The 72,089-nt window shown below is 38.5% G+C and overlaps 4 protein-coding genes across 4 annotated transcripts; all 4 read left to right on the top strand.

The window, feature by feature from the left end:
* The first annotated feature begins 30,486 nt into the window (after positions 1 to 30,486).
* LOC147474448 (portal protein) lies at positions 30,487 to 41,705 on the top strand. The gene is made up of 22 exons (XM_086584517.1): positions 30,487 to 30,621; positions 30,698 to 31,156; positions 31,249 to 31,469; positions 31,573 to 31,656; positions 32,169 to 32,303; positions 32,386 to 32,504; positions 32,738 to 32,902; positions 34,080 to 34,185; positions 35,897 to 36,002; positions 36,101 to 36,211; positions 36,497 to 36,660; positions 37,010 to 37,127; positions 37,268 to 37,492; positions 37,952 to 38,142; positions 38,365 to 38,532; positions 38,800 to 38,904; positions 39,012 to 39,149; positions 39,257 to 39,415; positions 39,551 to 39,757; positions 39,903 to 40,097; positions 40,175 to 40,246; positions 41,311 to 41,705. The coding sequence occupies exons 1-17, from the start codon at positions 30,571 to 30,573 to the stop codon at positions 39,028 to 39,030; spliced, it is 2,547 nt and encodes an 848-aa protein (XP_086440643.1). The 5' UTR covers positions 30,487 to 30,570; the 3' UTR covers positions 39,031 to 39,149; positions 39,257 to 39,415; positions 39,551 to 39,757; positions 39,903 to 40,097; positions 40,175 to 40,246; positions 41,311 to 41,705.
* Positions 41,706 to 45,225: 3,520 nt separating this feature from the next.
* Positions 45,226 to 45,723, top strand: LOC147474447 (uncharacterized). The gene has a single exon (XM_086585086.1). The coding sequence runs from the start codon at positions 45,226 to 45,228 to the stop codon at positions 45,721 to 45,723; it is 498 nt and encodes a 165-aa protein (XP_086441212.1).
* A 2,150-nt stretch (positions 45,724 to 47,873) lies between these two features.
* On the top strand, positions 47,874 to 49,931 carry LOC147474446 (uncharacterized). Its single transcript, XM_086585085.1, has 2 exons — positions 47,874 to 48,737; positions 48,819 to 49,931. Exons 1-2 carry the CDS (start codon positions 47,874 to 47,876, stop codon positions 49,929 to 49,931), a joined length of 1,977 nt encoding a protein of 658 aa, XP_086441211.1.
* A 1,246-nt stretch (positions 49,932 to 51,177) lies between these two features.
* On the top strand, positions 51,178 to 53,061 carry LOC147474445 (uncharacterized). Its single transcript, XM_086585084.1, has 2 exons — positions 51,178 to 51,744; positions 52,951 to 53,061. Exons 1-2 carry the CDS (start codon positions 51,178 to 51,180, stop codon positions 53,059 to 53,061), a joined length of 678 nt encoding a protein of 225 aa, XP_086441210.1.
* Positions 53,062 to 72,089: the final 19,028 nt, after the last annotated feature.

Here is a 72,089-nt window from a genome sequence, read left to right as displayed (position 1 = left end):
CGTCGTCCGGTAAGAACACAATTATGGACAAGGTTCAACAACCGACTCACAAGAATACTAGACGAGATTGATACAATGGCCAAACGCAATGATAGAGGTGTTGTGGATCTGAACAATGGTGAAGTTATCCCACTCGTGCAACAGAGGAAGAACATCAGCGATTTCTATTCACCAATTATTGGAGACCCACCCAGTAGTATTGTTTTTCCAGAGCCAGAATCTAACTAGTTTGAACTTAGAGCATCAGTAATTAATCTCTATGCTTCCAAAGTTCAATGGTTCAGACATTGTTCAGCCGTATTGTTCACATGAACAAATTTCTATCAGTCCTCAAAAGTTTCAAGAACCAGAATATCAAAGATAAAAGTATCAAGTTGATTCTTTTTCCGCTCTCACTCGAAGGTAACGCCTCTGAATGGTTAACTGCACAGCTGATAAATATAAAATTGATAGTTTTACCTACGAAATAAAGCGATGAAACTTACAAACGCAAGTAAACTAAAACTAGATTATGATCCTATATTTTTATCAAAGTTTCCTACTCTCAATTCTATCGAGATAGAGTGGAGTAACAAATTTGTTCCACTCCTAGTGCTTTAGCATGTAATTGTTTTCTAATCTAATTAATCAGTCTTAAGTCGATGAGAGCTTTACGAAGGTGATATACTACGATACTTACTGAATTTGATTACTTAAATTTAACTACGAATACTATGGAAATATGATTGTTTTGAATCTAGATAAAGGATTAGAGGGGAATTGAATCCACCTTGAATCCAACTTAATAGCCTAGCATAAATTCTTGTATCTCGATTCTTACGTTCTTACGGCAAGAAATTTGAGTTCTAATCCCTAGTGTTCATGGCATTTCTACCGAGTACTAACTAGCATGTGAGGTCGTCCACCCATTCTCATGGCGAATCACGACCTTCTAGAGTGGAATAGATTCTACAATGCTTCTACACTATACCACTAAGCTTTCATCAACCCCTCTAATGGAGGTTTTAGCCTTGAATCATTCCGCAATCATTCCCATATGAATCTAAAATAAACATATTATCAAGATTCGAAATTTACTAATCTAAACTAAACAATGATTAAATTCCAATTAACAACCAAGAAATGGTAACCAACAATAATTAAAACTAGATCTAATATATTGAAATAACACAATTCGAAATTGATAAAACAACTATTTTATTTATCTAATCAATCAAGAACAATGATTCAAAGACTTAATCTAAAACAAGAATTGAAAATGGAACTAAAGCTTAATTTAATTAATGAAAACAGATCTAGAATTATCTATATTATTTTAGGTCTAACTAGCTACCATTAACAAAGAGCTAAGCTTTGGTTTTTATACTTTCAGATCTAAAAATCGTGCATGGGCTTGGAGCCATGTTTTGGGCCAGAGAATCAGGCCCAAAACCTAATTCTTTCAGTCCAAAAAGGCCTCTTCAGCTGCAGTTGGCTTCAACAGACTTTTCGTCCACTTCTTCTCCTCTGATTGGGTCAAAGCTTGGACCATTGGAAAGCTGTTTCCGAGACAGTCGTTTTGACATAAGGTAGGCCCCATTCGAGTGTCTGAGTCCAAAGATACGGCCTTCCGAAGTTCTCACGACTTGTGTCTTTCCGTCGGCCGTGTAGACTTTTCAGCTTTTGACCGGGCTTTAGGAAGGCTTTGTCTTCTTGAATCTTGGCCTTTAATCACGGAACTACTTAGTAACCAACCTTTGCTCCTTTATCTCGCTAAAGTGGCACATTTCGCACATAATGGACTTTGAAACCTGAAATGCATAAAACACGTGTCGGTGTTAACTCTTAATTATTACTCACATAATTCTAAAAAAAGTGATGGTATTACGGGTTAAAACTACAGTTTTGGGTTCTTATCAAACCACCCCAAACAGCATTTTGCTTGTCCTCAAACAAAGATGAGAAATTAGAATAAGTGACCAAAATGGAGTTTTATCTACTCTCGTTTATTTGAGTCGCGATTGCATTGACCATATGCAACAAGGCCTTAAACCACTAGGAATTCCCTAGTGGACGAGTTATAGCCTCGTGAGAGTTTTCCAGTGAAGGTACTCACAAACTTTAACTATACTACAACGACTAAGAAATAAAACTATTGTTTCCTCATTCATGTCCCAACTATCTATACATCTCACTAGCAAATGAATAAGAATAACCAAGTCAAAAACCTAAACTAATATATGCATAATAATCAATCATCTATGAGACAAAGATATATACTATGAGTAATACTATGAAATGCCTAGCAGGTTCGTTTATAAAAACTCGGAATAGCATCCTTAAGTAGGTCCTCACATAATTGTCAAGACGAAAACCACTCTGATTTTTCCGCTCAAGTTTAAGCTACTCCATTAATGTCGGTTGGCACACTTTACCTTACAATCTCAATGACAGACAAGGAAGCCGGAGTCGATCAAACACATCTGCCACTTACTATCACACTAACCTATTCCTAATTGAGCTAGAGGTCTTTATTAGGTGTTACGGGGATTAGGAGATGGTTTAAGAAGGAAGGAAATGGATATTCAAAAGGACAAGTCTGAGATAATAGAGTCTTCATATTATGTAACTTAGAGAAAACCTTGTTATTTTCTTTTGCTTCTATACTTTGTTTCCATCCTTAGCCATATTTTCTTTTTCTTTGGCTTTTGACTCTTTTATTCTATTTTTTTTTTGGAGTTTTTATTTTATTTCTATTTTTATTTTTATTTTCTTTGGATGGAAACTTCTTTTCTTATTTTCTGAAGCAACTAACTAATTTTTTTGTTTACACAAGTTTTTCTCTTCTTCTTTCTTCCTCATTCTATTATCAGACTTATTCTAAATTGGGTAGGTTGATTTTTTTTTTTTTTTTTATTTTTTTTTTGTTTTGTTTTTGTAACAGGGTAAAGGATTTGTGGTTTATGAAAAGCTAAAGAAAAGCTCAGAGGGGCGACTAGCGGAAAATAATTCATAGGTTTGAATTTCTGGCTATATCGATCCAAAGAGTGCCTAAATTCTCGCTTAGGATATGGCATAGTGATCAAGCAAGTGGACGTGTGATTTCTCTATCCGGATTTTACTTCTCCCTTGTGTCATTTCTCAAATGTTCCGCTCATATAAGGCTTTAGGCTATATTCTCACAGGATTTGTAGAATAAGTACTCTAGCCTAGATTCGAAAAACTTATTCGCTAACAATCATAGATACTCATGTAATATATTTATAGATAGATGCAAAGATTATTACCTACATATTAACCTAAGTTTCTAACAATTATTCTAATGCAAAAGCTACGTTGAGACTTCTAGATTGTTAAGAGCATAGAAAGAAAACAATACCAATATTCCTAAGTGTATAGCATAAACTTATTTATTTATATTTTTGAAATTTTTTGAAACTTTAACTAGAAAACAAATGCATATTATACATATCTATATCCTAACAGATGCCTTAATTACACATGTTTCTATGCCCCCAAACAAGAATCATGCTTTGTCCTCAAAGTATTGTAAATAAAGAGGGTAGGAAAAATACCATTGAAACGTGTGAAATTCAGGAACATCTGCAAAACAAAGTTAGAACGTACTAATATAGGAAATAAAAACTGACGCAACTCTATAAGAGTTCCACCCATTATGGGGGTAACCGAATTAAATTGCTTGGGACATAAGCAGACACTAACAAAACTAAAAACTTACCTTATCTCCCTTTTAAGCATCCTCTTCCTCATTAGTGAGACGAGGTTCCTTCGCATCCTGCCAGTCCATTGTAATTTGCCAAGCTTGCCGCCAGTTATCATCTACTAATGCTAACCTGTTAAGTGTTATCATGTCTGATGGGATGTACGGGGCAACCAAATGAGGCTGCACTGCCATCATCCCGCCAAGTCATTATCTTGACGAAGGACGGACCACCCGATTGGTGGGTCACATGACTTCAACCCTTTTCCAATCTGTGAATTGTGCACGAATCTGGTAAACAACTACGCGTGATGCGGCTTACCAAAACAGGCATAAGAAGATACTTATGCCTCATGCTTTGGCTCTCTTAAGACTAGCGACTAAAACTTCGGGGAATGTCATATCGGCGACGTCCACCTTAAACCTAAACCGAGGAAAATGTCACCAGCGATCTTGTTTTTTGAAATGAGCGCCATTCCCCAAAATATTCATCGGGATGAATAACATGGTGGTGCCTACGTTTAGGGAAAGGCTACCAAGGGCAATGCTATATAAGCCCACGGGTCCATTACTCGAAATACCCCCCCCATAATACTCATGGAAATATGTATAATCATAAAGATATGCATTATCGGTCATATCGCCCATGTGTGAACAGGATCGGTATTGGTAATCCCGAAACTAGAGCGACCACATTTTTATCGAATTGATGTGTCGTGTCCTCGACTCTGACAGAGAATTCTTGTTCTCCATCCCGATTACAATAGAATTTAACATGGTCGTAGAAATAAGCGATGAAGTGTGGTGAATATGAATCGTCATCACTTACTAGTAGATGGCGCCATCCTAATCGCAGGGATTCTTTGTCGGAACCAATGTCCATAGGTCTCGGTTGCCCAACACATCTTTGAAGGATTGTTCAGGTATGACTATAGGAGATGTCATCACAATAACTCTTTGAATAGCTCCACAAAAATCCTGGAATGACCGTCTGAAAATTTGAATTTTTCACGTTAACGAAGGCGGCGGCCAGGTTAATTCACATAGAAGCGCCACATCACATAGAAGTGGTCGGCTCGAGGGTTTTAGAATTACAGTGTTTTGGGCGCGGGTCGCAATCTGACAAATTTTTTTGAAAATGTAAAGGGCGCAGTAACACTCGGCCGGCCAGCGCAGCGCTCGAAGGATGAAACCGGAGTTTGGAGCAAAAAGAAAAAGAAAAACTTGGAGTGGAAGGTCTTGGGATGATGGTGGGATGTAGTATGGTTTGTTAGTGTAGAAAGAAAGGAGTTTAAATAGGTTCTGAGCTACCAAAACGAATCGGGAAGTTCCCAAATTGTTTGAAAGGCAATTTCTGGAAATAGGAAAATTCCAAAACCGAAAACGGAAACAAACCATTTCCATGATTTTCTAAAAATCCTGGTATCTTTCATACTGGATTTAGAATAGTAACTTCTAAACTCTCGTAGATTTCATGCTATCACCACACAAGTCATAGATATGCCGATATCGGCCAAATTATCAACCTTCCCTCCAAGACAACTTACAGCATATGATCATATAACGACTTATGCTCGGTCTAAATATTTCCACCCCCCAAATGAGTCGGGAAGGTGGGATTAATGATAAAAACAAGTAGTACTCGAAATTAACCAATTATATTAAAAATAAAATTTAAATCCAAACAACATAAAACAAACACATGAATATTTAAATTTAAATACCTAATTAAAATTCAACTAATAAACCGAAATTATTAAATAACAACGAACTCCAACTGATGGTGAACACCTAGTTGTGTGATGAAGATGGACCCTGAGATGGAGATTGGCTCTGGGATGGAGAATGGCTTGAACCATCTGTCCTTCGGCGACGACGCTCATGCCTGTCGGACTCGGCTGAAACAGAGTCCTCCACGGGTGGCATGCGTCGTAGCATCTCTATTCGGAACAAGCATTGGGCTTCCATCTCAGTACCGAGTACTGCATACTGGGTTGGTTGTTGCTGGTGGATAGTCTCCATGTTAGACAAGATATCGCCCAGAACCCCTTTGAGCATTTCAAATCTCCTCTGAAGGTTCCCTTGTTTCTTTTGAACTACACTCTGTCTATCTCGGATATTTTCACAAATACCATAAACGCACCGCAAGGCAGTTTGCAACACTTGCATGCGTTCTAAATTAGAATTACAATTATCTAATGCATCTTCATCCAGACATGTCATATCCTCCCTTTCATCCTCCGACTCATCCATTTTTTCTTCAGACAACGGCCAAGTCTCTTGGATGCAATCCGTATAGATACTTGCATTAGAATGCAATTTGATCTTAATAGGAGTAGATCTTGCGACAACTCTAAAGGAGAGCATAATCTTAGTGATCAATACGGGAAAAGCCAAACTCTTCCCCCTCCCTCGAATCACATTAAACATTAAATCGAGGATGCAGAAATTATACTTCTTTGTTTGCAAAATCCGAGAACGTCGCATATATTGCGGGCCGATATCAATCGACTTTGTCTTTCCCGGGGCGTTCCTACCAATCCACCGAGCTGACCCGGTTGATTGGTTCTCAGGGTGGTCTGGCGGACGCAATGGGATGTTGTATTGTATTCACCCTCCACGATAGTATCCTTCATCAAAGCAGGAACTCCAGTATACTAGGATTCCTGAATTGTCATTACTAGGTTGCTTTCAAGCGTAATTCCTAACAGTTCAGCTAACAACTGTCTCGTTACTTCTCTCCGCGTTCCTCCTAACTTTATGAAAATCCTATCCCCTTCCCATTCTCGCTTTTTATAAAACTGTTCTACCAAATCATAGTAATAGAACTCCTCAGTTGAGTACCACAGTCCGTTCCAATGTCTCTTGAACATCTCCGCACCGTAAAATGGCGTGAAACTGTCAGAAGCAAACGCGTGTTCTGGCAAAATTCTACGTCGTAGCGCCATTTAAATTTCTTAGACTACTAATGGTTTGTAGACTGTGGGGGAGGCGAGTCTTGAAGAAAACTACTAAAAACGGCGTTGGTGGCGGTGGTGGTGGTGGTGGAAACTATAATTGGTGGTTGTTTTTCGGAGTTGGGTTGGTGGTGATGATGGTTTAGAGAAGATTTTAGGTGGATTTGATTTCCTTGGTGTAGGTGTAGTTAGGTTTTCTTCCCTCTCTCTATATTTATTTTTTTATTTTGGTTTCCAAAATTTTATTTAACTTGTAACCGGCAGGATGGAAGTGGAAACACTGTGCGTGCGGTTTGGGAAGGAAGGTGACGCACCATCGTGCGTGCGGTTTGGGTCCAAGCCCAGTTTGAATTCCAAAATTTCCAATTTTCCGCGCAAATTCAAACTCAATTTGCCGCTTCGTTACTGGCCCGATTTTGGCGAATGAGTTATGGAAATGATTAGTAGAGAATTTCCAATCCAATGATCCATAAAACACTCAATTCCAACCATGGGTGACGTATAAGAGGGTAGAAGAACGCCTCGAAGTGTGTGTGTGACGTAAGTTATGCGAACGAAGAAAATCTAAGTTTAGATTACGTCAACCTAATTGAACTACAAGTAATGGGCCTAAACAAAACCAATGGAAAGTTCGAGCAATCCGATGGAAAGATCGACTGCCCACCCCCAAACAAATTTTTAAACACAAAATTTGTTTACAACGTGGGTCGTTTAAAGTCAGATTCCCAAGACTTGTTGGATTGCTATTTCTATGATTTTAAGAATTTTAATTTTATTTTAATTTTATTTTATGTTTTATTAGTATATTATAAGAAAAACGAAAAAAACAATAAATATATAATTCACCCCATAGAGGAACATGACTCAAAAACCGAAAACATGCAAAAGTGGAAAACGTGAATTATGTTAACCGTGGACTTAGGATCCGGTACTTACAGCCACACACTCCATAGGGAGGGCCCGGTTACCTGAATGGTGCACTTATCAGTATATGGAAATGAAAGTAAGTACACCAAATGACAAGGGTCGATCCCTCATAGACGTGGTCTGTAAAAGGACTTCCTCTACATCGAGGGGGGAAAGTTTGTGAAAATGTTTTAACCGTTGACCATTAACTTGAAAGGTACTATTGTCATTTGGATTTACCAAGGTGATTGCCCGTAAAGGGTGACTTGATAACGAACTTAAAAGGGGCGGACCAACGGGTTTTAGTTTTCTGGGAAAATATGTAGACGGAGTTGTAAAGCAAAACCTTTTGACCGACTACTTAACTCTTTGCGCCAAGATATGCTTATCATGAACACGTTTCATGTTAGCTTTATAATCCTTCGCGAGATCGCATGCGAATCGCCACGGATTTCTTCAAGCTCATTCAATTGCAACTTCGTTTGACACCTGCCTCATCAATATTGAAGTTAAGGCTTTTTATAGCCCACGAGCACGGTGCTCTAATTCAATCGGGCAAATGACATGGTTTCCCAAAACAAGTCTAAAGGGAGACATACCTATAAGAGTTTTGAAAGCAGTTCTATCGCCCATAAGGCATCCGATAGGCGCTTTGACCGATCTTTCCTATCGGGGTTTACAGATTGTTTCTAAAATCTTTTGATTTCCCTATTAGAAACTTCTACTTGTCCGCTAGTTTGTGGATGATAAGGAGTTGCTACTTTGTGTGTAACTCCATACTTTTCACTAGGGATGCAACAACTCTGTTGCAAAATGTGTTCCACCATCACTAATGATGGCTTTCGGAATGCCAAACCGACAGAAAATATATTCTTTAATAAAAAATACAACGGTCTTATGGTCATTGCTATGGCAAGCTAGGGCCTCTATCCATTTAGACACGTAGTCCACGGCAACTAGAATATAAATGAAACCGTGGGAAACCGGGAAAGGACCTATGAAATCAATGCCCCAGACTTCAAAAATTTCTACTATCAAGATTGGATTTAATGGCATCATATTACGTTTCGTAATTCGCCCAAGTTGTTGGCAACGAATACACGTCTTGCAATGCACTTGGGCATCCTTAAAAAGGGTAGGCCAATAAAATCCACATTGAAGAACTTTAGCGGCTGTTTTCATCCCACTAAAATGTCCACCACACTCTTTGTCATGGCAGAACGATAGAACTTCATTATATTCCCACCGGGGAATACAACGACGAATAATCGATCCGCACAATACTTAAAAAGGTAGGGCTCATCCCAAGTATAACTTAACTCGGCCAAAAACTTCTACGTTCGTTTCTTGACCAATTATAAGGCATAACATCAGCCGCTAAATAATTTACAATGTCGACATACCATGGTGCTTTGAAAAAAATGGCATCTGATGCTCATCGGAAAAGAGTCCCAGATGGACTCGAATCGATCGATCGTCGTTTTGTGAGTCTAGATAGGTGGTCGGCAACTACGTTTTCGACCCCTCTTTTGTCCTTTATTTCTAATGTGAACTCTTGCAGGAGAAGGATCCATCGGATTAATCTCTGCTTAGCATCCTTCTTCGCAAGAAGGTACTTAAGGGCTGCATGGTCTGTGTAAACTAAAGTTTTAGAACCAACCAAATAAGGACGAAACTTATCTAAAGCATAAATGACGGCTAAGAATTCTTTTTCTGTAGTTGAATAATTTCATTGAGCATCGTTTAATGTTTTACTAGCATAATAAATAACAGTGGACTTATTATCTAGTTTTTGTCCCAAAACTGCACCAACTGCATAGTCACTAGCATCACACATGAGTTCGAAAGGTTTAGACCAATCGGAGAGGTCAGTAATTGGTGTAAAAGGTTAGAGGCGGCTTTTAAAGTTTCAAAAGCCTGCTTACAGTTAAAATTAAAATCAAAGATTGCATCTTTCAAAAGCAGATTAGTTAAAGGCCTAGCTATTTTCGAGAAGTCTTTAATAAATCGCCTATAAAAACCTGCATGGCCTAGAAATGCTCTAATATCACGGACGGTCCGTGGTTTAGGTAGAGTCGCTATCTTATCTAGTTTGGCCTTATCTACTTCGATGCCATCACTAGATACAATGTGACCTAGTACTATGCCCTTTTTCACCATGAAATGACACTTTTCCCAGTTTAAAACGAGGCTCTTTTCTTCACACCGTGTCAAAACCTTAGACAGGTTTGACAAACAGTCTGTGAAGGAGTCTCCATAGATAGAAAAATCATCCATGAAAACTTCCATAAAGCGCTCTACCATGTCACTAAATATATGAAGCATACACCGCTGGAAGGTTCTAGGAGCATTACAAAGGCCAAAAGGCATTCGTTTATAGGCATACGTTCCAAAGGGACATGTGAAGGTAGTCTTTTCTTGGTTATCAATATCAATAATAATCTGAAAATAGCCTGAGTAGCCATCCAGAAAACAATAAAAAGCATGACCAGCTAGGCGTTCGAGCATTTGATCTATAAAAGGTAAAGGAAAGTGAGCCTTTCGTGTCATAGCATTTAAACGTCTGTAGTCAATACAGATCCTCCATTTCATAGGACTTTGTGTGACAACATAGTCACCTTTTCCGTTACGAACCATGGTAACTCCTAATTTCTTAGGAACTACATGAATGGGGCTGACCCATTCGCTATCAGAGATTGGGTATATGATACCCGCATCGAGTAATCGTTAAGACTTCTTCCCTAACCACCTCTTTCATGGCGGGGTTCAAGCGACCGAGGTTCAGCGAGAAGTTTTCGCTTATCCTCCAAATGGATACGATGAGTGCAAACATTAGGGTCAATTCCTTAATGTCGACTAGGGACCAACCAATCACGACCGATGTTCCCTAATCACCCGGATTAAACTTGTCTCTTCATTCTTAGATAATAAAGAAGATATAATTACGGATGACTACCATCCGGATCGAGTTGAATATATTTTAACTCTCGGGGAAGGGGTTTAAGCACGGGTGGGAGGAAAATCAATAGATGTTTAAATCGGGGTCCTCATTTTTGCATAATGAATACTTGCTTAGGTAGCAAGTCTTCATACTCAATATGTGGAGCAACGAAGTGTCTACAATTGGGGTGGACTCAAGGATGGTGTTGACTTCCTCTAAGTAGGAGTCATTTACAAAATCGACTTTCCAAAAGAAAGGAATCAGTACATATTGTTTTCAGGAAACGTGTTGTTAAAATAATCTTGAGCTAAGCTCTCGATCATGCTAACCTCCCCATCTATAGACGGATCTGGTAATTGTTACATCATCTTGAAAACATTTACCTCAACTGTGAGATGGCCAAAAGATAAGGACATCTTACTATCGCGGCAATTAATAAGTGCGTTGGCAGTTGCTAAAAAGGGCCACCCTAAGATGATCGGTACAGAGTCATTAGCGACTTCTGTATCGAGGATAACAAAATCAGCATAATAGTAGAAATCCTGAACCTTAACAAGCACGTTTTCCACTATACCTTTAGGATACTTAATTGACCTGTCCGCTAATTGCAATGTTAATTTTGTAGGTTGCATTTCCTGTAGACCTATTTGTTTATACAAGTAATACGGGAGTAAGTTAACACTTTCGCCCCGTGTCTAATAAAGCGGTCGTCGCGTGTGGGAATCTCCTAGGTGCATTTTACAAATGGGATCGACCGGGTCCTTGTACTTAACAATTCCATTATTTTTAGGATAAAGTTGGGAATTGTTCGTTAGAAAGCGTCTTTAGGTATGTTGGTCTTACGCCTAGTAGTGCACAACTCTTTAAGAAACTTAAGCGTGATTAGGTAGCTTTTAATAGCTTCGAGAAAAGGAAGGTTTATCGTTAGATTCTTGAAAACGTTCCTAATCTCCTCAAAGTTTGTATCCCCGTTAGCATGGCTAATTTTTGAGGGAACGGTGGTTTAAGCTCTATATTTAGCGTATGGCTCGACTTGATTTGTTACCTTGGCTTTCTGTTTCTTAGGTTGTGGTTTAACCGGTACCTCACCGCGGGTAGGTTCTTCGGTTTCTATTTCGTATCTAGTTAGATATCCGGTGTAGGAGTATCTTGATGGGGTAACTATAGGCATAGTTACTTTGTTATCAACCACTCTTCCAAAACGGAGAGTGGTGATGACATTCAGGTCACCTACTATTGTCGTTTCCGTACTAGTATTACCGTTTACCTCAAAGGTTGTGTTTGTTGTTTTAGGGTTTGGTATAGCTTGTCCTGGAAACACGCCTTTTGGTTGGGCTTTCTCTTGGGCTAACTGTTGTATGCCCTGATTTATGGATTGTAAGATCTATTGGTTTGATTGAGTCATTGATTGGAAAAGTTATTGGGTAACCTGTATAAAGGCGTCGATACGGTCCGGTTGTGTAGGTGTAGTAGTCACAGGTGGTGCGACTATAACTATCTCACGTTGATTATTAATAGGTGGGTTGTGATAGTTACTATTGTTAACTGGAACGATACCTCTATTGGTATTATAACTATTATAATTATTCTGACCTTGTGCTACACCTTGTCGTGGTTGCGCTTGGTTGTTATAATTATTATAATTTCCTTGACCTTGTCCCTGTCCTTGCCTAGGTGGAGCTTGATTATAGTTGTTTGCTTGCCTAACATTTTGGTTATTAAAGCCTGGAGTTGTAACTTGTTGATTATTTCGCCAACTAAAGTTGGGATGTTGTCTCCATGGGGCATTAGGAATATGATAGTTCTTAATGGAGCAAACATTATCTTGCTCTAATTGTTGTTGTTCATAGGCGAGAGGACAATAGGAGTCAGGGTGCTTAGGACTCAAACAGAAATTACATGGGTTGGAGTTGACATTCATGACGGGAATAGGATTGTGTTGAATAGAAATAGCCTCTACCTTTTTAGTTAGAGATTCGATTAAATTTTTAAGTTCTGGATCGGGTTTCATCTCAAACATACCGGCGGCCTTAACTGTTGAAGAAGAACTAGTAGAGTGGGGGATATCATCACTCCCCCAATTGTTATTGCATTTTTAGTTTGTTATTCTAAAATTTGTAAGCCTCCGAGGCTCCTTTACTTAGAAACTACCCCCATTCATTATGTCAAGGACTTCTTTATGGTGATGTTGAAGTCCTTTGAAAAAGGCACGAACTAATGTGTCTTTTGCTAGGTTATGGTGTGGACACTCTATAAGCAGATCGGTGAAACGATTCCAAGCCTCAGAAAACGATTCATGAGGATTTTGTCGGAAAAAATGAATCTTGGAAAGCATCTCATCCGTCTTTAGGGGTGGGTAAAAATGTTCCATAAATAGTCAACAAGTTTAGCCCACAAGTCCACAGAGTTAGGCGCCAAGCGTTAACCAAGACGCCCTTTATCGGGCTAAGGTGAAGGGAAATACCCTCAGTTTAATTTGTTCCGCACCAACCGTAGGATGATGGAATGTTGTAAGGACTTGTTCAATCCTACGCATGTGTTGGTAAGGTTTTTCATGGCCTAATTCATGGAAAACGGGTAACAAATTAAATATGTTTGGGGGGATTCGAAAATCCCCCACTGGGTCTGCTAGAACGATGCAAGATTTAGGGCTATCACTCAAAGCTTTGTAGAAGTCGGAGAGAGGAGTCTCTTTCTTCACCCATTATGTCGTCGGGTATGGTTGGTGGGATAGTAGTTAGAGGTGTAGTGATTGGTATACTTTCGATATGTTTGTTTGTTGACGGTTAATTACGCTCGGTGTTTTTTCTCCCCGGACCTTAATCTCATGCAAGTCTAAGTCTAAAACACGAAAACAATCCAAACAATCTTTATATTTAGTATGAACCTCTAACGGAGATGCGAGGTATTGAAGAAAGGAATACCTGATAGCGTCCTTGCTTCGCTTATGAATAGCGTCTTGTTTACGCGTGTTCGATGTAAATAACAAGTTAGAACACTCAAGAACTAAAAAAAATCGGGTTCAAACAAACTCAGAAATCCGCAAAATTTTTGCTTAGGTGCGCAGTGCTTTCGCAAGATGGTCGCGCTCCTAGTCCAGTAAGTGAGCACGGTCACACACTTGGTATAAGGGTCCGTCACGCGAGGTCCGAGGTCCGAAGAACGGGGTATGGGTCGGTCGCTACCGTGGGTCCAAGAGTATAGGCGGTGCAGCGCCGCTCCTTACAGCGCCGTCGCTTCGTGTATATTTTGTCCGGAACTTTTCAACGCGAAACGGATAACCACAATATGAATCAAACAAGGGTGGGTGGATTTAATGGGACTTAAAAATGACTAATTCTACTATGAAAACAATGCTAAAGTGCAACTAAGATGGCAGCGGCGCCATTTGATAAATATAAAATTGATAGTTTTACCTACGAAATAAAGCGATGAAAGTTACAAACGCAAGTAAACTAAAACTAGATTATGATCCTATATTTTTATCAAAGTTTCCTACTTTCAATTCTATCGAGATAGAGTGGAGTAACAAATTCGTTCCACTCCTAGTGCTCTAGCATGTAATTGTTTTCTAATCTAATTAATCAGTCTTAAGTCGATGAGAGCTTTACGAAGGTGATATATTACGATACTTACTGAATTTGATTACTTAAATTTAACTACGAATACTATGGAAATATGATTGTTTTGAATCTAGATAAAGGATTAGAGGGGAATTGAATCCACCTTGAATCCAACTTAATAGCCTAGCATAGATTCTTGTATCTCGATTCTTACGTTCTTACGGCAAGAAATTCGAGTTCTAATCCCTAGTGTTCATGGCATTTCTACCGAGTACTAACTAGCATTTGAGGTCGTCCACCCATTCTCATGGCGAATCACGACCTTCTAGAGTGGAATAGATTCTACAATGCTTCTACACTATACCACTAAGCTTTCATCAAAGCTTCATCAACCCCTCTAATGGAGGTTTTAGCCTTGAATCATTCCGCAATCATTCCCATATGAATCTAAACTAAACATATTATCAAGATTCGAAATTTACTAATCTAAACTAAACAATGATTAAATTCCAATTAACAACCAAGAAATGGTAACCAACAATAATTAAAACTAGATCTAATAGATTGAAATAACACAATTCGAAATTGATAAAACAAGTATTTTATTTATCTAATCAATCAAGAATAATGATTCAAAGACTTAATCTAAAACAAGAATTGAAAATGGAACTAAAGCTTAATTTAATTAATGAAAACAGATCTAGAATTATCTATATTATTTTAGGTCTAACTAGCTACCATTAACAAAGAGCTAAGCTTTGGTTTTTATACTTTCAGATCCAAAAATCGTGCATGGGCTTGGAGCCATGTTTTGGGCCAGAGAATCAGGCCCAAAACCCAATTCTTTCAGTCCAAAAAGGCCTCTTCAGCTGCAGTTGGCTTCAACAGAATTTTCGTGTACTTTTGCTCCTCTGATTGGGTCAAGGCTTGGATCATTGGAAAACTCTTTCCGAGCCGGTCGTTTTGACATAAGGTAGGCCCCATTCCGAGGTCTGAGTCCAAAGATACGGCCTTCGGAAGTTCTGCTGACTTGTGTACTGTTTCAGCCCGTGTCGACTTTTCAGCTTTTGACCGGGCTTTAGGAAGGCTTTGTCTTCTTGAATCTTGACCTTTAATCACGGAACTACTTAGTAACCGACCTTTGCTCCTTTATCTCGCTAAAGTGGTACATTTCTGCACATAATGGACTTTGAAACCTGAAATGCATAAAAACACGTAATCAGTGTTAACTCTTAATTATTACTCACATAATTGGTCTAAAAGTATGACTGTTACAGGGTTAAAACTACAGTTTTGGGCTCTTATCAACAGCCGATCAATTCAATAGACAACTGGGAGAAGTTGAGAACGAAGTTTATGACCAAGTTTTACCCACCCCAGAAGACTGATGCCATGCAGCAAGCTATCAGCAATTTCAAAGGAAGAGCGACTGAAGAATATCATTATAGTTGGGAGTGATTCAACAATCTACTAGTTTCGTGTCCACGTCTTGGATATGACAAGAGCACACTGGCTCATTTTTTCTATCGAGGACTCTCAATGATGAACAAGCAGATGATACAGTCAATGCACAAAGGGAAGTTTACATCAATGGATGGAGAGGAAGCTTACAACTTTCTTGAGAATTTTGCTGAAGAAACACAACAATGGACTACTAGCAATGAGGATGTAGCTAGAATGGAGGGGGAGCCAAAGCAATTTGGTTACCAAGCACATAAACATCAGATCAAGAACTGAAGTCTACATTGGCCAGTCTGGCCACCAGCATTGAAACTCTGAGTAAGAAATTCAACCAGTTCTCCATGAATCCCTCCAAGATTAACAAGTCTCAAGCTAAATCTCTCCCAGTCATGCAAGCTAGATGATACTGCGAAGTCTGTTCGTACACTTCCCATGCAACTCTAGAATGTCCTGGTTACTATCAACATGCATCAGTTGGAGAGTATAATATAAACTCATTTCAGAGGCCCAACCAAGGTGGTAATAACTTTCAAGGCAATTATTGGAGACAGAACGTTGGACCACCAGGTTCTCAAGATCATTCCATAGACAAGTCAAGCTTCATAATTAGTTCCTGAACAATAATTATACTCTCAGCAGAATTCCAATACAAGTGGAGAGTTAGTGAAAGAGGTTGAGTCATCCAGACTCGGATTTTTCGTAAGAACTCTCCAAAGAATGGGTATAAAGCTCAAGTCTCACGGGCTAAGTCTAAAAAATCTACTTCCAGTTTACTAGGGGTTAAATCTCTCTTCTAACAAAAGTACGCAAAACTGACCAAGTACTATGGTGGTGCCTTGATAAAGAATTCTATCAACAAGAACTATGTCTGGGCATAATAAATAGTCTAAGCACTAATGAAATCAATAATATCAACTATCCATTAAACTCAACACTATGTGATGTAGAATATATATCCCAAACTCATCATTAAAATTCATTTTTCTCATGCTACTGATATAGAAACAAAAATATATTTGTTTTTGAAAACTAATTTTTGAAATTTATTTCTCAAGAACACCCTCCCCCAACTTAACATATGCATTGTCCTCAATGTATAGAAATTAAGTAAATGAAATGAATGAGAAAAAGGGAAGATGTTACCATTGATTCTGAATATCATTACATGATTCTTTCTCTATCAAATAAAGGTTAAGCTCACAAAAATAGAGAAAATCATGTATAATTAGTCCAAATCAAAATTAATCCCAAAAATAAGGACATCTCCTTTTACCAAGATTTTTATTTTTTATTTTTTTTATTTTTGTCTTTTTAAGTCAGATTTCTAAGACTATATATTATATCATGCATTATCAATTTGGAGTGATGAGATCAGATCTCTTACCCAAATCTGACGAATGTTTGGAGGACGAGGAGATCTCACCTTGTAGGTCATCAAAAATACTCCTTGATGTGCTGGAAAGATTGATGGTGAAGTTGCTTCTCTACCTTGAACTATTTCAGGTCTGATGATTGGAAGATATAAAACAAGGTTGACTTACCTTCTCATGATTACATTGCTATAAAGTAATTGGTTAAGATTTCAAATAAAGTTCGAAAGGAAGTGGGAGAAATCCTTTCCACTCCAATTTGTCAAGATAACCAAGACAAATTGAATATAATGTTGGAATAGGGTTTTATTTATTGTAATTGAATATTATACTACTATTCTCTACTTTTCTTCTAATTATGTAGTGTTCTAGAGTAAGTGAAGTATTCCTTGTGTTTGCCTTAGATGGTGATTCATTAAATAGTTGTCCAAGCTCACATAAAAGGAAAGAAGATATTAATAACACATACATAGGAATAACATATAAGTAGAAATAATTGTTTAACGATGTTTCACCCATAAAAGGCATAAACACTTGCTTGATTGCCCGATTGTAATCTACTTGGAGAACAACATGAAGCAAAAGATCGTTGAATTAAAAGCATTGGTGGATTATAATATCTTGAATTCCCTCTCCTATAAGTTCTCAATAGTTTATTTAGTTTAGTTTAGTATTATAATCTACAATATCTATAATCATAGTTTTTAATCCCTCAAACTCCCTTTCCAGTATTGTCATTTATATAACATACACTTAAAAGTGGAACAATATCCTACTCATCTTTTACTCATTAAGGGATAATTAGGTTTTGATACGCTTCTATTTTGTTCAATGACACACTCCATATACCATCTCATACACAAAAAAGGAGCGCGTGTCAAGTGCCATATCAGGGCCGCGGATATAACCCTTATTGTATGGGGGAAGACACGTGGGCAGCAGGGGTCGAGGGATGAGATGACAGATGGACGGCTGGGGAGAGAAGGAGGGTGATATAAAGAAGAAAGAGACTTAGGAAAAAGAGGAGAAAAAAGGAAAAAAAGGTAGGCATGACCTAGTGAAGAGAGAGAAGAAGAGAAAAAAAAAGGAGAAGAGTGTGAGGAGAGAAAGTGAGTTGCAACATTTGGCACTGTTTGTGGGGACGAGATCAAGCAACTTGAAAGATGGCAACAGTAGTGAAAAGAGAAGTAGAAAGACCGAGAAAGGTGGTGGTGCCAGAGGAGGATGGGGAGTCAATAAGAAGTGAGTGGGGAGAACAAGGCGGAGAAGAGACCACGACGTCAATTTCAGAGGGAACAAGGATATTACACGAAAAAATAGCATGATTGAGGGAAAAGAACGATGGGCTTCGGAGGGAGAGTGAAACAATAGAGGAGTCGGAGAGAGTTAAGCTGGAGGAAAGAGAGGACGATGAGGCGGAAAGGCCAAATCCATTGGACAATGGGGTGGCAACTGGAATCATAACAGAGCAGGTTATGGAAATGATTGCCAATGACTGAATGGAAAATCTTCAGCAAGCTAAAGGTGGGGGCAGAGCGGAGGACCAAGTGGTGGCAGGGCTAAACCGCAACCCACTAGCAGATGCGATATGGACTTCCGAGGTTCCAAAGCGTTTCAATCATCCCAGGTTTGAGAGGTATGATGGGAAAGGGGATCCTGTTGATCACATCCACCAGTTTTGACAGCAGATGTCGTTATGGCAGGAACCCCGGCATGATGGGCTGCGGTGCATGATGTTCCTCGCTAGCTTAAAAGGGGGGCTTCGGATTGGTATTATTGCTTGCCTCCGAAGAGCATAAGCAATGATATTATAAAAACTATGGTTTACCTAATCTTAACTAGTTATGCGAAGAAGAAGTAAATACATGGATTTAACTATTTATTATCAAAGTTCTACTCTCGATTATCATGCAATAATGGGAGTCAGAATTCGTTCCAGTCCTACTTGCTTAAACGTAACAATTTTTCTAACTTAACAATTCTATAATATCTATGAAAGCAATGGTTTAATTATACTAATATGGTGAAATTAACTAATTAATATATTCTAAATTATACTATGGCAATTTAATGAGAAGATGTGAATAAGAAGAAGAGTATTAGGGGGATTTGATTCCACCTTGATTAATTCTTAATATGCTAGTATAGAGTTGTTGCAATCCTAATCTTTCTGTTTTCACATAAAGGTTAGGTTTTTTTAGTCCCTAATTATTCATGGCAATCTCTACCAAATAATAATTAGCATATAAGGCAATTGAAACTCATTCTCATGGTAAATTAACTACCTTCTAGAGTGGAATATTTTACTACAACTATTCTACACTAACACATCAAGTCTTCATCAAAGCTTCAACCAAACCTTTCTAATGGAGATTTAGCTATGATTTATTAGACTATTATAATTAAAAGAATAAGAATAAGACATAATGAAGAACTAATTTATTAAAGATAACTTGAATTGAATTAATGGTGGCTAGGCTAATAAAACAATAACTAGGGTTTAAAACTAAAGAAGGAACTAATTTATTATCTAATTGGAGAGAGTCTAATTAACAGAAAGGTGAGTTAGCTAGAGTTTTGCCTTAGTCCTCTTTATATAGGAGAGGGCTAGGTTAATAATTTCATACATGGGATTCGGACCTATGTTTTGGGCTATTCAATCAGGCCCAAAACCTAATTACTTAAGTGCAAAAGGTTTTCTCTACTAGAAATTACTACAATAGCATTTTCATCCAGTTTTACTCTTCTAATTGAGTCAAGCCTTACACCATTAGAAAGATCTTTCCAATCCGGTCGTTTTGACATATAATAGGCCCAATTCCGAGGTCTGAGTCTAAAGATACGGCCTTCGGAAGTTCTGTTAATTTTTCTGCTCTATTTCTGCCCGCGTTGACTTTGACTTTTCAGCTTTGAGTGAGCTTTAAAAAGGTTTTTTCTCCTTAAAACTTAGGCTTTAATCATAGAACATCTTAGAAACCAACCTTTGCTCCTTTCTCTTGCAAAAGTGACATATTTCTTCACATATTTGACTCCAATACCTGAAATACACAAAAATACGTAAACAGTACACTAACTCTTATTTATTATAAACATAATTGGTCTAAATGTAATATTATTAAGTAGTTAAAACTACAGTTTTGGACTCTTATCAAACCACCCCCAAACAGCATTTTGCTTGTCCTCAAGCAAATACAAGAAATTAAAATAAGTGACCAAAAATGGAGTTCTAACTAATCTCGTTTTGCCGAATGTGATTGCATTGACCATATGCAATAAGGCCTTAAACCACTAGGAATTCCCTAGTGGACGAGTTATAGCCGCATAAGAGTTTTCCAGAGAAGGTACTCACAAACTTCATCTATACTACAACGACTAAGAAATAAAATTATTGTTTCTTTATTTATTCTCAGATATCTATACATCTCACTAGCAATGAATACAGAATAACCAATTCGAAGCCTAAGCTAATACGTGCATAATAATCAATCATCTACGGATAAACATATATATAATGAACTATGCTATGAAATGCAATAACAGGTTCGTTTCTAAAACTTTGGAATAACGTCCTTAAGTAGGTCCTCACAAATATATATGTCAAGACAAAAACACTATGATTTTTCCACTCAAGTTTTGCTTACTCCAGTGTGTAGTGGGCATACTTTTTCATACAAACTCAATGACGTACAAGGAAGCCGAAGTCGATCAAACACATCTGCCACTTACTATCACACTAACCTATTCCTAATTAAGCTAGAGGTCTTTATTAAGTGTTACGGGGATTAGGTGATGATTTTAAGAAGGAAGGAAATGGATATTCAAAAGGACAAATCTGAGATAATAGAGTCTTCAAAATATGTAACTAGAGAAAACCTTGTTCTTACTTTGCTTTTACACTTTGTTTCTATCCTTAGCCATTTTTTTTCTTTTTATTTTGGCTTTTGACTCATTTGATTCTGTTTTTGGAGTTCTAACTTTTTATTTTATTTATTTATTTATTTATTTTCTTTGGATGGAAATTTTCTTTTCTTTTCTTTATTGAAGCAATTAACAAATTCTTGATGTTCCACAGGTCTTTCTCTTTTCTTTTCTTTATTTTATCTCTATTCTCAGACTCATTCAAAATGGGTAGGCTGATTTTATTTTTATTTTATTTTTGTAAAAGGGTAAAGGATTTGTGGTTTATGAAAAGGCTCAGAGGGTCGACTAGCGGAAAATAATTTCATATAGGTTTGAATTTCTGGCTATATCGATCCAAAAAGGGGGCCTAAATTCTCGCTTAGGATATGGTATAGTAATCAAGCAAGTAGATGTGTGATTTCTCTATTCGGAATTTACTTCTCCCTTGTGTCACTACTCAAATATTTCACTCATAAGGCTTTTAAGCTATATTCTCACAGGATTTGTAGAATAAGTACTCTAGCCTAGATTTCAGAAACTTACTACCAATACAACCATAGATGCTCATGCAATATATTTATGGAAAGATGCAATGACTATTACCAACATAGTAACCTAAGTTTCTAAAAACTATTCTAATTTAAGAGCTAACATGAAACTTCTAGACTAATATCATCATGGAGAATGAAACAATATCAATATTCCTAAGTGCATAGTATAAATACTATTAGTTATATTTTTTTTAATATATATATATATATATCCTAATAGGTGTCTTAATTTATGCGTGTTTCTATGCCACCCCCAAACAAAAACATGTTTTGTCCTCAAAGTATAGAAATAAGAATGATAGAAAATACTATGGAAACGCGTGAAAATCTTAGAACACCTGCAAAACAAATTTAGAACATACTAATATAGGTAAAGAAAAACAAACGCAACTCTATATGAGTTTCACCCGTTATGGGAATAACAAAAAATTAAATTGCTTGGGACATAAGTAGACACTAACAAAAAGTAAAACTTACCTCATATCCATCATTTAAGCATTGTCCTCCTCTTCTATAAGAAGTGAGGTTCCTTTGCATCTTGCCAATCCATGATAATTTGCCAGGCCTCACGCCATTTATCATCTACATTTGCTAACCTGTTAAGCGCCACGTGGTCGGATGGGGTGTAAGGTGCAACCCAATTAGGTTGTAGCCTCTACCCCAGCCAAATCATCGCACAAAAAAAGCGTATAATACAATTGGTAGATCTCACAATGTCAACCCCAACCCAATCCATGAAACGGGTACAGAACTTAGGAAAGAAAAATATCATTATGCTGCAAACTAAGACAGGCATTAGAAGGTACTTATGCTTCATACTATGGGCTTGTGCTAAACTAGACACTAAGGTCTGGGGAAGGTCATAGAGCATACGTCCCTCAGCTAGAGCAAGGAAGACATCACAAGTGGCATTATTCGCAGAAGAAAAACGGTATTCCCCCAAGATATTCAGCATGATAAAGAACATAATAGTGCCCATGTTAAGGGACAAGCTACCAAGGGCTACGTTATATTGCCCTAAGTCCTTTATACAAAAAATCCCCGACCCATAGTCTCATGCAAATACTCATAGTTGTAGATATACATATTATTAGCCATATAACCCCATGAGTTTTGGATTTCAGCAGGCATAGACAGTCCAATAGCAAATGGCAACAAAAACATGGTTAAGTCTATTGTTACATCATTAATGGTGACAGAGAACACTTGTTCCCCATTCGGTCAATAAAAAAAAACTTACAATGATCATAGAAATAAGCAGTAAGTGCAGGAGAATAAGTTTCATCAGCACTTACCATTAGAGGTTGCCATCTTGACTGCACAATCAAGTCACAAAACCACTATCCATAGGTGTCGCTCTCGAGCAATTCTTTGAAGGACTGCTCCGGTATGATTTGAGGAGATTTCATAGCAAACAAATCACTACTAAACTCCTAGAAGTGAGTGCGGAAAACCCCAGAAAACATAACTGGAGGTAGGGGTGGGAATTTGGCCCTAACGACCCTAACCCGGCCCTGACCGACCCGACCCTAAGCCCTATAAAGCCCTCACAACTAAAGCCCTCACAGAGTTTAGGGCCGGGCCGGCCCAGCCCTAATGCCTTCTAGGGCAGGGCTAGGGCTAAGATTCTAAAACATAGGCCCGACCCTAACCAAGCCCTAACCGGCCCTGTTTCATACTTTCACTATAAATACACATACCATAATTGTCCAACTCTTTGTTAAATATTTTCAATTAAAATAACATTGTCCTTTGTAATTTATCACTTACACCCAAGGGTACTTCCAATAACTTGTTTTATATAACAAAAACTTGTCAACTTAGCAACCATGAAGAACAATGAGCACTAGCCTAATAAAAATAAGACTTTATTCCTTTGATCATCAAGTCAAAGTCCATAACTTATTATTCTCAATTTCTTTTCTCACTTATTTCTTATAAATTATATTTTTATTCACATCCAAGCCAAGTCTAAAACTAAAGATTTCCTTCCACACCATTAAAGCAAAATACAGAGCAGACATTTGTAACATAGAAACCAAAAAACAACCTTTGTCAGAAAAATGACATTTGTAATCTCAAACCTTTCTCCATCACTTGTTCAAAAGCCAATATTTTCATTTCCATATACAAAGCTTGAATCACTTTTAAATTAGAAGAAAGGTAATATTATATTTGTTTGAATCTATTATAGAAATAATTTATGATATTACAAATAGTTTAACAACTTCCATGACCCTTAACCAAAACTATTATGTTTCTTCTTTATATATATTACTTCTTCCTTTAAAATGATAATATAATTAGTTGTCTATGTATTTCAATGTTAAATATAATTTTAGTGAGGTTTGAGTACAAGGAAGAACAAATTCCGAACTCTCGATGTACTTCAGTTCATTAGATTGTGGATGTGCATTTTAAATTTTTAGACTTATACGGAATTATTACTAGATTGGTTAGACTTTGAGTTTGTAGATTATTGTACATTTTTGTAATATAAATGAGTTTTAAAACTGATGTAGTAAAAAAAAAGAAAATATATAGGCCCGGCCCTAAAGCCCGACCCTAAAGTCTTTAAAGAGGGCTAGTGGTCGTCGGTCGGCTTGAGGTTTCGACTTGTGACCGGCCCCGCCGTCCCAATATCTTAATATCTTTAAATGTTTAAATGTTTAGGGCGGGCTAGCCACTTCGCCCATTGCCCACCCCTAACTGGAGGTGTGTTGAAGTCAGGGCGCGAGCGCGCTCAGAATAGCCTATGGAAGGGGCGCAGGCACACTCAACTCTGACTCTATGTTCCAGGTCCTTGGGTGCAGGCGCGCTCTGTTATAAGGCAACGGAGAAGGCGTGCGCGCTCCGAGTGCTGTATGTGGTATGAAGTGAGAGGTGCTATGTGAAGGTTAGAGCATCCCATGAATTTATATAACCTAAGTTTCTTAATCTAAGGTCCTCAAGGTTCCCTAATTGATACGAAAATAGATGGAATAAGAAAAGGCTTCTAAAACCAAAATAGAAACAGGCTCCAAAATCAAACCTATAGCTTTTAGGCTGAAATTAAAAATAGTAATCATCCAAATTTCTAATCCTTGAGGTTGTACAAACCAAGAGTAGCTAATTCTAGCTACACCATATTAGCAACATGCTCACACAAACCATATTCTCAAAACCTTGCAATATTAAATTCCAAAAACAAATGGATAGGGTAAAATACAATGCTAAACAAATAATGCCACCTCCAAACAAGTCGGGAAGGTGGGATTCATGAAAAATAGATAGCATGCTCGGACAAAAATTAAACTAACTTGAAATTTAAATAACAACCAAATACATAATCCAATATTAACTAGTTAACTAAATAACTGGGAATCAAATTCTACTAAAAACAGGGAAATATTCTTAAAAATAATACAAATGAACTAGCCACGAGATGAGGAAGAGCCAAGAATAGGAAGTTGAGTGATCAAGAATGGAAATACCAAACACCCCACCCCCAAACAAATTTTTGAAAACAGGGTTTAGAAAAAAATTTGTTTTAAAAATGTGGATCTTTTAAAGTCAGATTCCCGAGACTTACTAGACTAATGTTTATCGGATTTAAATATTTTTTTACTTATTATGAATAAAGTTTAATATAAAAGAAAACAATAAAGCAATAAGGACGTAATCACTCCATAGAGAAACATGACTTAAAAACGAGAAAACATGCAAGAGTGGAAAACATAAATTATGTTGGGTTTGGACTTAGGATCCGGTACTTACAGCCACACACTCTAAAGAGAGGGTCTGGTTATCTTCATGATGCACTCCCATAATATAAGATTGAAAAGGAGTACACCAAAGAATAAAATGAGTCTTTTATAGTCATATACTCGAGACTTTATCTAAAACAAGTATTAACATGCAGTTTACCATATATCAACAATCTAAATAGCTGTGGGTTTGTCCATAAATAATTAACATGGACTACAAACCCAAATAAAATTAGGCACCAAGATTTCCTGTGACATGGTGTAGCAGAATGAGAGTGAATACTGATGAATTTGGAACATAATTTAGCATGTAATGTCTTCTTTTTTCTCCAACGAAAGGGTAGCCAAGTGAATGATCGTGAAAATATGGATAGTTGTGGAAGATATGTGGGATATGGATAAGTTTTAGAAGGAAGGAATGGAAAAAATGAGAATGTGGGTTTAGCACAAAACTCATTGGTGGCATGGGTTGGTATTATCTAGGGGTGGAACTTGGGTCGGGTTAGCCCAAGCCCGATGGATTAAAACCCGACTTTTGTTTGTCCTGGGCTAACATATCAGATCTGTGGTCCGGGTTTGGTTTTGTAAAATGAAAACCCGACTCGATTTTAGGTTGGGCTTGGATTAGAATATCAAAAAACCCGAGCCCGTGTGCATATATGTACGTATATATTTCAAACATTCTATTTTTGTAAAAATAAGGTTGAGAATTTCTATTTTAGAGAGAATAATGTAATCAACAAGGTTAGTTTCCCTTTCAAACAATCAAATCTTTTTTATTTCATTAGAAGATTTCAATTTTGGTGTTTTTTATCTCATAATTCTAAAAAAAAACCCGAGAAGTTTGACCAACCCGACATAACCCGACTTAACCCGAATTGGTTGGGCTAGGGCTTGGGCTAAAAATTTAAGGACTGACTAGGGCTTAGTCCCGGGCTCGGGTTGAAGCATTTGTAACTCGGGTTGGGCTCGGGTTATACCTCAACCCGACCTAATCCGTCCGAATTCCATATTATCACACATCTGAAAATGAAGATGTCAGGTGTCTCTTTTTGGGGTATTATGTCCTTACCAGATGGGTTTAGGAAGTCATGAAGTACAGGAGAAGCAAAAAGGTTAAGTGTAAACTCAGGGTTCCTTTGAAAAGGTGAAGGGAGGGGTAAATGATTGGATTTTATGAGGAATTAGCTTATGGTCGGGTTGTGTGCTAGGTAGTTCTTGAGAGGGGGGAGGGGATCATCACAAGCTCTTAGAAACTCATCGAATTCCTTATCTACCTTGGTTGCATCCACATAATTATGGAATTCATCTGCATCTTTGAGAAAGTCATCAATCTCGTCAAAGGAGTCGAAATTGTGATCTCTGTCTTCGTCCATAAGAGGGGTATCTACAAGTGTGGGGACGAAAGCGTCGGAGTCAGAACTTCTGATGGAAAGGAATCGGTGCATCTGATTATCAGGAAATGTGTTGTTGAAATAATCTTGAGCTAAGCTCTCGATCATGCTAACTTCTCCATCGATAGTCATATCGGGTAACTGTTGCATCATTTTGAAAACATTTACCTTAATAGAAAGATAGCCAAAGGACATGGACATCGAACCATCACGACAGTTTATGAGCGCATTAGCAGTTGCCAAGAAATGACACCCTGAGATGATAGGAACAGAGTTATTAACAACTTCTGTGTCGAGGATAACGAAGTCTACTAGATAGTAAAAATCTTGAACTTTAACCAGTACGTTTTCAACCACACCCTTAGGATACTTAATATAACGATCAGATAATTGCAACGTCATTTTAGTTGGTTGCATCTCTTGTAGACCTATTTGTTTATATAGATAATAAGGGAGTAAGTTAACACTCGCCCTCAAGTCTAATAGAGCAGTTGTCGTGTGGGTATCCCCTAAGGTACATTATACAGTAGGATGACCAGGGTCCTTGTACTTAACGATTCCATTATGTCCATATAGAGTTAGAAATTATTCAGTTAAAAAGGCGTCTTTTGGAATGTTTGTTTTCCGCCTAGTAGTGCACAACTCTTTTAGAAACTTAGCATGTTGTGGTAATTTTTTAATAGCTTCAAGAAAAGGTAGGTTTATCGTTAGATTTTTAAAAACTTCCCTAATCTCGTCAAAATTTGTATCCTAGTTTAACATGGCTAGTCTCTTGGGAAATGGTGGTTTCTCTCTATATGTAGCATATGGATCAATATGAGTTTTAACCTTAGCCGCTTTCCTCTAGGGTTGTGGTTTAACTTGTACCTCTACAGGAGTAGAATCTTTCGTTTATATATCGGTATCTAATAATGTTTCATTTTCAACGACCACTGGTGGTGTATTAATGGGCATAGTTATAGCGTTATCAACCACTCTGCCACAACGGAGAGTGGTGATGGTATTTAACTTACCTACGTTTAAATTTTTATTACTAGTATTACCAGTTACGTCAAAGGCTGTGTTTGTCATTTTAGGATTAGGTATAGTTTGATATAGAAACACACCTTTTGGTTGGGTTTCTCTTGGGTTAACTGTTGTATGAAATGATTAATGGATTGTAAAATCTATTGGTTAGCTTGCATGTAGGCTCCGAAACGATCCGGTTGTGAAGGTGTAGTGGTCATAAGTGGTGTGACTGGAACTATCTCACGTTGATTATTAACGGGTGAGTTGTGATAGTTATTATTAACCGGTGCGATACCTCTATTATTATTATTATTATTATTATTATTCCCTTGTCCTTGTCTTGGTGGAGCTTGGTTGTAATTGTTTGCTGGCCTAACATTTTGATTATTAAACCCCGAAGGTGTAACTTGTTGATTATTTCGCCAACCGAAATTAGGGTTTTGTCTCCAAGGTGTGTTAGGTTGGCTATTAATGGAGCAAACATTATCTGGCTATGATGGTGGTTGTGATAGTTGTTCATAGACAAGAGGACAATATGAGTCGGTATGTTCAAGGCTGTAATAGAAATTACATGGAAGAGAGTTGATGTTCATGACAGGAGTAGGCTTATGTTGAATAGAAATGGCTTCTACCTTTTTTGTGAGGGATTCGATTAGAGTTCTAAGCTCAGGATCAGATTTAACATCAAACATACTGGCAGTCTTAACTGTGGAAGAAGAATTAGCGGAGTGAGAGATGTCATTACCCCTCCCCCCCAGTTATTATTACGCTTAGATTGATCTTCTAAAAACCTATAAGCCTCTGAGGCTCCTTTACTAAGGAAACTACCCCCAGTCATTATATCAAGAACATCTTTATGATGATGTAAAAACTCTTTGAAAAAGGCACGAACAAGTGTGTCTTTCACAAGGTTTTGATGTGGACATTCAATGAGAATATCAGTGAAACGATTCCAGGCCTCTGAAAAGGTTTCATGAGGATTATGGCGGAAGAAATGAATCTTTTGAAGTATTTCATCTGTCTTCAGTGGTGGGTAAAACTGTTCCGTAAACAATTGAACAAGTTTGGCCCATGAGTCCACATAATTAAGCGTTTGGGCAGTTAACCAAGATGTCGCCTTATCGGCTAGGGTGAAAGGAAACACCCTTAGTTTAATTTGTTCCAAACCAACGGTAGGATGATGAAATGTGGTAAGAACTTGTTCTATCCTACGCATATGCTGATAAGGCTTCTCATAGTCTAACCCATGAAAAACCGGTAACAAATTAAATATTCGAGGGAATTCGAAAATCCCCCATTGGGTTTGCAAAAACGATGCATGACTTAGGGCTATTGTTTAGGGCTTTGTAAAAAATAGAGAGATGAGTCTCTATTTCTTCAACCATTAGTGCAAGTGTAGTGTGTGATATTCTAGATAGGCGTGTGCGTTGGCGTTTACAATAGATAACGTTAGATGGTTTACTCTTATCGAACCTTAATCTCATGCAAGGCTAAGGCCAATATGAAAAAAAAAAACCACTAACAGCAGTCAAACAACAACCTTATATACTAGAATTAAAACTCCTCTGACAGTAGAGACGAGAAGTGAAAGAAGGAGTACCTGAATGCCTCATTGCTACACGTACGAATAGCGTCTTTGATACGCGATCTCAGTGTATTGAAGAAGTTCGGAACACTGAATAGTAAAAATAACTTGAACAAAACGAGAGCCTGTGACTAACCTGTGAAAATCGAGCTTTTCTTCAGAGGGGCATGAGCGCGTTCTAGTATAGAGTAAACAAGGGCGCGGGCACGCTCTAGGTACTGTTTCAAAAAAAAAAAAAGTAACAAGAGGGCGGGCGTGCTCAGATGATAAAGTTAATAGGGCGCGGGCGCGCTTAAGGCCAAAGCCCTAATTGTTAACATGTAATTGGGGCAAATTAGTGTTTAGAACCCTAATTTGACAGTAACCCCAATTTATATGGTGTAATTTTGCTAAGTTTTTATGTTCAATTTGCATATTAAAACCCTAATTGGACAAAAATTACAGTTTAATAAGTAATTGGGGTTAATTACAGTTTAATTATAATTGTGAACCCTAATTTCAAAAATCCCCAATTTCAATAAGTAACAATTATTTAATAATTTCTAGGGTTTGGTCCTAGAAATATTACCATTTACATTGGGGTCTAAGTAAAAATATTTTAATAATTTCTAGGGTTTGGTCCCCACTTTCCTTATTATATTGTTCATCGTTTTTCATACAACCAACAACAATTTACATGCAAGTATTAACACAAAAAGACATACCTTTCTGCAAGCTAAACAATCCTTCCAATGAACTAAAGTTTGAGCTTGAACTGAGCAACAACAATCAAACCAACTGATGAAAGAAAGTAATGCTTTGATGATGGGGAGCAGAAATTAGGGTACGTGATGATATATTCGATGCTTCGATGATGGAGAGCAACATTTCTATCCGTTGTGATTTGAAGATGAGAGAGATGAGGGAGAGATGAGAGATATCTTGTTTTTTTTTCCCGCTCTCACCAACTTTCTCGTGGTAAGTAACATCTAACATAAGTCGTTGATTATTCGTTTTAGATACCTTCCACGTGTTGATCGAAATTGTAATGGAATTTCGAATTGAAATGAAACAATAGAATATTTCGTTACAATTTCAATTTCACGTGCAAGTCACAAGAAGGGTAAAATTGCTATTTCGAAGAATACATGCGGTAGAGTTAAAGTTAACTTATTCAACTAACAGAACTGGGACCAAAAACAAATTTAGCAACTTAGAAGAGCCAAACGCTAATATCCATATATAAAGTGGGTCAAAAGCTAAATAACCCTAATAATAAAGTGGTATCCAGCTACACTAAGACATGCGGCCCGTGTACTTGCGGTCTAGTAGCGACACGGGGTCACTTTTCAAATTCAAATCTTCAGACAGAATAAAATCAGAGCAAGTTTTCAAACTAGCCGTTGGCAAAAGTTTGGCAAAACACGCTCCCTCCCATTCTTTGTTTCTTCTTCCTCCACATTCAAGCCACACACTCTCTCTCTCTCTCTAAAACAAAGAAAGAGAGAAATGATGTTCACGGAAGGTCTAGACGAGAGTGCTGTAAATTGGATCAAACAGGTAACAACTAACAAATCTTTTCTTACCTGCTTGCTTACCAATTTTATTTGTTTACTTTTCTTTTTTTTTACCATAGGGATCACAAGTAGACCAAGAACAACAACTTCGGTCTCCGTTTACTGAACGGTCAAGTCTTGACCATGTTCTGCCTTCTTCTTCTTCATTGTACACCAATAGCAATAGCAATAATCATTTATTGTCCCCAAAACTTTTGCCACCACTTAAGTTCTACTCTGGACTACTGGGATTTTGTTTGAATGATGAGGATGATGACGATGACTACGAGAGCGTGGCATCGGTTCCGGACTATATAGACCATGTTCAGTCAGATTCGTTTGAGGATGAAGGTTTGGGGTCTACCGATACTGATCTGTTTGAACATACGAGTGCAAGTTACTATGACGAAGAATTGTTCGGTAATAAATTAGATGGACAGAATGCATCGTGTATAAGGAGAGGGTGTTCAAAGGAGAATCTTCAGGTACAAGTTCCTGTGAATGCTATACAATTTAATGATGGCGATTTCAGTATCAAGGTAGGTCAATTTAGATGATTTTTAGATATGTGTAATGATTGAGAATCTGCATATGATATTAGAATGGAAAATTTGGTGTTGGTTGCATGCAGGGTCCTTCCAAGGATGATATTATGTCTAAAATAAGTTTAGCAGACTTGGGGACTCCAAGTGCACCCCCCATTTTGCAACCTGGAACAGAAGAAAATAAGTTTGAAGAATGTCATAAACTAGGGATAGGTTCTAGTGACAAAGGGGGAACTGAGCAAACTAGCAATGTGATACATGCGGCGATTGAAACCCAATCTCAGAGAAGCAATGGACTACATGCTGGGTACGTATTGTTCCTTGCCCGTCTCCTCCCGGCTCCCTCCCTCCTTTTGTAGAGATGTTGGAATTTATTTAATAAGGATGTTCTATTTTTTTCCTGAATTTAGGACCGTGTCTGGAGAGGCAGCACCACAGACTCTTTCCTGGCAAACTATCTCAATGGATCAACAAACAAGCTGTTATAATACAAGGTTCACTTCCAGCTTTACATTCTGATTACTGATAGAACTTGGATTCTTGCACCATGCTTTTCGAATACCAAGTGGATAGATGTCATATTTCTTGCCAAAATATCAACTGGTTTCACGATTTCTTAGATGTGTGGCTGTGTTACATGCACACATCAATATAATTCGTTTCGGATACATGTCGATGTATCCGTGTCGGACACGACACACACATATTGTATCTGATATACTACAAATTGTGGTATTCACCGTGTCCGACACTTTGTATTCGTGTCGGATACTACGGATACATGTACCCGTGTCAATTTAACTTCTATGTATAGTAGTGTCAAGATAAAAATCTTAAGCAGTCAACTAATATGGTTCAAGTCTTAGAGCAAGGGACATGTCAATCTAAAAGTGGTCTATGTATACAAAAATTGTGAGCCAAGTCTACGGTTGTCAGTCCGTCATGATTCCTTCAATTTGTCTATCTATAGTTTGATCTGAGTTCGAATTATGAAAAATCTTTGCAGTGGTCAAAATGCTTGGCAAACAATGGTAGCTTATGATGCATGCATCCGTTTATGCCTTAATGCATGGGCAAGAGGCTGCACCGAAGCCCCTGAATTTTTGCAGGATGAGTGCTTAGTCCTTCAAAGTGCCTTTGGGTATGCCGTCAACCTCAGAAAATTTCCAATTTTTGCTTATTTTATGTGTAAAGTTGAAGTGTCAATTATTTCATATGTGTAGGTTACACAACTTTTTATTACAGCCACGACGTATACATCGAAGGGAAGGGATACCTGTGGTCATTGAAGAATCTTGTACTGTAAAAGCAAAGAAGGTAGTGGGACAGATTAGAGTGGAAGGTATATCTTATAAACCTTACAACACTCATCTCGATAATATCTTCAATACGTGCATACCATTGGAAATTGAAAAAGATATTTGTCACTGTATGTCTAAAGTTGGTCTGCGGTTTTCAAGCCTTTTTCTGGTTAAACTATACCTTATAAGATTACATTTTTTTCAGAACTTGAATTTTATAGACATATAGAGTACCTTATACAATCATTTATTTTGGTGTGTGATTTTATGGCAGTGAAGAAAATTCGTATAATACCAAGGAGAAAGCTTAAGATTACACACTCGCAGCGCGGTTCATTCTACCTGCAAGTTGGGACTGAGTATGTCCGACATGTTTCAGCACTAGTTAAAAATGGCATCAACTCTCTGAAGCCAACCCCATTCTCAGTTACATCAGAAGGTTGTGATCTGGAACCATGGTGTATATCATCCTGTATACTAACTACAGTTGAATATCTACTTACTATAAAAAAAAAGATTGAGAAACGAAGTCAATTGAGAAAATTATAAAAGCTATAATATACTATCAGGATATCTGTATACGAGATGCAGATTAGAGGATCAAGAGACCAAAGTTTATCTGATTAGAATGTCTGAAACGGTTTGATCATTGAAATTTTCTGCTCAGTAGCTAAAGATTTTTGTATGGAACCTGACTGGGTTGAAGTCATCCATGCAGGGTTCATAGAGCATTAGTTTCCAGCATATATGATATTCATATTGTGCCCTGATTATATGATGCGTCCATATAATTGCTCCCGAGTTAGCCTAGTCCAAATCGTGAAAGTCAAGTCACAGTAGTTTTTAATTGCTAGTTTTTTTTTTACTTATTTTTTTATTTGGTTATTAATCAGATATTTTTTTATAATGTAGGATTTTATAGAATTGATCCTTGCATGTAAATATATATCTGATTTCCAATCTCTCTCTCTCTCTATCTTTTGTTAGTTGTGCATAAGATTTTATTCCCATAATATATTACTTGGTTGGCAAGTAATATCCTATTATAAGATAGCCGGCTTGCTATTAAGCAGATCTCTTGTTTTGTTTATGGGAAAATTAGTTAGCTTTTGGTTGAACTGAATTTAATTTCTGAACTGAACTGAAGACTGAATGTTGAACTGAAGAAGTGAACTAAAGATTTGAATGAAATGTTTAATAAACTGTCTGAAACTGTTTGTCTGAAAAGTACATGTTCTAACATCTAACAAACTCACCCTCTTTAACTCTTGGTAATTCTTCAATTATGTCACCGTAAATTGACTTAATTTTTAAGAGTTGCTGAATTTCAACGACTTAGTTTTGGTGATTAAAAAACTCCTCTTAAGTCTTAAAATCTTGGACTAAGACTTAAGCTTTTAAATTAACAGGGCCTTCAATGTTAATGATGCTTTAGGGTTCTTTAGAGAAAACCCCGATTCCATTGTAGCGATGCAGTTTTCTTTGATGTTTTTTTAACATATTCTTTTCACGTTTAAGGATGCATCAATATACCATACCAATATTGGAATAATAGGTTACATGTTGTTGCTATACTGAGCATCTAGTAATTGTTCTAAATATTTCTCTTTATGCAGAGACAATGTCATGCTTATTTCAGATGAAAAGTTCTATTGAAGCAATAGATGTTGAACCGAGTTCTGCTATTTGCTTGCATCCGAGAACTGGAGATTATCATGTCTTGTAAGCTCCCAGTATTCCTTTTTTGTTCTCTGTTCCTTTTAGTTACATGACTTTCTTTTTGTACAAGACATAAGATGCATTAGTTACATGACTTCCTCTTTTAATATAAAACCAAAAATGACGATATCCACCGATGTATTGGACCCCTGATTTTCGACACATATCATCAGTAGGTCGAAAAAGATCAATGTCGGTAACCTAGTTTTTCTGTGTATTTTATTTTTATTTTTATCTGTAAAGTATACATATTTATACACACACACACGTATATATCGAAATCAAATTGAAATAGGATGTCATATCCTATATTACAAGCTACAAGGGAACCGAAAAAGAAAAAAACAAAGAATCCTCCGGTCGGCTCAAAATGGACTACCATCTACACACGAAAGCCTCAATATATCTTTCAAGACATCCCTTTTTAAAAAAATTCGATGTATATTACAACTAGTTTCCAATATACTGAATATTTTTGGTTTTGTGAGCACTTTTCCGTCCCAGAACAGGAATGCTCCAGGATGTGCCTTCAGATAGACTCATAGAAGGAACCAGGGTGCGACCTCACTCCCAAGGATTTGAAAGATTTACATACTGTGTAATTTGCTAGAAAAAATGGCCGGACTATAAGGATTTGCACCCCCAAGATTTTTATTAACGTTCTATTACCGCAACCCCTAGTTCAATTACGTAGTGGCATATACTCTTGCACCTCTAGACGTTGAATCCTGGTTCTGTCTCATATATTGTGGTGCATGTGATCAGTATATAAGAGGCTCCACATGCCCTGGCACGCGTCTCAGCTGCTGAAAGTAAAATTCGGCTTTTCTGTTATTGTCTGAACTAGACAACTTGCTATGGACCAGATTTGTTGTCATTGTTTTTCATTTATTTTATCTTATTAGATGCCTTCCATCCTATGACATTACAGTTGTTGCTGCTGTAATTCTACTATTGTTTATGTTCCATTTGGTGTGTTCTTTCTTCTTTCAATGCTGAGAGAGGTAGTGAGATATTTGGGAGGAAAAAGGACTTTAAATATTGTTTGCGTCAATCCCACAATTGGTGCTAAAGTTGCATATTAATTTGTATACTAAAAGTGAAATAAAACACGTCTTAGTGGACCAAAGAACATATTGTCTCTGTTAGTTATACTATATAGACCCTAGCTGGTTACAATTGCTAATCGATTTATACAGACAGAAAATGGTGAACAGTGCAGAGATTGGTGTAATTGGCATGAAGTCAATAACAAATACAATGGATTGACTCCTGCTTGATAAGGAGTTAGATGAGGAGGCATTAACAAGATTGTGTCCTGATTCTGAACCTAGTTGTTCACTTGTTTTGGTCATTGCAGATTATACATTTTATCTTCAAATAACATGGCGAGGCGATGTGGCGCTTCCATCATATTAACTTTTTAGTGTAGATGAAGTAGGTAATTTCGAAAATAAGAATGTTATGTTTGCAACAAAGTTTTAACGTAGACAGTAATTTAGACATATGTGCCACTCCACTCTTATCGGATTTTGTGGCGTAGATGAACTAGGTTATTTAAAAGAATTTTTGATTTTGTTGTGTAGATCTACCAGGTAAGCTCAGAACTCTTTCATCCTTAAAGTTTTAATTTATGTAGTGAAGTTCATAGACGTCGTGTTTGCGTCTTGGCGTGCTGCACAAATGATAATTTCAAACTTGTACATGTATGCAGTTATCCAGAGAGCCAAGGAGATGCTCTTTTGATGGAAGTCCAAGATATAAATAGAATCACACATGGTCAAGCTATAATTCAAGTTTCATCTTTGAATGATAATCCTGTATGCATCCATCCTAGCACTCATAAATTTTCTATTGTATTTTATGAGTCTCTTCCACCTTTAGTAATTTATTCAAGACAATTGTTTCAACCGAGCAGAGCGATAGAGTTCAGTGGTGGCCAATTTACCAGGAAGATCATGAGTGTGTTGGGAAAGTACAGCTCTTTATTGGTAGTACAATTACTTGTGATGACACTCATCCTATAAAGGTCGGCTCCTTTTCGTCCGCTAATTGCATATTGAATGGATTTATTTATTTGTTTATTTTTTTCACGTCTACCTATATGAGTATCGGACAGCTCAAGTAACAATTGGTGGATTAGTTTGAACTTCTCTCTTATTCGTAATTTCACTTTGTGCAGGGTTAAGTTAGTTAATGGAGAGAGTTGTCAATCTGACTAAATTAGATTTTATGCCTTGTTTCCTTCGGACATAAAAGAGCCTTGATACTTGTATAGTTCTCCATTATAATATTTCTCTATGTATATTTACAGAGTGCACAAGTAGTGGAAACTCTTGCTTATGATTTGGTGCTAGAATCTGCTATGCGTGCTCAGCATTTCAATGTTCGGAACTTGCGGTTACATGGACCATGGAAGTGGTTGTTGAATGAGTTTGCTGACTATTATGGAGTTTCAGATTCTTACACAAAGCTGAGGTACTTTCAGATACATATCTTCTGAGGAAAGGGTTCAAATTCAAATAGCAACTGGGAACTAAGCAAAGTTAATTAGTAGCTCTGTTCGAGTAATCATCGAATTTTTTCTTTTCTGGAAGAAAATTTACGTTGCTTTCACGTAAACATCTATCTATCACACCAACTGTAATACATTCTCTTTTAAGTTCGACTTTATAGCTGTGTTTTCAACAAAGAAGTTTACTCTATGTAGAATTGCCAAACACCTTTTTGAAATTCATCAAGCAATGATAAGAATTTAGCACAGTAATACTACATATATAGTTACTTTTCCCTCTCAATATGCTCAATTTTCTGATTCTCTGCGTAGGTATCTTTCATACGTCATGACTGTGGCAACACCTACTTCGGATTGCTTAGAGACTGTGTATGAGTTACTTGTACCTGTTGTCAAGGCTAAGAGTGAGAGAAGTGTAACTAGACAAGAGGTGAGATATACTTCCAAAACATATTTTTCACTTTTACGAAAATAGGTTTTTTCTTCTTATATCCAAATATTTTTGGTGTATTCCTCTGTTTGAAAGAAGTGAGGAATTTGACAGATCTTTGCAACTTCTTATATTTGCAGAAAAGCATATTGTTGGATTGTGAGACTCAAGTTGAGAATTTATTAGCAAAGGTTTTTGAGAACTACAAGTCGTTAGATGAGCTCTCTCCTACAGGTTTAACGGACTTATTTGGTCCAATACCAGAGGCCGCGGCACCAGCACTAGGTCCTGCTGTTCAAGTGTACACCCTTATTCATGATATTCTTGCTCCTGAAGCACAAAATATTTTGAGAAACTACTTGCGGGTAAGTCGTACTTCTTAAAAAATATGCATAAGAGCTTACGAAGTTGAACAGGCTTGCCCAAAGTAGAAGTGAGGGTAAAAACTTCCATGTTTGCTTGGATGACCTATCAGCAATTGTTGTGCTTGCTTGAAAAATAAGTCATAAACCAAGCCACTGGTCCTATAAGAAAAGAGGCTCTTAAAAAACGTTGAGAGTCACATATAGGCACTCTTCTTGGTCTATAAAACTCATTGGTTAAAAGTCACATAGAGATAAGTCATACATAAAGCCACTGGGTCCTATTAGAAAAGAGGCTCTTAAAAAGGTTGGGAAGTCACATATCAACATATAGGTTAAAAGTCACATATAGTTCCAGCGACATGTTTGGGATTCTGAAAGCAGCTGCTTTGATTTATTGTTACCCTCTAGGGTAAATAATTACTTTGGCTACGTATCTAAACAAACTGTATTCAACTACAGACAGCAGCAACTAAAAGGTGTAGGAGGCACATGGTAGAAACCGACGAGTTCATGTCAAGTAACACTGACAGTTCACTTACAGACCCTATGACAATTTCCACAGCATACCTCAAGATGAAGAACCTGTGTATTGACATTAGCGCTGAAATACAAGCAGATATCAAGATTCACAACCAGCACATACTTCCAAGGTAATGCTAGTTGTTGTTTTTTTAAGGGACGGTTGTTGCAACGTTGAACTTATTTAGTTGTAAACTCATCAATTACATGAATCTGTAACTCTGCCTCATCAGTATCTGATAAATGTTATGATGTTAGTACTCCGAACATAAAGTCGGAACTATTCCAAAGTTCTAAATTGATCGCTGATTGACATTTTAATTCTCGTCGCATTGGCATTTGTGTTCTTGCAGCTCGATAGACCTTTCAAACATAGCAGCTGCAGTTTACAGCACTGAGTTATGTAAAAGACTCAAAGATTTTCTTGCCACTTGGCCTCCATCTAGTCCTTTGCCTCATGTAACAGATCTTTTGATAGCGGCTGCGGATCTTGAAAGGGATCTTGAGTTCTGGAATATCAGGTACTTGTCTAAATCGTCATTATTCATAATATCATTAAACTAGGCAGTCATCTAGAAAAGAAATGAAAAAAATAAATAAAACGATGATAACAGTTATAATAGTTTTAATAGTAATAATAAAGAGGATAATTATAATAATGATGAGGATAGTAATTATGATAACGGGAATCAAAATAGAACATCCACGAACCAAGTTGTAGAGAACTGCTGAGTTATTCTGTATAATGACTCTTTATACTGATATTACAATGGTAATTACTGCTGCAGGCCGGTGAATGGTGGTGTTGATTCCAGGAGTCTGTTCCACAATTACATAAAGGTCTGGGTAGAAGATAAGCAACTGTTTTGCTGGAACTTTGCAAAGCAGAGAAGGTCTCTCTCTCTCTCTCTCTCTCTCTCTCTCACACACACACACACACACACACACACACACACATTTTGGAGTTCTTATTCTGATTAGCAACTACCACTCTCTGCAGGTACCATGGTCTGGAGTAACCACAAATCATTCTACATCCCCATTTGCCGAGGATATGTATGACAAACTCAAAGATACTCTCCATGAGTATGAAGTAGTGATCAAGCGCTGGCCACAATATTCTTTGCTTTTGGAAAATGTAAGCACCTAATTGTTCACCAGGCATGATTATTACCATAGCATGTGTATATTGATGAGTGGCTCATATTTTGAATGCTTTAAAAAGTGTTTATTTTTTCCTCCAAGGCTATTACCAACGTAGAGGGAGCAACCCTAAAAGCACTGGAAAAGCAGTACAGTGAAATTTTGACCCCATTGAAGGATAGTATCCCGAAGAAGCTTGGTCTGACTGTCCAGAAACTAACAAGAAGACAGTCCGTGGCACTTTATTCAATACCTACTCAAGTGAGTTTTTGTAATCTAAACTGCATTATACTCTTCTTGTTTGAGAACACAAGTAAACCATTTCATGTCACTACTTCTTATATTTTGTCAGCTTCAGTAACACAATAGATCTTACAAAATTTTCTTTTATGGCAGCTGGGGATATTCCTGAATACCATAAAAAGAATCCTTGATGTTCTACACTGTCGAGTTGAGGATATTTTAAAACCTTGGGCGTCTTGTCTACCTGTTATTGAAGAGAGAAAGTTAGTATTTGGGGAGCAGCTGAATGGGATTACAGTTCTGTTGAGGAAAAAATATAAAAATTACATGCAGGCAATTGTAGAGAAGCTTGTAAGCAATGTTAGTATCACCACAATCCCATTCGCTTTTATTCTTACTGATATTTCTTTTTGTCAGATTTCATATAGGTCTTGTTGTGTTGAGATTATGAAAATATGATACTCGAACCCAATGCTGTCAGCTTAAAATTTATTTACATTATCAGACACAAGGTAATCGAAGTACACGGTTGAAAAGAATTTTGGAGGAAACAAAGGTGGCAGATGGGGAAGTTGAGATCCGAGAGAGAATGAAAGTCCTCAGTTTACAGCTCATGGACTCGATATCTAACGTGCATGGGGCTTTTTCAAGCCGAATTTTCATAGCAATTTGTCGTGGATTTTGGGACAGGTTGGGTCAGGTAACTATATTTTGATAAAGACAGTTACATTTTTCAATGAATTTCATACTCCTGATACGTTGCTTGTGCTTTACTAGATGGTGTTGAAATTTCTGGAGAACCGGAAAGAAAACCGAGTATGGTACAATGGATCATATTATGCTCTTGGGGTATGTATATTTATCATTAAAATAGCTATTTACCAAAGTTATACATGTTCTCAGCAGAAAATTTTAGAATGGCTTTCGAGTTATACTGGTCGGAAGCTTTGCATAGATATAACAACCCAAAGTTGCTTATTAATTTTTCTTTATTCTTTTTTATTTGCAACCATAACATAGCTGTCATATAGAAAACGGTGTTCTCCTTGCGACAGTTTATTTCTTTTTCTTTATTTTTTTTTTCGTTTTTTATTTTTCTTGTTTCAGAAAACAGAATTTTGAGTTTTGTTGGCATTTCTAGTTAAAATCACTAGTAAACACACGTGATTGAGAAATGTATATGGATGAAGTAGATGATTGTTTAGGCAGTCCTCCCTTGTAGCAAGGGTTTTCCATGGTCAGTTCCCAAGAAATCGGAGTTCTACCATAACAATGCGAACTTAGTCCACGAACCAACCAAAAAGAATATTGGTTGTGCACGCTCAATCTGCTGATCTGTTGCAACTCATGGTGAGAGAAGTCTTTAAGTAGTTGGCAAGAGTTCAGTTAGCGTGTACACCCTGATCGATTTCTTATTGAGCCTATAAAACCAAGTAACTATCTGGTGAAGATGTCCTACTTGACGGAGCAACAGATTGAAGATTGTTTCCTCAATCATCTCTTGTAGCAAGGTTCTTTTATATACTTCTGTATAGGTTCTATAGCACTGATTTAATTTGCAGTATATCCGCGCTTCCATTTGTGGGTGTGACAAAAATCTGGATGTCCTTACGGAAGGCTCTTTCTGTAGTACACTGGTGACGTGAACGCGCAAACTATTCTATTTGTCAATCTTTCATGACATTTATTTATTTCAGCTTGTGATGTCTGGAATCAGTGTCACCTACTGCTTTGTATTCGTATGTTGATAGAGACCATGGTGTTATATAACCTAACCACTAAAACAACTAGCATGCATTATATGACACCATTTTTCCATGTTTGTAACACTCATTATATAACACTAGTGTAAATATATACTCGTTTGTTTCCTTTTTTAGAAAGTGAATTAAATTCTGTATTTTCCACTGTAGATACTGGACGACACTTTTGCTTCCCAGATGCAAAAGTTGCAAGGAAACGCACTTCAAGAGAAAGATGTACACCCCCCTCGTTCAGTAGTTGAAGCAAGATCCATTCTTTGTAGAGACAACACACAAAATGCCGCAGATCCATCGACAGACTTCTATTTGTAGAAAATTTCTGTTGGGCCAATTTCATTTTTCCAAATCAAAGGACCCGTGTCACCACTGAACTTTGCGAACAGCGTAGATTCCTCTTACATTTCTGATATATTCTTTCCACAGTGCTTCATTTTTCTTTTGCATTTTGTTTATAATTTTTTTTTCTGTATATTCTTTGATTTATAAAATTACATGTAAGATCTATACAACTTGATACATTTAATCTAAGAATGCAATTTTGTGTAGACGTTCTTGTTAAATAGTTTAATGATAAGCTTATTGTTAAAGATATGAACGATACTGTTAATGATATGAACGATACTGTGCATATTGCTTAAGAAAAAAGATTACATGATCTTCACCCAAAAAGAGTCATAAAGAAAAGGGTTAGTTAGGGTCTTAGGGATACCCCTAAGGGCCCAATACTAGTTGGCAATATCCAACCTAAGTTCTTTTTTCACATGTTGGATCTTGCAACTGGGGGTATCTCTAATTGCCCAAACCTGGTTTATAAATGGTTTTTGCTAGCAGGACATAGGTAGTTATTAGTTTTAATCCGAACTTCCGGAGTCATCAGCCATGAGAAGAATTCTAAGAGCTCCACGTTCTCTCCTCTCACAACGCACCTCCACAACCACCTCTCTTTTACCTATCCCAGCATCACCAGTCCTTGAAACCACCAAACACGAATCTTATTTATTTTCCCTCGTAAACAAAACCAATCTATCCACACAATACCAAGTTTATCTGATGATAGTTTTAGAGGTTTAAAAAACTTTGAGTCAGAAAATCTCGGAGGCCTTGATTGCTTGAAAGTGGCTCTTCATTTAGAAAAACAACAAGGAAGTAAGGAACAAATGTCCAGAAAGATTCTAGAATATGCAAGTCGAGCATTCCATATTTTAGATGAAGAAATTGAGAATGATTATGCGTTGTCTTTACCATTAGCTATGACATATTGACATTACGTGTGATGATGGGATCTGCATGTTGTGATCTGATGAAGAGGTTTAATGATAGTTTAGGATATCTAAAGAGGGCTAATGATAGATTTTTGTCACACTTGGAATCTCAGATTATCAGTAGTGAGCTTGGTGTGACGAATAGGAAAATGGCAAGCTTATGTTGCAGTGTTGAATCTTAAAGAGGCTTTGGCACATTGTTTGGAAGCACTGGAAATACACAAAGATCGAATTATATTAGGAGATGATTCTGTTTAGGTTGCCCATAGGCGTTTTCTTGCAGTTATATATGCAGAATTAGGTGAGCGGCTAGAGCATAATCAAATTTTTAGTTTCTTTTTATCATTGTATTTTGGGTAATTATTACATAGATTTAGGCCCAAACACATAAATTGACCAATAATTTCGATTTTAGGCTTGGTTGACCAATAATTACAGTTTATGACAAATCAACTGGGTCAATGTAAGTAATTACGGTTCCATGACAAATTTTTCTATTTTTGTTTTATTTAATTCCAATAATAACCTTCTCCTCTTATACATAATAGAATTATAAAATTTCGAGAGTAAAACCAACTTTCATACGCAAACTCTTGTTTACTTTTTGCCATTCCACTTCTCTCTATCAATTCCACTTCTCTCTATGAATCGTTGCTCATCTAGGTTTGTTTTTGTTTTCCTCATTTTTCTATTTCATCTCATCTCATATTTTTTTTTCTTTTTCTTTTATTGTTTTGAATTGTGAATTTTTCATATGTAGGTATTAATGTATTCTTCAATTTGAGACATGTGATACAGATTGTGTTCTTCAATTATTTGTAATACATTTTTATTAAGGTTTAGTGTTATTCATAGTTAATTCATTGTTTGTTTTGATTTTTTATGGTGTTGTGCTATTTGTTGTTGATTGCTTATGGCATGCAAAACATGTCTTTGTATGAAATATAATGAGTTTACTTTTAATGAATATAAGTTTTTTTTTTTTTGCAGTGATATGGATTTTTCAGTACTAGCAGTGTTTTGCTATGACCGTGATAGTTTAACTTTTCGTGTCGGAATAGATTCAACAGTTTCTAAAATTAAGAAAGAGATCCGAAATAAATAGAATGAATTGTGTACAACGGATTTTAATGTATGGATTTCTCGTAATGGTAAGCAATCTATTATTGAAATTGATGCCGAGCTCTAAGCCATTGCTTGTTATAGTTCCGCGAAGCATATAAGCATGATTGATTTTAATGTGGTGTTGGGTTTGTCTTCTTCAATTATTGTTGGGAATTGTGAGGGTGAAGGGAGTATTAACTCAGGTGGTTATATTTTTCTTGATCATGATATTGAGTTTACTCGTGAAAACAAGACGAAGACTTGGGCTAAGGTGTTTACGCATGTTGGACAAAAATGTAAAGGACCATGTGATTTTCTTGTGAAACTAACCATGTACTCGATTGAAACGGGATATAAATACTCGTATAAGAAGAATGATTTGCAGTGAATACATGTTATTTGTAAAAAAAAAAAAAAAAAAAGGAAACTGGTTACTTTTGGATTGTCCATGGTGCTTTGAAGTTTGGTTCTTTAGGGATGAAGAAGCTTAACCTTAAACATAGTTGTGGTTTTGCATGTAAAGACGTTAGTAATTGTAAAGTTTCGAGTTAACTTGTGAAAAGCCTGATTCTTGAGATGATTCGTGATAATCCTTCTATGAAGCCGAGAGAAATTATGCGCTTGATTCATAGAGAGTATCACCTTGATATATCATACTATTATGCTTATATTGGTAGGGAGTTGGCTTTGAAAGACATATATGGCGAGGATGGTCTTTCATATTATCAACTGTGTTGGTTTGAAGATGCTTTAAAGGCTTCGAATCCCAGTAGTCATGTTGTGCTTGAAATTGATGAGGGACTCCATAAGTTTCGTAGAATTTTTATCAGCTTTGGAGCGTGTATCCATGGGTTCAAATATATATTGTCACCCAATGATCTATTTGGACGAGATTTTCTTGAAGGCCAAATTTAAAGGTTGTTAATTTGTTAGCGGCGACAACTAAAAATGGAAATCAATATTTTATTCTAAAACATCTATCTTTTTGTTGAGTGTATGTATGTTATTTTGACATTGTTTTAATAGTGTCTTATCGTGCTTATTTGTCTTCACATATGTCTTGTTTACGTTGTTTGTACATGCATACTTCAGTTTGCATATAAATGTTGGTCATGTATATATATAAATAATTCATGCATGCATATATATATATATATAATTGATTCTATTTGTTTTTTTCTTCTTTAGCTTTGTTTCAAATGGTCAATGGCTGTTGTGGCTAATCAAACAGATGACAATTGGCGTTGGTTATTGGAGAATTTGAAGTTGGTTGTCCCTTATGGTAGGAGGTACAAATTTCTGAGTGACAGATATGCTGGCTTAGTTAAAAACATTCTCATTGTTTTCCCCATTTCATTCCATAGCTATTGGTTGTGGCACCTAAAGAACAATGTGTCTATGGCTATGTGTGGGAGGAGTGCAAGTATACTGCATGTTGTGAATTTGTTCTCAGAGTGTGCTAATGCTCCTACAATGGCTAAGTTTCAGGACAAACTTACTGAGCTAAAAACAATTGGAGGCCGGGCCAAAAATTAAGGAGTTCTTAGTGAATATCCCATTTGAGCATTCGGCTAATGCGTGCTTTCAAGGATGCAGGTATAGTGAGATGTGTTCTACTCTTTCCGAGTGTTTCAATGCGTGGATTAAAAAATAATGTTTTATGTCTATCACTGCTATGTTGTATCATATCCATCAAAAGATGATGAAGATGTTTGATGACCGCTGTCGTGAGTGTTTGTCTTGGCGTTCGGAGTTGTGCCCTTTAATGGAAAGTATTTATCATGCTAAAGTTGATGTTGCTAGATCTTTCAGGGTTGTTAGATCAAATGAGTTTGAGTTTGAGGTTGAGGATGTCATAGTTCATTATGTCAACGTGGAACGCAGATCTTGTAGTCGTCGTTACTGGCAGATTAACGATTTCCCCTGCGTACATGAAGTGGCGTCTATTATTAGTTCTGGTGGTTTAGTATACTCATTCATTGATCCGGCTTTCACTGTCTCTTCTTTTTCCCAATCGTACTCCCACTCAATTCATCCTATTGCAAATATTGAGATGCCTATGGAGATGCCTGAAAATTGTGATATAATGCCACCTGATGTTAGGAGAGGTCCCGAAAGGCCGAAGAAAAAGAGGATTGAAAGCACATGCAGGAGTAAGCTGGAGACGTATTCATTAGAAGCTATTGCAATTGATTGAACTTCTTGTTTTTTGTTAAAGATATTCTTCTTTTGAAATATATTATTTTTCATGGATGGATAATATTAGTAGTTAAGACATACATATAACAAATAGTACTAAATATTATATTAGAGTTGTTTAATTCATTACCACTCTCGTACTAATATATATGCAGTCTTTATTTTCATGGTTGGAAGTTTGTTTTTATAGGTATATGATAAAGACCAAATTTATGTACTAAAGTTACACATGCATATTACCAATATACATGTGTATATTACACATGCATACACCAGTTTGCATGTGTTGTTCTTTCTATTGTGCATACACATAATATTAGTTCTCCCACTCTACTTATTCCTAGTATGTAATTATTTGTTTTTTAATTTCTACTTTAAGACTTCAAAATTTTATTGGCTTTTATTAAGCGTTGTGCCGCACGCATATATAGTTATATACACAACAAATACCAAATTTATGTACTAAACTTTAGAATATCTAGTTGGTGTGACAAACATGACAATATTGGACTGATAGAACAACCATAGAAATGATAGACAATACTTTAGGAGATAAATGGCTAACGAGTGAAGCTTTAAAATGCATACAATTTGTAATACATTCTCTTGTTAGTAGTTCTTTTTTGTTTTTGCTATTTAATTTGCAAGTCTATTTGGTTCAATATCCCCCGCTCATCGTTGCTACCAAATTTATGTACTAAATCTTTACATGCATATACCTGTATGCATGTGTATAATGCGCATGCATATACCAGTTTGCATATACTTTTATTTCTACCGTAGATCTGTAAATAATTAAACACATACATGTATGCATGTGTATAATGTACATGCATATACCAGTTTGCATGTGCTTTTCTTTCTACCGTATATCGACCTGTAAATAAACATATGCATATACCTGTATGCAGTGTATAATGCACATGCATATACCAGTTTGCATGTACTTTTCTTTCTACTGTAGATCGACCTATAAATAAACACATGCATATACATGTATGCATGTGTATAATGCACATGCATATACCAGTTTGCATGTACTTTTTTTTTTTCTACCGTAGACTTATAAATAAACTCATGCATATACCTGTAAGCATGTAAAATCAATTTGCAAAAATAGACACGCATGCATGTACAACCAATTTGCAAAAATAGTTTCACTATTAAGTGAAAAAAAAATTTATCCTTTGAAAAGAAATAGCATTCAAAAAATTGAAACATTGGCTCAAATATTGTATCAGAGATTGCCTCAACTATTTACTATTACTAACAGCAGACACTCGAGCTAAGGATCTTTCTTGACCAATTCAATATTTGTCCAATACTTCATTAATGACTTCCTTGTTCTGCTTATTTTTCTTGTCTTTCTCTTGGTTCTTGACTGTCATTGATCTTCAGCTTCCAACTTCTTGTATCGTCACACAACAATTGGTATACCATTTATGATCTCAAGAAGTCCACACCATGTTTCTTCAATTTTGAGGTTAGAAACTTACCGGCCCCCATGATTATTGTTCTCATGAAAAAACATATGTATATAGCACAATAATTCCTGAATGGTGAAAAAGTATTAACATAAATGTCAAAGTAAAATAATTTTTTAAAAGAATATATATTCATCCAATTCTTAAAAGAATGGTACTTACGGGGTTTCTTGCTGGTTGCTGGGCATGATATCCAATTTTATATCCAATATCAACTTTTCTGTTGGGTTCTCCATAGCCAGACATTTGTTGATTGTAGCAAGGACTATCATTGTCTTATCTTTCATGCTCACTGTATCTACCAAATTCATGACCATGGGGATGACATGTCTCAAAGACCGAGGTAACTTAAGAAACCAGAGAGTGAGAGTACAGGATATAGGCCGCGGTACTTGAGGCAGTAGTGGACGGTTAGCGGTTATGAACTGGTGAGGTGGAGATCGTGGAATCAGGAAGCGGTTAGCGGTTAGGGAGTATAAGAGAGAGAGAGAAAAAGATGAGGAGGAAAACTGAGAGAGAGAGAAGAAAGAGGCTGTAAGATCAGAGGTTACATAGGGATTTCAAAGGTTGTAAAATCTGATTATACATTTGGCGCCGTCTGTGGGGACACACGAAAGTGACCTACGGTTTAGAGACAAGAAGAAAGGGTTATAGGATGGCAACGATGACTAAGAAAGGGAGAGGGAGACCAAAAAAAGTGAGAGAGGGAATCGATGAGGGAGAGGCTCTGAGTGTGGAGTTGGAAGAAACACCAGAGGAAGTTCAAGACGCGACGGCAGAGGCAACCAGACTCTTGCAGGAAGAAGTAGCGAGATTGAGGGAGGAGAATGAAGATCTTAGAAGAGAAAGGGAAACTACACAAAGAGGGGAGGGGACTAGAGAGCCAGAGAATAGCGAGATGGGGGAACAGAGTGAGGAAGCGCCTCAAGGGCCAAGAGGTGATCTGGAGGGAGCGGTCACGCTGGAGGTGATCCAGGCGATGATTGAAAAGGATAGAGAAATAAGTCGGACGGCGGAAAAAGAAAGCCAAGGGGTGGTGAGGAAGGTAGTAGCCGGACTTAATCAGAACCCGCTAGCGGATTCTGTTTGGAATTCCGAGGTACCGAAGAGGTTTACGCAACCGAGGTTCGAGCGATATGACGGGAAGGGTGATCCTGCGGACCACTTACACCATTTTAGGCAGCAGATGCCGCTGTGGCAAGAGAGTAAGTATGACGGACTCCGCTGCATGATGTTTCCCGCTAGTCTGAAAGGGGGAGCTTCGGATTGGTATTACCGATTGACGTCGCGCAGTATAAAGAAGTTCGAGGATTTGGAGCAGGCATTCGTGGACCATTTCATTCATCAGAAACGGAGAATAGTGGATATCGCGGACCTCTTCAATGTCAAACAGAAATCCGCCGAGACGCTGAGGGAATTTTTGTGTAGGTTCAAGGAGGAGACGTTGAGGGTCGAGAATTTGGATGAGCACACCGCAGTAATAGCATTCCAGCATGGGTTGAAGCAGGGTACTAGAGTCCATGAATCTGTGTCCAAAATCGAAGTCACGACGTTACATGCACTGTATCCAAAGGTCGAGAAATACATACGATATGAGGATATACTGTAGAGAACTGCTAAGGAGCCTAGGAAGACGGAGAAATCAGTGCATAGTGTAGGACAGAACGACCGGAAAGACAGAGGAAAGGTTGCGGCCCGTGAAGGGGGATCTTACAGGGAAGAGACACACAAAGCTGAGAGAGGTCGAGACATAGCAAGGAGAGACACTCGCGAGAGAAAACCATACCGCGATATAGCGACAACTCCTTTGAACAAAACTTTAGAGGAGATATTGCCGTTAATCAAAGGGATGCAGTATTTTGAAGGTCCGAGAAGCACGCCTAGAGAACTGGAAGAGAAGCCGTTTTGCGCGTACCACCAGATCCGAAACCACAGAACCAATGAGTGTTTCGCTTTGCAGTGGTTGGTAGAGAGAATGATAGAAAAGGGGTTGCTGAGAGAGTTCATCAGGGAGGCACATCCGGTCAAAGAAGCGCCAGCCGTAGGGAGGATCCTAGGAACCATCAATGTCATCTTCAGTGGGGAAACAGTAGGAAGGAATGCTCACCGGGATAAAGTCAGGAGGACGTCCAGCTTACAGCAGATAAATGAGGTCTCGAGCATTCCGCGACCAGTGCCAGGGGCCACGGAGGGGGATGGTAGGATAGAATTCTCACCAAAGGATCTGGAAGCGGTAATCTCTCCCCACGAGGATGCGCTTGTGATAACAATTGCAGTGGGTAATTACATGGTGAAGAGGGTGTTAATAGATTGCGGAAGCTCAGTTGATTTGTTGTTTAGCGGTGCTATGGAGGAAATGAATATTGAGAAGAAACAATTGAAGCCTCCCCGGACCAATCTGTTTGGATTCAACGGTAGCATGACCGAACCCATAGGGGAACTGGAGCTACCAGTAACTGCAGGTCCGGTAACGGTGTTCACCCGTTTCATGGTTGTGGACTCCACATCGCAATTCAATGCCATCTTGGGAAGGAGATGGATTCACGAGATGAAGGCAATTCCATCCACCTACTATCAAGTGATCCGTTTCCCGACTAAGGGAGGAATGTACGAGATAAGAGGAGACCAAGCCGCGGCTCAAAGAATACACCAGGTGGTGGTTCGAGAGTTGATCCGCGCAACAGACAAGGGGGCGCGGAAAGAGGGCGGACACGAGGCGTAGCAATCACAGATCGCGGTAACGGTCCCAGAGTTGCCAGTGGGGGCGAAGACAATGGATGAGGTGGAGACAATGAACGTAAGTACTGGAGAGGAGGAGAAACTGGTGTCTATTGGGGCCGATTTATCGGAGAGTTGGAAAGCAAAGTTGACCGCCTTGTTGATTGAGAACAACGATGTGTTCGCATGGTCTGTGGAGGATCTGGTGGGACTGGATCCAGAATTTGCTTGTCACAGGTTGCATATGAGAGAAGGGGCCAAGCCCATCCGGCAAAAAATGAGAGGCTTAAAGCCGCAGTATGCGCAGGGGATACGAGAGGAGATACATAGGTTGAAAGCGGCGGGGATTATTCGCGAATGCAAATTCACGGAATGGCTCTCCAACATTGTCGCGGTTCCAAAAAAGAATGGGAAAGTAAGAATGTGTGTCGACTTCACGGATGTCAATTTACAATGTCCAAAAGATTGTTACCCAATGCCGCGGATAGACGAGTTGGTGGATCGGATTGCGGAGTTTAAGTTCTTCTCTTTCATGGACGCATCTATGGGATACAATCAGGTGTTCATGTATGAGTCGGACCAAGACAAAACCGCGTTTATAGTAGAGGGGAGTTCTATCGTTATACCGAATGCCTTTCAGCTTTGAAGAACGCCGGGGCTACCTTCGAGAGGATAGGTGAGAAGATGTTTGAGAGCAAGATCGAAAGGGAATGGAAATCTACATAGATGACATGGTGGAAAAGAGTATGACCGAGGAGGAACATCCGAGGGATTGAAGGAGACGCTTTGCAATATTACGGACATACAAGCTGATGTTGAACCCCGACAAATGCACCTTTGGGGTGACGTCGGGGAAAGTTCTTGGGTTACATCGTCACATACCGCTGAATAGAAGCAAATCCGGACCGATCGTATTTGGTAGAGATGCAATCACCCCGGGATGTGAAAAGAGGTCCAGAGGTTGGCGTGGAAGAATCGCGGCTCTCAACAGATTCATTTCAAAATCCTCGGACAAGTGTAGACCTCGTACCTGCTCTTCACGGAAAACAACGGACTTCCAATGGACCGAGGCATGTGAAAAAGCTTTCCAGGAGTTAAAGGTTTATTTGGGAAGAGCCCCTATCTTGTCGCGACCAGGGCAAGGAGAAAAACTGTATCTGTACTTGGGGGTGTCGGAGTACGCAATCAGCTCCGTGTTGATAAGGGTGGTGGACAAGATAGAGAGGCCGGTGTATTTTCAGAGCAAAACCATGTTAGATGCAGAAACCAGATATAGCAGGATCGAGAAATTCGCTCTGGCGTTGGTTTTCTCAGCTTTGAAACTAAAACCGTACTTCGATGCTCACTCGGTAGTGGTGGTGACAAATTTACCACTCAAACAGGCCCTGAAAGCGGAAAAGTCAGGAAGAATGTTGAAGTGGGCGGTAGTGCTGAGTTCATACGACATAGAGTACCAGGTCAGGACAGCAGAGAAGGCACAGGCTATGGCAGAATTCCTGGCAGAATTCCCAGCCGAGGACCCTACATGGGGAGAGGAAATGGTTATGGAACGAGAGGGCGATCCTAGTCATGACCCATTCGACCCTTGGGATATGAGAAACGGGTGGAGGGTCTTTGCAGATGGATCCGCGACCGACACCGGAAGCGGGATCGGGGTGGTGTTGGTTACACCGGAGAACAACCGATTAGAATTATCGATGAAGTTGGGGTTCGCAGCTTCGAACAATGAATCAGAGTATGAGGCGGTGATAGCAGGGTTGGAAATGGCCGCTGATCTCGGGGTGAATGAATTAACGGTGTATTCAGATTCCAATTTGGTAATATGTCAAATGAACGGAGAGTTTGCAGCCCGGTGCCCCAGGATGGCAAAATATTTAGAGGTATTACAGAGAAAGGCTAACAAGTTTACTCAGATCAAGTTAAGCCCACGGGCGGCGGTGAGAACCGACACGCCCGATCGTTAGCATATGTTCTTGGCCGGTGCTACCGAACCGAGGGCGAAAGCCGTCGAAATTAGGTCTCTTGAACAAACCAAGCGTCGAGGGTGAAACAGTTTTGGGAGTCACCGAGAATGAGACAGGGTGGAGGGAACCCATAAAGAGTTTCCTTGCGGGGTCAGAGATCGAGGACAAACGGGAGAGAAAAAGAATGGAACAGGTGTCTCAAAGATACACTCTGATAGATGGTGACTTATACAGACGCAATGTCAGCGGACCGTTATTGAAATGCATCGGGCTTAAACAGGCAGAAGAGGTCTTGAGTGAGATTCATGAGGGGGATTGTGGGAGTCATTCTGCCAGTAGGACGACGGCACATCGATTATTATCTCAAGGGTATTTTTGGCCGCACATGAAGCGGGACGCAACGGAGTATGCCAAGAGGTGTGAGAAATGCCAAAAATTCTCACCGCTGATACATGCTCCTGCTGAGTCTTTGCATAAGGTATTCAGCCCTTGGCCTTTCGCCATGTGGGCGCTCGATATCGTTGGACCGCTCCCCTTGGCCAGTGGCAAACGAAGGTTCGTGTTGGCCGCGACGGATTATTTCACCAAATGGGTTGAGGGTGTGGCACTGCAGCAGGTTAAGGAGGAGCAAGTCAAGAAATTCCTGTGGGAAAATATAATTTGCCGATTTGGGCTGCCGCATACCATAATCGCAGACAACGGTACTCAATTCACTGGGGGCAAAGTACGCGAATTCCTCCAAGCATTCAAGGTGAAGCAAGGATTCTCAAATCTTACAATCCGGAGGGAATGGTCGCGTAATCCTCTAACAAGACAATAATGGATAATTTGAAGAAGAAGTTAGAAGATCGAAAGGGGGCGTGGGCAGACGAGTTGAATCAGGTGCTATGGGCGTACCGAACAACACCACGAACTTCCACTCAAGAGTAAGCCATTTGCCATGGCCTATGGAGTGGAGGCGGTGATTCCCGTAGAGATGGTGGAGGCGACAACGAGAACCGTGAGCCGCAGAGGGAGGAGTCAATGAAGTTATTTTAGCCTGCGGACTGAACCTTATAGAGGAAAGGAGGGATATGGCGCATCAAGTTGGAAGAGTACCACAGAGATTGCGAGAGGCAAGATGACAAGAGGGTGAAGCCACGGCAGTTCAAAGTGGGGACCGCGTTCTAAAGTAACCCCACCACCGAAAAGAGAAGGATCGGAAAGTTGGGGCCCAACCGGGAGGGCCATACACCGGGTCGAGAAGGGCGGGGCCGGACCTATCGGTTATAGACTACTTTCAGGGGAGGACATCATGAGACCTTGGAACATAAGAATGTTGAAGAAATTTTATGAGTGATGCTTTGTACGCTTTTATTTTAATTAAAGACAAGCTCGAATCAAATGAGATTCTCATCTAAGTGTATGATGATGTTATGTGTCGCCCATGCCACCATCGAATCAAAAGCAATCGAGACCAAAGAATTTGGCGGTGTAATGGCCGTGAACACTCAAACCAATCAGTAAACCGAAGCTGCCCCAACAGCCCTCACGGCCGGGCCAGAGAGATAAAGGGGACGAGCCCTTCGTGGACGATGAGGTCCAAAAACAACTGGGGGCAAACTGAGCTGCCCCCAAAGAGCCTCACGGCTGAGAGAGATAACGGAGGGGACGAGCCCTTCGTGGACGATGAGGTCCGAAACCAACTGGGGGCAAACTGAGCTGCCCCCAAAGAGCCTCACGGCTGAGAGAGATAACGGAGGGGACGAGCCCTTCGCGGACGACGAGGTCCGAAACCAACTGGGGGCAAACTAAGCTGCCCCCAAATAGCCCCACAGCTGCCAGAGACAGTGAGATGGGAAGCCATCCGCGGATGCGGTGGTCCAGAAACAAATTTTGGGCGGACTGTGCGGCCCCAAAAACAAATTGTCACAGACAGCTAAGCATAATATAGTTGAGCAACTTGGAAAAACATTTTCCCCAAAAATATCTGGAATACATCGAGATTGGCAAAGGTTTGAGCCCGCTGGGAACACCCAGAAATACGGGGCACGCATAATATCCAGAACACCAAGTAAAGAACAAGTATATTACAAAAGATATTGAGATATAAAACAAAGGGTTGAACTCCGATCACTGCTCCTCGGCGGGTGCGGGAGTAGAGGTGTCCTCGGGCATCTCTTTCAAGCCTTCGGATATGTTCACTACCTCATCGCTGGCCACCGATTTTCGGCCTCCTGTCGACAAATCGAGGGGAGGTAGCAGGTGGATCGGCTGCTTGGTCAAGGGCAGGAGGCGGCGAGGGAAGAAGTCTCCCAGCAGCGGTAAGCTCGGCCATCTGACGCTTCAGTTCTCTAGCGATTTTCTTTTCTGCTAGAGTGCGGAAGCGGTCAGAGGCAGCTGCCAGGGATTGGTCAAGGGTGGTTTGCGCGGCGGCCTCCATTGCTGCCTTCTCACTAGTCGGTTTTAGCTCGGCGGTCCGCTATTTGGACGGAGAGCCCCTTCGCGGACCTTATTGTCGTTGTGTGCCTTGAGGGCCGCGATAATGAGAGTCATCGCTACGTTCTTTCTCCGCCTTTGGCATATTTTGCCTTCCAAATCCCGCCCATGGATCTCCTGCTTCACCGTCTCCAGGGTATCCAAGGTGTTAGTCAATCCCCGGATGACGTAGCCTATATCCAGGCTCAGCTGAACACAGAGAGGAGTTAGAAGTGACACAAAGTAATGATGCAAGGCAAGAGAATCAAGATGAGACTCACCTTCTCCCACCCAGTGTAGATGGCAGCGCGGTGGCCAGCAAACGTTCCCGAGTCACCGTAGGCTTGATCTCGTGGAAGATGGGATGAGAAGAACAGAGAGGCAGCCACCGCGGCATTGTCTAAAGCGGAGTCTCTAGTGGTGACGGGGCGATCCCTGGCCTTGAACTCGGGATGCCAGATTTCAGGCCCAACGGGCACGGGATCCTTACCATGACGGCGCGATGGGACCAACGGCCGTGGGGCCGCAGCTACTGGGGCGGATGGGGCAGCAGGAGTGGAGGTGTTTCCCGCAGTTCTACACCTCTTGGCGGGTGGCCCCTGCGGCGCCGAGTCGGTCTGCTCATCTTCAGGGTCGCTGTCCCACAATTTGAGTTTGTTGACATCCATGTTCTGGGTGGGCGGAGGGGAGTCGGAGACTGCAAAATCGTCCTCCCAATCAGCAAGGGAAGAATATGAGCCGGGGACACCTGCTGGGGTGGATTGGTCTGGAGCAGCGGTAGAGGGTTTCTTGGTCCGCGGCAAAGAGCCGGCTCTAAGGGCCTCGGCTTGTGAATGAGAGATCTTTTTGGTGTAGCCTCTCTTCTTAGTCTTGGGGGGAGAAGGTTTGGGCAATCTCTCTTTAGGTGGAGGCAGACGATAGAAAGGGCCTTGATACGGGCCGAAGTCTTTGAGGGTTGGGTCGAAGGAGCCGGAGTGGCTTTTTCGTGATCAATGCCTAGAAGGCCGCGACCGGTCGCTTCCCGGATCGCTGAGTTTCAAAGATTGCGGAGTAGACACCGCTGTAAAGTTGTGAATGAGAATCGGCCTCCAACCTCGTGACAAAGAAAGTTAGCGGCAAGGTCAAAGACGGATAAGAATGAATACAAGGACACACCAATCGCCGGATACACTTACCGCCTCCCCGAAAAGTGTAAGTGCCTTAGAGAAACCTCAGAAGGGATGTCCGCTGACAGAAAGTTCCCGGACACATACAAAGGGTAATGGTGCCACACTTTATCAGAGGTGGTGATGTGAAGAATGAAAGATTTCTTTCGTGGACGACTACAAAAGGATTGATAGCCTACAATTGCCAAACTTGGTACTCTTTTTTTTTGAAGTAATGGGCAATGACATCGCGGAGTTTGATCTGGGGAGAGTTGGTTTTGTTGTAAAAGTTGGCAGCGTACATGACACGCCAAAAATTGCCAATGCCTTGACATGGCGGAATGTTGAAGTGATTGCATACTTCTATGTCAAGCAAAGACAGGGGGAACCTTAAGCCGGCTACTATTTGCCCAACGGTAACGACCAGGCTCCCTGGCCGCGGTTCTACAAGATGGGGAAAATGAGTTATGCCCGACACATGCTCTAACAGCACATCATCTGGGATGCCATAAGCGGCTTTGACTGCGTCTAGGTTGGGTCTGCGGTAGTGTGAGGGGGGTGGGGGAAGCTTAAACGATCTCCCCGAGGTAGAAGGGATAGCGGCAGGGCTTGTCGCCGCGGAGGTGGGAGAGTCTGATCCGTCAGCGATGGTGTTACTAGATCTAGAGGGTGGGGTCTCCGATCGATCAGATCGGACGACAGAGGAGTTCGAGGACTCCGAAGCAGACATGATATTCGAGAGTGGGCGAGGCAAAGAAGCAGGGATTTCCAAAATTCGATCAAGATAAAGATATCCCACAGCCTAATGGGCGGGGAAAAGAGATGAACAGTGATCGGAACTAAATAAAAAACCAAGAATGGAAAAGAGGGAAGAGGAAGGAGAGCAAACCTGACCTTCAATGCAGCTGCAAGCAAGGAAGAGAAAGCACAAATGACAGAGACAGTAACCGGTAAGAGAACCGCTGGAGGAAGATGCTAACAAGAAGAGCGGAACAATTAGAGCAGAGGAAGAGGAAGAAGAGAGAGAGGTGCTGAGGTTAGAGAATGAAAGATGGAAGAATAATGGGAAAGATGAAGGGTTTGAGGGTTTGAGCGGGATTCGAGGCATCAGGGGTAACCAAGTAATATTCAGGAGGGTAATATCCAAAGGCCAAGAGAAATGGTCCAGAGGATGGGCGCCACGTGGATATCGAAGAACGAGGTGTCAGGTTCTGCAGGTAATCATGACGCGTACAGGCATGCTAAGCACGCGTGTGAGAGAACAGAGCAAGCACGCGTGTCCGTTGAGAGATAGCACGCCCGCTGAGAGAAAAACACACGCCGATATCATTAAGCAAAAGAAGTAGGGGCCGGATCGATAAATTTGAGAATATCTCGACCCCCAAACGGTTCTTCACGAGGTTCGGGGGGCCGAGAGGGGGCATTTGTATCTACCAAATTCATGACCATGGGGATGACATGTCTCAAAGACCGAGGTAACTTAAGAAACCAGAGAGTGAGAGTACAGGATATAGGCCGCGGTACTTGAGGCAGTAGTGGACGGTTAGCGGTTATGAACTGGTGAGGTGGAGATCGTGGAATCAGGAAGCAGTTAGCGGTTAGGGAGTATAAGAGAGGAGAGAGAGAGAAAAGATGAGGAGGAAAACTGAGAGAGAGAGAGAAGAAAGAGGCTGTAAGATCAGAGGTTACATAGGGATTTCAAAGGTTATCTGATTATACACTCACCATCAATTTCATAATTTATCTTGATGTGTCATCATTATTCAAAACACTATGCACATAACAATAATCATCATTCGGAGCACACTTCAACTCTTTACAGTGAGTTGATTCTTCACTATTATAGCAACATCGTAGGTTTGGATCTATGTCTTATTCATTTTGTTCTCTATAAACTTTGAGTTTCAACTTCCTTTGGCGATTTTTCTACACCAACAAACAATAATACGATACAAATGATTGAAAACTTCTCGAAAAATAATCAATTTTTTTAATGTAATGACCCTGAAAAATTCATGATACTTCATTTGCTAATTTCACGCAAGTACGACACACATGCAAATAAGATTATGCATGTGTGTTAGAACATTCAGACAACTTTATGCATGTAAATTCGTTGCTTAAATTAGTTGTAAATAAAAGTAAAAATTGAATAACGACATGCTAATTACAAATTATTATTCTAATCTTTTTTAGACAACTAGCTCACAAATAAGATAAATCACAAAAGCTAAGGTTTTACCTTTAATGGTAATTCATATTTTTCATTGTGTGAATCTTCATTTCTTTCTAAATCTCCATCACTATGTTGATCCGAACTTCTCATTATCAAATTGTTAGAAATTAGGGCGTTCAAATTTCGTAGATTAGAGTTTTAAATTGGGTATTGAAATAAATTTAAAGTTGTGTGTGTTTAAAAATGTTAGCTTTCTTAAATTAACAAAGGTGATGAGGTTGTATGCAAAACTAATCATGGTGGTTTTTAAGCTTTCATTCGGTGTGACTTAACAGAGATGACGAGTTGGGTTCAAAAGCAATAAAGGGCAATACCGTATTTGCAACCCAGTTTGTTATGGAGCCTTAATTATTTGCTGAACGAAACTAGAAGTGAAATTAATCCCCAATTCTATCCTATGGGCCTGTTCTATGTAATTATTATTATTTTTAGCCTAACTCACTAGAAAAGCCCATACGGGTGCCAATAGTCCGATTGCGATTGGTGAAACTTGGACCAGTCACCAGTGGTCAACAATTATAACTTTCTTTTCTTGCCTAGAAAGAAAACCAAGAAAATGTGAAAATTGCGAATGGAAGTATGACACGATAATAATAGCAGAAGACACTAGACATCATAAATGGATATTGGGGGTGGTGGTCGCGACTCCCTCTCGAGATTAGAAAAACTCCTCTACCACATAACTAATTGCCTAGAAAAATCTTCAAACTATAAAGACTCGCACCCCCAATTATTTTAGCAAAAAAAAAAAAATAGTATAAAAAAAAGACTAATAAAAAACATTCCAATAAACCAACGTTTTTTTTTTACTTTTCTTTTTGTCCTTACAAAATTATCATTTATTATTTATTTTGAGTCCAAAACCATTAAAGATAGACAAATGTGTCTTTGAGTGTTTGATGAGCTAATAAGACTAAAACAAATAGCCAAAAGCTAAAAGCCCAAAGTCCGACCGGTCAATTTGTATAATTCTAATCACCCATAACAAACCCATAAGCTCTCCCTCCTTTCTTTCACTGTCAATTCTTAAGCAAGCATCATACCTCAATAAAAAAATTAAAAAAAAAAAAAAAAAAAAAAAAAAAAAAAAAAATTCAGAAAAGACTTGCGGTGCGGCTTGTTGCACACTTGTCCTAATTATTTGTAAAACTCGTTATCATTATCAATAAAATTTCCAATTAAAAAAAAAAAAAAAACAAGGTAATTTTTTACTTTCAATGTTAATCTTTTATAGGTTTTCTCCACATAATAGTAGAGTTATTGATATTTGTAAAAACTCTGATTTACTCCAACTTAACTAATTAAACTTAAATAGAAGTAAACCTATAGTAATTTACTCTAATGTATCAAAGTTATCTACTCTCTTGAATCATGCAATAAATGGAGTAGAGAATTCGTTCCACTCCTAGTTCTTTAAACGTAAGTTTCTACTAGTTTAATCGATATACTAACAAAACAAATTAGAGTAATGAATTGAATTAAACTAATATGGCAATTTAACTTAATTAAGATGTATTAACTTATACTATGATAATAGAATATTGAAATGTGAATATGGAGAAGGGATTAGGGAGATTTGAATCCACTTAATGTACTCCTAATATGCTAGTGTAGGTTATTGCTATCCTAATCAACTAAGATTAAATGTTGATCCCTAATTATTCATGGCAATCTCTACCAACTAATAATTTGCATGTGAGGAAGTTAAACCCATTCTCATGGCAAATCAACTATCCTTCTAGAGTGAAACTCTTAAACGCAATAATCCTAACTAACACATCAAGCTTCCTCAATAAAAAAGCGAGGTTCTTTTGGGTCTTGCCACGCCATGATAACTTGCCAAGCCTTTCTCCTTGTATCATCAACCCGTGTCTATCAAGCGTTACTCGGTCTGATGGGGTGTAAGGAGCTACCCAATGAAGGTGTACCCTCCATCCCGGCCAAGACATAACACGAAACGAACAAACAATACAATTGGTGGGTCTCATAATTTCAACCCCAACCCAATCTGTAAAATGGGTACAAAAATCAGGGAAAAAGAAACGCATGATGTGGCAAACTAAAATAGGCATAAGAAGGTACTTGTGCCTCATAATATGAGCTCTTGCTAGACTAGCCAGTAAAACCTGGGGAATGTCATATAGGAAACGTCCCTCAGCTAAAGCAAGAAAAACGTCACCAGCGGCATGATTTGCAGAAAAAAACCGCTACTCCCCTAAAATATTCATCATGATAAAGAACATGGTAGTACCAACGTTTAGGGACAGGCTACCAAGGGCTATGTTATATTGCCTTTGGTCCTCTACACGAAAAATTCCTGCCCCATAAGTTTTCAAGAACATGCATTGGCATTTTCACAGCAAAGGCAACCAAAAACTTGCTGAACTCCATTGTCGTATCATTAACTATGATAGAAAACACTTGTTCTCCATCTAGTCAATAAAAAAACTTAGAATTATTATAGAAATATTCAGGAAGTTTAGGTGAGTACGAGTCATCAGGACTTACCAGTAGATTCTGCCATCTTGACTGCACGATCCTTTCGCATAACCATCCTCCATAGGTCTCGCTCCCAAGCAAATCTTCGAAGGACTGCTCTGGTATGACCTGGGGAGGCTTCATATCACACAATATACTCTAGAACTTTTGGAAACAACCTTGGAAGAACCTACAAAAAATTAGAACTGGAAGTGGCTGTGGAGGTGAAGGGCGCGGGTGCGCTCTTGCCTTGGTCGAAGTCTAGTGAATTTGGGGCGCACGCGCTCCTAGTATAGGCAAAACAGAGGGCGTGCGCGCTCCGAGTATGATGAGTGTTATGAAGTGAAAATTCAAAAGCAAAGTGAGAGATGCAAAGTGAGAGGTGTGATGTGAAGTTGAGAGTGCACCAAGGATTTATAGAGAACTAGTTTCTAAGGTCCACAAGCTTCCCCACTAGTTAAGGCAACATGATGGAAAAAGATATTTCTAAAACCAAAATATAACTAAACAAGAGGCATGCTCCAAAACCAAACCAATAGCTTTTTGGCTGGAATTAAAATAACAATCATCTAGTTATGACTCCTTGAGTTTGCAACAAACAACACTTGCTAATTCTAGTGACACCAAAATAGCAACATTCTCACATAATTCAATTATTATCAAGCAGACGATAATAATTCGACAAAATATTCGTGGATATGATTATAGGTATTTCTAAATAAATAATTCCACCCCCAAACAAGTTGAAAGGGTAGGATTCACGATACAACACATAGCATATGCCGAAAACTAAAATAACTTCAAATTAGATTAAAATAAAATAACAATTACAGAATCCAAATATTAACTACTTAACTAACAATTCAGAAACAAAATCTACGAAAAACAAGAAAACAAGTCTTAACACAACAAAAATACAAACAAAAACTAGCCACGGGACGATGATGGGCCAGAGTCATCTGTCCTGCACCGACGACGCTCATGCCTCACAGAGGTATCCGAAGAAGAACCCCCATCAGGTGGCAAGCATCATAGAACTTCTACTTGGAATCGGCGTTGTTGGTCCATAAATGCATTCATGGTTCCCCAACGCTCATCCTCATGCTGGACGAGAGTCTCCATGTTAGCCCGGATATCTTGCTGACTATCACTGATCTTCTCAAAGTTCTCATGAATTGTAACTTGCCTAGTCCGAAGATTCTCACAGATGGTATTTAGAGAACGCATGCCACGATGCAATAGGGAGGCACGAGCTTCATCCGTAGTAGCCTTTTCCCAAACTCCGGCATCAAAACATGATGACTCATCCTCATCTTCCTCACTCGACTCCGTCTCAACACCCCTATCCTCAGGCAATTTCCACTTCCTCTGAATACAGTCTTTATAAATCTGTGGATTTGCATGCAACTTCAACATAATCCTATCAGTCTTCAGAACACAGCCCCAATGCATCATAATCTTTGTAATTAAAGTAGAGAAGGGTGCATTATTAACACCGACGCATCGAATCTCAGCTAACAAAAAGTCGAGGATGCAAAAATCATACCTCTTCTCTTGCGTAACCCAGAGAACGTGCAGACAGTTTGAAGTAATGTCACTGACTTTCGTAGTGCAAATGACATTCTGACCAATCCACTGAGCTACAACTAGCTGGTTGGTTCTTAGAGACGATTGTCTAACACAATGCGACTTCGTATTGTATTGCCCTTCCAATACCGTGTCTCTCATCAAAGCCTCGATTCCTCCGAACTGAGATTCTTGCACTGTCAGTGTGAGGTGTCTTGCATCAATGCCAAGAATATTAGCCAACACACCTGTACACAATTCTATTCTCTTCCCATTCACTCTCACAAAAAATCTTCCTACCCTCAATCTCCTTCTTCTTATAAAAACTCAATACCAAATCAGTGTGATAAAAATCATTCACCGAATACCACAACCCTTGCCACCTCCTACAAATCATCTCAATATCATAAAATGGTGAAAATTGTTTAGAAACAAAAGCTTGTTCTGGAAGAATTTTTCAGTTTTGAGAAGCCATTGGGGTTTGGAATTCGAATTTGGGGTGAATGGTAGGTGGGGAACAAGTTTGAATTGAAGTCTTTTGAAAAAAAAAATGGAGTGGGTCGCGGTGGTTTATTGGATTTTTTTTTTTTTTTTTATTTTTTTTGGTTTGATGCTGTTCTTGGAGGCGGGGAGAAGATGAAGAACACAAAGGAGTTTAAACACGTGGGGTTTAACCTGTTGGGCCCAAGCCCAGAACAAATTTGGAAATATCAATTCTGTCCTATGCCGCGTAAAATTAAAACTAAAATTCTCGATTTGTTAACGGTCCGATTTTACGAATGAGCTATGAAAACCATCATCAAAGAGAGTACAATCCAATGATCTATAAAAAACTAAAATCTAACCATGGTTGACATATAAGAAAATGCAAAATATCTCCAAGTGCGTGCATGACATAAGTTATGTGAGCAAAATGAATCTAAATTCATAGATAGTGTCAACCTAAATCAAAAAATGACTAAACGACAAAATTAACAAGAATAATAAGTTGAGCGAACAAGAATAGAAAGACCAACACCCCACCCCCAAACAAATTTTGAAAACAGGGTTTAGAAAATTTGTTTAAACACGTGAGTCTTTTAAAGTCAGATTCTCGAGACTTGCTAGATTATAATTTTTATGGTTTTCTTTATTATTTTTTTATTTTTTTTTTATGAATACAGATTAATATAAGAGAAAACAATAAAGCAATAAAGACATAATTCACACCATAGAGAAACATGACTCAAAAACCGAGAAAACATGTAAGAGTGGAAAATGTGAATTATGTTAAACGTGGGCTTAAGATCCGATACTTACAGCCACACACTCCAAAGGGAGGGCCCAGTTACCTTAATGGTGCACTACCAAAATATAAGAGTGGAATGGAGTACACCGAAGAAGAAAATGAGTCTTTTATAGTCAGATTCTCGAGACTTTATCAAATAAATATATATATAAATAGCCTGCAGTTGACCATATATCAACAACTGAAATAGTTGTGGATCTTGCCATAAATAATTATCACAGAAAACCCATCCAAACATAATCAAGCACCATGATTTCCCATGACATGGCCTAGCAGAATAAGAGTGAATACAAATGTTTCTAGAACCTAACCTAGCATGCAAAGTCGTTTTTTTTCTCCAACAAAAGAGTGACCCAGTGAATGATTGTGAGAAAATGGATGGTAGTGGAAGAAATGGTGGATATGGATGAATTTTAGAACCAAGGAATGGAAGAAATGAGAGTGTGGGTTTATCACAAAACTCATTGGTGGCGTTGGTTGGTATAATCACGCAACTGAAAATGAAAGTATCAGGTAGCTCTTTAGGTAGTATTTTCTTACTAGGAAAGTTTAGAAAATCATGAAGCACAAGAGAAACAAGAGGGTCAAGTGCAAACTCAAGGTTCCTTTGAAAAGGTGGAGGGTGGGGAATATTGATGGAAGGTGAATGATGTGAGGTGGGTGAATGGTGCTTAGCTAGAGCTCTCAGGTCTAGATCATCAGAAGCTTTCAGATATGCAAGACATTCCTCAATAGGTGAATTAGAAGAATCACTGGGATAGTAGGTGTAAAATTCTTCTTCTATCATGGCATCAAGGGAGGAATGGATATCAAGAGGAGGGGACTCGCAAGGTGGCAAAGAAGAGTTACAAAAGAGGTGAAGGAAATCTTCCTCGATTTCATCTACTTCCAGGGAGTCCTCGTCGAAGTTGGAGCTTCCGAAGGAAAGGAATTTGTGCATCTGCTTATCAAGAAACGTATTTTTGAAATAATCTTGAGCTAAACTCTCGATAATGCTAACTTCCCCATCTATAGACGATTTCGGGAACTGTTTCATCGTTTTGAACACATTTACCTCAACAGAAAGATGACCAAAGGACATGGACATCGAACCATTGTGGCAGTTTATGAGCACGTTGGCAGTTGCCAAGAAAGGACACCCTAAAATAGGAACAGAGTTGTTAACGACTTTTGTGTCTAGGATAACGAAGTCGGCTGGGTAGTAAAAAATTTGAACTTTAACCTGCACGTTTTCAACCACACCCTTAGGATACTTAATAGAACGATCAGCTAATTGCAACATCATTTTAGTTGGTTGCATCTATTTTAAACCTATTTGTTTATATAAATAATAAGGGAGTAAGTTAACACACGCCCCCAGGTCTAATAGCGCAGTCGTCGTATGAGTATCCCCCAAAGTGCATTGTATAGTAGGACGACCAGGGTCCTTGTACTTAACGATTCCATTATATTAAGATAGAGTCGGGAACTGTTCAGTTAAAAAGGCGTCTTTTGGTATATTGGTCTTCCGCCTAGTAGTGCACAACTCTTTTAGAAACTTAGCATGTTATGGTAACTTTTTAATAGCGTCAAGAAAAGGTAGGCTAATCGTTAGATTTTTAAAAACTTTCCTAATCTCATCAAAGTTAGTATCCTTGTGTAACATGGCTAGTCTCTGGGGAAATGGTGGGTTCTATATATTTTTACCATATGGATCAATAGGAGTTTTAACTTTGGCCGTTTTCCTCTTGGGTTGAGGTTTAATTGGTACCTCTACAGGAGTAGGATTATCAGTTACGACTTTGGTATCTAGTAAATATCAGGTGTAGGGACCACTGGTGGGGTAACAACAAGCATCATTACAGCGTTATCGACCACTGCCAGAACGGAGAGTGGTGATGACATTTAGCTCACCTTCATTGATATTTTCAGTACTAGGATTACCGGTTACTTCAAAGGCTGTGTTTGGCATTTTAGGATTAGGTACGGTTTGACCTGGAAACACACCTTTTGGTGGGGCCTTCTCTTGGGTTAACTATTGGGTTAAATGATTAATGGATTGTAAAACATGTTGGTTAGATTGAGTCATGGATTGGAAAAGTTGTTAGCTAATTAACCTGTATGAAGGCGTCGAGTCGATACGATTGTGAAGGTGTAGTGGGCACAGGTGGTGTGATTGGAACTATCTCATGTTGATTATTAACGGGTGGGTTGCGATAGTTATTAGTAACCAGAATGATACCTATATTAGCATTATAATTATTATTATAATTATTATAATTACATTATCCTTGTCTTTGTCTCGGTGGAGCTTGATTGTAATTTGGCGCTTGCCTAACATTTTGATTATTAAACCCTGGAGGTATAACGTGATGATTATTTTTCCAACCAAAGTTGGGATGTTATCTCCAAGGCGCGTTAGGTTCGCTATTAATGGAATAAACATTGTCCAGTTGAGCGGATGGTTGTTCATAGACTAGAGGACAATAGGAGTCGGGATGCTCAAGGCTGTAACAGAAATTACATGGAAGAGTGTTGACGTTCATGATAGGGGTAGGTTGTTGTTGGACAGAAATGGCTTCTACCTTTTTAGTGAGAGATTCGATTAAAGTTTTAAGCTCAGGATCAGATTTAACCTCAAACATACTGGCAGCCTTATGGAAGAAAAATTACTGGAGAGAGGGATGTCATTACCCCCCCCTTATTTTGACGTTTAGATTGATCTTCCAAAAACCTATAAGCCTCAAAAGCACCTTTACTAAGGAAACTACCCCTAGTCATTATGTCAATAACCACTTTATGGTGATGTAAAAACCCTTTGAAAAAGGCACGAACAAGCTTGTCTTTCACAAGGTTATGATGTGGACACTCAATGAGAAGATCCGTGAACCGATTCTAGGCCTCTGAAAAGGATTCATGAGGATTCTGGCAGAAGAAATGAATCTTTTGAAGCATTTCATCTGTCTTGAGTGGTGGGTAAAATTGTTCCATGAATAATTGAACAAGTTTGGCCCATGAGTCCACAGAATTAGGCGCTTGGGTAGTTAACCAAGATGCTGCCTTACCGGCGAGGGTGAAAGGAAAACACCCTCAATTTAATTTGCTCCGAACCAACAGTAGGATGATAAAATGTGGTAAGAACTTGTTATATCCTACGCATATGCTGATAAGGCTTCTCATAGTCTAACCCATGAAAAATTGGTAACAAATTAAATATATTCGGGGGGATTTAAAAATCCCCCACTGGGTCTGCAAGAACGATGCACGACTTAGGGCTATCGTTAAGGGCCTTGTAAAAATCAGAGAGAGGAGTCTTTGTTTCGTCAGCCATTGGTGCAGGTGTAGTGTGTGGTATTCTAGATAGGTGTATGTATTGACGTTTGCGATAAATAACAGAAGATGGTTTACTAGTACCGGACCTTAATCTCATACAAGGCTAAGGCCAATAAAAAACAAACCACTAACCACAGTCAAACAACCCTGATATGCTAGAATTAATCTTCTAACAGAAGAGGCGAGGAGTGGAAGCAGGAGTACCTGAATGCCTCCTTGCTACGCATTTGAATAGAGTCTTGTATACGCAATCACAGTGTATTCAAGAAGATAGAAACACTGAATAACTTAAATGAAATGAGTTGGAAACTAACCTGTGAAAATCGGGCAAATTCAGAAGTAGGCGCGGGCGCGCTCTTGCCTTTACCAATGTCTAGTGTTTTTAGGGCGTGCGCACTCCCGAGATAGCCTACTATGGGCGTGGGCGCGCTCCGTGTAGATTTCTGAAAAAAAAAATTCTAAACCAAGCAAACACAGTCAGAACCAAACAAAGGTGGGTGGGTTTAATGGGATTTTGGTAGGGATGAAAATACTAAAGGAAACGAATTTAAATAGAACTAAGATGGCAGCGACGCCATTTGATAACTATAAAAACTCTAGTTTACTCCTACTTAACTAATTAAACTTAAACATAAGTAAACATATAGTAATTTACTCTAATGTATCAAAGTTATCTACTCTCTTGAATCATGCAATAAATGGAGTAGAGAATTCATTCTACTCCTAGTTCTTTAAATGTAAGTTTCCGCTAGTTTAATTGATACTAACAAAATGAATGAGAGTAATGAATTGAATTAAACTAATATGACAATTTAACTTAATGAAGATGTATTAACTTATACTATTATAATAGAATATTGAAATGTGAATATGGAGAAGGGATTAGGGAGATTTGAATCCACTTGATGTATTCATAATATGCTAGTATAAGTTATTGCTATCCTAATCAACTAAGATTAAGTGTTGATCCCTAATTATTCATGGCAATCTCTACCAACTAATAATTAGTATGTGAGGAAGTCTAACCCATCCTCATGGCGAATCAACTATCCTTCTAGAGTGAAACTTTTAAACGCAATAATCCTAACTAACACATCAAGTCTTCATCAAGCTTCATCAAACCCCTCTAATGGAGGTTTAGCTAGAAGTCATTTGACTATCATAAACATTTAAATAAGAATGAAACATAATGAAGAACAAACTTTCTTTTATTAATCAAATGAACAATGAGGAACAATAACTTAACTTAAATTTAATCTAATAACTAAGTCTAAATCCTAACTATCTAGCTCTAATTAATTATATCTATCTAAGTCTAAGTATATGTAGAGTTATGCCTTTGTCTTTTTTATATAAGAGATGATAGGTTTACAATTTCGTGCATGGGCTTTGGAGCCATGTTTTGGGCTCTTAAATCAAGCCCAAAACCTAATTACATAAGTCTAAAAATGGTTTCTCTGTTGAAAATTACTGCAATAGCCTTTTCGTCTACTTTTGCTCTTCTGATTGGGTCAAGGCCTGAACCGTTAGAAAGCTCTTTCCGTGCTAGTCGTTTTGACATATAATAGGCTCAATTCTAAGATCAGAGTCCAAAGATACAGCCTGCGGAAGTTTTGTTGACTTTTATGTTCTATTTTTGCCTGCGTTGACTTTGACTTTTCAGCTTTGACCGGGCTTTAAAAAGGTTTTGTCTCCTTGATTCGTGTTGCCTTTAATCATAGAACTTCTTAGCAACTAACCTTTGTTCCTTTATCTCACAAAAGTGACATGTTTCTTCACATATTTGACTCCAATATCTAAAATACATAAATGCACGTGAACAGTATTAACTCATATTTATTATACATATAATTAGTCTAAATGTAATGATATTAAGGGGTTAAAACTACAGTTTTGGGCTCTTATCAGTTATATAGACTTATAATATTATAGGAAGTTAACAATTTGTTGAATTGTCGTAGACTTGCAGACTAGCTAGATTATGTAGATATATATAGACACAGTAGTATCAATTAATGGTTTAAGTACTTAAGTAGTTAACTTCATCAATCCATATTAAATTTTTAGTAGTCAACCCACTCTAGTTTTGTGAATTGAAATGAATGACATAATTTTTTTGATCTTTATTGTTTAGACCTTCCAAAAAAAAAAAAAAAAAAAAAAAAAAAAAAAAAAATTGTATACTTTTTATTATGACATAATCTCGCACCCCCTCCCTGTGTAGTTCTCAACTACAACCAAAAAGGTCGGGACTTCAATTGTTGTTGCGCTGGTTTTCTTTGGTGGTGACTTGATATCCAGATCAAGTAAAACTAATATCTTCTCAACAACGTACCCTGATGAAGCAACAAATCCTATAGCACACGAGGTATATTCCAATCTCTTCCAAGTGCACATTGTCTTCGCCATTGCTATCGTCGATCGAAACATTTTTCTTTTCTATCTAGTTTCTTGGTGAGAGAAAAGCTAGTAAGTCAGATGAAGTTTATTGGGCGTCAAGGCCAATGAAGCCAACCAAACAGAGCCACCTGGAAGCCTTGCCCTAATGTCCAAATTTAATAATAATTTGAACTCACAAAGGGCAAAATGGTTATTAATCATATATACTCCAAAAAAAATAAAAAATAAACACAGACAACATTCCCACGATTAGCATTACATTTTGAACCAATTAATTAGTTAGAGGTGATAGTGTGATGTAATTTATTAGATGTTTAGCTTATAATTAAAGAACTTCCATTGTTGTATTGCCCAGGTTGACAGATTTATTTTGGCCTTTTCAGTGTTATGACAAACTACACATCACATCAGACAATCAAAATAACACAACTAAAAGAAGAAAAGAAACCAAAATCTAGGGTACGCCTGCTGCACCGGTACGCAGGCTCCTTGTCCAAGTTTTATTTTTTAGTCATATTTTTGGTAATCGGCTAGGTAAGTTTAATGATAATTAATTAAAAGGGCGAAAACATAATTTATATCTTAGATTTTAAATTAGATTAGATTTTGGTTTGGATATTACACGAACCATTTCAACTAACAAAATTATCAATCTTCCTCCTCCCCTAACTTCATTTAATACAACCATCGTCGATCGCATTTACTTGTTAATTGAATCAATTTCAATTCGCGGTTACCGGTCAAAAGTTCATCTTACATTCTTACACACTAACAACCTTTACAGTAACAATAAGGTTAGTAAACTGGTTCCTCAACTGAAAGAAAGATTTTTGAAACGTGTTTGCAATTCAATTTGCAATTTGTGTTATAATGTGTTGAGTTCTTAGGGTTTATTTCTTAATTTTGGAGATTCATTCCCATCCCATGAATGACATTCTATGTATATGCTTTATGAGAACGAATGGTACATATAATATATCATTCTAGTGGATAGTTCATAAACATTCTCCTAAAAATAGATGAACGATAGATGACAAGTATCAACCTTGTTAGACAACATTCTCCCAAAAAAAGGAAGGGTGCATTCTATCTATTTGCCTTCTAAGAAGAAATGGTACATGTAATATATCATTGTAATGAATAGTTCAGACTTCAGAAACATTCTAGAGGCAATAATGAATGATAGGTAACATTTGTCATCCTTGTTGGACAACAAAAAAGGAAATATGCCTGGACGGGGCTGTAAACCCATATTAAGAAAGGAAATTGGTGGAATAACCATTATGGCACTGCCCTTTTACCAAGTGGGTGCCAACCCGTTTTGTTGGGGGTAAATGGCCGCGCCCCCTCTCTAATGTCTTACAAGTATTACCATTTAGAGGGTGTAGAACTGTGTAAATTTGTGCTAAAAGTCTCCATTTATTTTATGTAGTGATCCTAACATGAATTATATCTCCAAGGACGACGAAGAGTGGCTTAGAAATACATGTTCTGACAGTTTTAGGTCTGAGAACGAGGATGAATCAAATGTTTCCATGGTGGATAGTGAAAATGATGAAGTTACAGACACCAGGGATACATCCATGAGTAGGCCAGAGGCTGATAGGCTTTATAAAGAAGACAAAACAACTTTTTATTCTTTGCAGTTCAAAACTTTGGAGGAGGCGTACAAACTTTATTTATAATAATTATGCCAAAGTAGTGGGCTTTAGTGTTCGTAAGGATACTTTGAGAGTTCGTAAAAATGGTGATCGTGTTAAGCGGAGATTTTTTGTGCTTAGCTGCAGGTGAACGAGATCCAAAGCGTCTCATACTGAGGAAATGCGAAAGAGCACCCAAAGCAATCACTCGATTTAAATGTGAAGCTCGTTTTGAGGTTGGTTATGATTTCCAAGCAAAGTTGTGGATTGTGAAAGATTTTGTTGGGGATCACACACATTCACTTGTGCCATATCTAAGCTCGATGTTTGGTCGATCACATAGAAAAGTGCCTCAACATGATTTGGAATATGCTAGGACTCTGAATGATGTGGGCATTCGTCATTGAAAAATAATGGATATCTTTGTACATAGAGCTAGAGAATATTCAAATGTTAGCTTTCTGAAGAAAGACTTGTATAATAAATTGGGGTACGATAGGAGAATTTGTTGTATTGATGGCGATGCCAACACTCTGCTGGGTTACATGGATAGCAAGACAAAGGCAGATCCTTTCTTTCACCATAATTACCAATTAAATGAGAGCTGGCAGCTAGTTCGACTGTTTTGGGTAGATTCCACCTCACGTATAGATTGTAGTTGCTTTGGTGATTTGTTGTTGTTTGATTCAACATACATGAGCAATCAATACAAGATTCTGATTGTAGTATTTGCTGGGATCAACAACCATCGATAGACAGTAATTTTAGGTTTTGCATTGATGACAAGTGAGACGGTGGAGTCTTATAAATGGGTATTACAATAATTTATTGATGCAATGTACGGAGAGCACCCAAAATATATGATTACTGATGGTGACCTAGCGATTAGTGAGGCGTTGATATTGACTCTCCCAAATTCAAAGCACCGTTTGTGTTGTTGGCACATCATGAATAATTGCCTCAAGAATGTCCCCAAGCAAGGATTTTTAAAAGCCTTCAACTCGATGATGCATATGAAGTGCTCCCGCAATGAATTTGATAAACGATGGGAAAAGTTCATGGAAAATTACAAGGTTGATAAAAACAATTGGGTGGAAATGATATACAAAAAAAGGGAAGAGTGGTCAGAAGCTTATCTCCATGGTTATTTCTTTGCTGGTTGTAAAAGCAACCAGCGGTGTGAGAGTATAAATTCTGTTATACGACATCATGTGAGGCCTGACATGCGGTTGTTTGATGTTTTTGGGAAATTGGAAATTGCAGTTTGGAATATCCTCCAGAGAGAGCATGAGGAAGAGGTGAAGACTATAATGAGCATGCCTGTTATCGATACCCGGCCACTTAGATGAATATGCAAAATAGACTGAATCTATCTACACTCGAGCTTGTTTTGATGTTTTCATGATGGAGTTAAAGTAAGAAGCGATGTACACTGTAGAGGGTAGAGAAGATGCGAGTGAGAATGTTCGTGCATACACTGTAAGTCGTCATTTAAATAGACATAAAAAGTCAATTGTGAAATACAACGTCCTAGAAAGGGAAGCTAATTGTTCATGTGGACTATTTGAGTCATCTGGATTTCCTTGTAGACATATAATTTCAGTTTACAAACATGAAGACGTTCGACAAATTCCTCAAAGCTGCTTTTCTAGGAGATGGACCCGGGTTGCTAAATC

This window comes from Coptis chinensis, chromosome 9, assembly GCF_015680905.1.
Source record: "Coptis chinensis isolate HL-2020 chromosome 9, ASM1568090v1, whole genome shotgun sequence".
In the NCBI taxonomy this organism is placed as follows: Eukaryota; Viridiplantae; Streptophyta; class Magnoliopsida; order Ranunculales; family Ranunculaceae; genus Coptis; species Coptis chinensis.
Note: the sequence above shows the minus strand (reverse complement) of the source record. Positions and strands in the feature narration are given on the sequence as shown.

Coding starts and splice junctions, on each gene's coding strand:
- LOC147474446 (XM_086585085.1), top strand. CDS start 47,874: ATGACTAAGAAAGGGAGAGGGAGACCAAAAAAAGTGAGAGAGGGAATC. Junction 48,738..48,818: donor GTACTAGAGTCCATGAATCT/GTGTCCAAAATC, acceptor GATATACTGTAG/AGAACTGCTAAGGAGCCTAG.
- LOC147474448 (XM_086584517.1), top strand. CDS start 30,571: ATGATGTTCACGGAAGGTCTAGACGAGAGTGCTGTAAATTGGATCAAA. Junction 30,622..30,697: donor CTGTAAATTGGATCAAACAG/GTAACAACTAAC, acceptor TTTTTACCATAG/GGATCACAAGTAGACCAAGA. Junction 37,128..37,267: donor GAAGTGTAACTAGACAAGAG/GTGAGATATACT, acceptor TTATATTTGCAG/AAAAGCATATTGTTGGATTG.
- LOC147474447 (XM_086585086.1), top strand. CDS start 45,226: ATGATGAAGATGTTTGATGACCGCTGTCGTGAGTGTTTGTCTTGGCGT.
- LOC147474445 (XM_086585084.1), top strand. CDS start 51,178: ATGTTAGATGCAGAAACCAGATATAGCAGGATCGAGAAATTCGCTCTG. Junction 51,745..52,950: donor TGTATTCAGATTCCAATTTG/GTAATATGTCAA, acceptor TGAACCTTATAG/AGGAAAGGAGGGATATGGCG.